The sequence below is a fragment of the Zea mays genome, chromosome 6 (assembly GCF_902167145.1).
Source record: "Zea mays cultivar B73 chromosome 6, Zm-B73-REFERENCE-NAM-5.0, whole genome shotgun sequence".
NCBI classification, from domain to species: Eukaryota; Viridiplantae; Streptophyta; class Magnoliopsida; order Poales; family Poaceae; genus Zea; species Zea mays.
The window spans coordinates 89,520,907-89,592,995 of NC_050101.1; the positions used below are offsets into that span (position 1 = coordinate 89,520,907).

The 72,089-nt window shown below is 49.4% G+C and overlaps 1 protein-coding gene across 1 annotated transcript; it reads right to left on the reverse strand.

Annotated features, from left to right (window-relative positions):
• Positions 1-24,315: 24,315 nt before the first annotated feature.
• On the reverse strand, positions 24,316-27,074 carry LOC111589565 (uncharacterized). Its single transcript, XM_023300414.1, has 3 exons — positions 26,952-27,074; positions 25,387-25,482; positions 24,316-24,909 (listed from the first exon to the last, which is right to left on the reverse strand). Exons 1-3 carry the CDS (start codon positions 27,072-27,074, stop codon positions 24,316-24,318), a joined length of 813 nt encoding a protein of 270 aa, XP_023156182.1.
• Positions 27,075-72,089: the final 45,015 nt, after the last annotated feature.

The following is a 72,089-nucleotide window of genomic DNA, read 5'->3' on the forward strand; positions in this document are numbered from 1 at the left end:
CTCTCTAGCAGTCTATCTTTTTCATTTAAAGCATCAATTAATTCATTATTCTTTTCTACTTTATCTCTATCTAATCCTTTGAACAAGCTAGAGTAATCTACTTCATCATCACTAGAATCCTCATCACTAGAAGTAGAGTATTTGGGGGAATCTCGACCACTTACCTTCTTTTCCTTGGCCATGAGGCAAGTGTGGCATTCGTTGGGGAAGAGCAAAGATTTGTTGAAGGCTGATGCTGCCAGTCCTTCATCGTCGTAGTCGGATGAAGAGCAGTCCGAATCCCATTCTTTACAAGGTGCGCCTCGCCCTTTGCCTTCTTGTAGACCTTCTTCTTCTCCCTCTTCCCATGCTTTTCTTGTTCCTGGTCATCATCATTATCGGGGCATTGTGCTATGAAATGACCAGTCTTACCGCATTTGAAGCAGGAGCGCTTTCCCCTTGCTTTGTTCTTGTTGGGGTACTCCTTGCGTCCTTTCAATGCGGTCTTGAAACGCTTGATGATAAGCGCCATCTCATCTTCGTTGAGGCCTGCGGCCTCCACTTGTGCCACCTTGCTTGATAGCGTTTCCCTGTTGCTGGTTGCTTTGAGGGTAATGGTTTGAGGCTCGTGGACGGGTAGTGGACCGTTTAGAGCATCATCCACATATCGAGCCTCCTTCACCATCATGCGCCCGCTCACAAACTTCCCAAGAATCTCCTCGGGCGTCATCTTGGTGTACCTGGGATTCTCACGAATAAGGTTGACAAGATGGGGTCAATTACTGTAAATGACCTTAGCATTAGTCGGACGACGTCGTGGTCCGTCCATCTTGTGCTCCCATAGCTCCTAATCTTGTTGACCAGGGTCTTGAGCCTGTTGTATGTTTATGTTGGCTCCTCTCCCCTGATCATTGCGAACCTTCCCAGCTCGCCTTCCACCAACTCCATTTTGGTGATCATGGTGGTGTCGTTTCCCTCATGTGATATCTTGAGGGTACCCCAAATTTGCTTGGCGTTGTCCAAGCCGCTCACCTTGTTGTATTCATCCCTGCATAAGGATGCTAGCAAAACCGTAGTAGCTTGTGCATTCTTATGAATTCGCTCATTAATAAACACAGGGTTATCGGTACTGTCAAAATGCATTCCATTTTCAACTATCTCCTAATTACTAGGATGGAGAGAAAATAAGTGACTACGCATTTTGTGACTCCCAAAAGAGTAGTCTTCTCCATTAAAGTGTGGAGGTTTACCAAGTGGAATTGAAAGCAAATGAGCATTGGAATTGAACGGAATACGAGAATAATCAAAAGAATAGTTTTGATTAACCAGTTTCTTCTTAGACGAGTCCTCGTCGTCGTCGTCTCTTGGTGAAGAAGAGGAGGCGTCGCTGTCGTAGTAAATGATCTTCTTGATCCGCCTCTTCTTCTTCCCGCCCCTCTTCTTGTGACTCGATCCTGAGTTAGTGGGCTTGTCATCCCTTGGCTCGTTGAAGAGGGACTCCTCCTTGTCGTTGACCACCATCCCCTTTCCCTTAGGATCCATCTCTTCGGGCGATTAGTCCCTTACGTGAAGAGAATGGCTCCGATACCAATTGTGAGCACCTAGAGGGGGGGTTGAATAGGCGATCCTATAAAATTCAACACTAATAGCCACAAAACTTGATTATGAAGGTTAGAACGGCTAAGTAGCTTGAAGGTAGTTCTTGTGAACACAAATAATCAAATAGAAGGCACACAAGAGACACACGATTTTATCCCATGGTTCGGCCAAGTAACACTTGCCTACTTCCATGTTGTGGCATCCCAATGGACGAGGGTTGCACTCAACCCCTTTCAAGTGATCCAATGATCAACTTGAATACCACGACTTTTCTTTCTTATCTCTTTTCCCGTTTGCGAGGAATCTCCACAAGTTGGAGTCTCTCGCCCTTACAACAAAGATCACAATGAAAACACAAGAGTAAGGTTGGGGAGCAACACACACAAATCCGCAGCACACACACGCACACAAGCCAAGACTTGAGCTCAAAATGAAGCACAAAGAGTTCACAACTAGAACGGAGCTCAAATCACTAACACGATTGATCAAGTGCGCGGAGACGGAGTGTGGGAGACTTAGAATGCTTAGTGAATGCTTGAGTGACTCCTCCATGCGCCTAGGGGTCCCTTTACTAGCCCCAAGGCAGCTAGGAGCCGTTGGAGGCCAACAAGGAAGGCTATCCTTGCCTTCTGTCGGGTGGCGCACCGGACAGTCCGGTGCACCACTGGATAGCCACTGTTCATGTCCGGTGCGCTATCTCCTTCCTATTTTGGCGCAGACGACCGTTGCAGATTCGTGGCAGTTGGCGCACCAGACACTGTCTGGTGCACACCGGACAGTCCGGTGCCCCCTGCCGACCATTGGCGCGGGCCTCGCGTCGCCCGCGGATTGCGCGGCCGACCGTTGCGCTGGTGGCCATTGGCTCACCGGACAGTCCGGTGCACCACCGGACAGTCCGATGAATTATAGCCGTACGCCGCCAAATTCTCCTGAGAGCGGCCTGTTCACCGGAGTTCAGTCTGGCGCACCGGACAATGTCCGGTGTGCCAGACTGAGCAGGACTTCGGCTGTACACCGCCAAGTCACTTGCAATCCTTTTGTTCTTTTCTTTTCTCTGTTTCTAGTACTTAGACAATATATGTTAGTACTCAAAACAATGTACTAAGTCTAGAAACGTACCTTGTTACATGATTTGCACCTTTTGCTTGTTTGGCACATAATTTCTCACTCACTATGTGTTGGACACTTAATCACCAAAATATTATAGAAATGGCCCAAGGGCACATTTCCCTTTCAAATGCGGCCAACCATTTATGTCGGGGTTAGTGCGCGTTGGGCGCGGGATCCACTCGGGTAGCTCCCTTTCGACATGCCCGACTTCACTTGTCAGGCTCCGCCACGCCCGGCCCTAGACTTGGTACCGCGAAGTTCGACCAGGGGGTGGGTCCTTCTAGGGTTGGTGTACTTGCCTCTTCAGACTGACTAACGGGTCCCAATGACTAGGGGTTCTTTTCTTAGTGCGCTCAATGACCGGTGGTCCCAAGGACCAGGGATCATTTCCCCAATAATATTCTAAAATTATGTTATTCTCAAAATCCCATCAATCTCAATGGGTACAATATTTTGTTTATTAGATAGAGCAATACTATATATATCTGTTACAAGTTGTCAACGATACAACGCCAAGGTACCAAGGGTATTATAAATTCGACAAGTTAGAAAAAAGCGATTGACATGGACTAGAGGCTTCCTAGATGAGGGCGCTACCATGACTAGAAAGCGTACAGACAATGTGCCGTTTGGTTCACATATTTGTAACGTAATGGGTAACTGATAACGTTAAATCATGTTTGTTTTAGTCCAACCGTAATCAGATACCACACTAAAATTTGATACCAGCCTATTCAAATTTGTTACCGTCAGTAATCGAGCGTAAACCATTACCATTACCATTTGCGTTACATTTCTTGAACCAAACAGCACCTTAGAGAGGTTCAAGGTTGGGGAAGCGTAATACTCTATATTGTGGATGAATTGATAAAAACAAAGGTGAAGATTACATGTTGGAATGTTGTCTGAGCTAGAGTACTTTGAGTAGCTCCCCTTTACTTTGATTCTGGTGATAGTTCTATTCTAAGTGTCAAAGACGCAGAAATCTAAGTAAGTCTAAGCTAAGAGTTAGAACACGCGCCTGAGACCGGTCCGAAAAAAGATCCCCTCTATATTGCCCTTGTTATTTCTTTTATAGCACAAATGGGAAAGAGCCACATCTTTGCGTGGACAATCACTAGTACAGAGAAGATCTATACTGGCGGTCGTAAACCCATTTTTAGTGGCGTTTATCGTAACCGCCAGTGCTAGGGGTCAGTAAAAATCATCATTTTTACAGGCGGGTAACTGAAGACCGCCAGTGAAAATCGATTTTCACTGGCGGTCGACGTAATAAAACCGCCAGTGAAAATCGATTTTAACTGGCGGTCGACGTAATAAAACCGCCAGTGCAAATCGTTTCCAGGAAACATAAAACAGATTTTAAAAATAGTAAAAAAAATATTTGTACTAGGACCACCCCACCCTCGCGCGTCGCGGCATTTTTAAAAATAGTAAAAAAAAATATTTGCAAGTCGCGGCATTTTTCGCGCAAAATTCGCGCGCTACTCGATTGTTACTAATCGAACCGTCGACCTCACCCTCGCGCGTATTCTCCACTACCACTCCGTCTATGACATGCTTTGTGTCTAGCTTGTAGTTGTTTTCTCCACATATTACAATCATTTGAGTGTAAATTGCTTATTTGAGACCCTAAACGAATTCAAATAAAAAAGTTGTCAACTACAAAGATAAATAACTTTTGAAGTTCTACAACTTTTATTTTGACACTTTTTTCATCCGAGGTAGTTTGCAAAATTTGAATTTTAATTTTGACATACTTAGATTCAATTTTTGAGAACTGAAATGAGTTCAAATAAAAAAGTTGTCAACTACAAAGTTTCATAACTTTTAGAGATCTACAACTTTTATTTTGGTGGTTTTATCATACGAGGTCGTTTGAAAAACTCGAAAAATTAAGGATAAAAATGATTCCTAGTGGCGGTTCCTTAAGAAAATCGCCACTAGAAATCGTATTTCTACTGACGGTTCCTTAAGAAAACCGCCAGTAGAAATCCATGATTTGTAGTGGCGGTTTTCTTAAGGAACCGCCAGTAGAAATACGATTTCTAGTGGCGGTTTTCTTAAGGAACCGCCACTAGAAATAGCACAGTCGGTGGATAACCGGATCCGTCTATAAAAATAAATCGTCCCGCAGGTGTTGAGCCTTTTTCTACTAGTGAATGGATCCTACCCAATAAAAGTCCAACTAATATTATATTATCGTACTTGCAGAACTATACATAAGAACTATACATAGAACACGTCTTGGACGGGTCATAGTGTTAAGCATATCGCCTTGCAATGCTCATCATGCATAGACAACTTTATGTACTAGTAACTCTTCTAGTTTGCTTTTGTGTACAGTTTGCGTATTCGAGGATTTTTTTTCTGCCACTATTTTTTGGGATCTTAGTAGGAAACATTTAAATTTAGCTGTCCCATATTTGCTCCACTGTGTAGTACCTAAGGTAAAATGAACGTCAATATAATGTTACATGGCTTATCTATACTATACTTAAAGCATCAGTTTCAACGGTCGTCCCGCGTCAATCCGCTGCACGGCTATAGATGGTCAAATGGTGCCCAGCACGGGCCAGACGCCCGCGGGCCACAACTCTGGCACAGGCACGTCATGCCGACCTGTTGATTGTGCCGGGCCAGCCCGTTAGCCCGTCGGCCCATTTGATTAAATCAGCGTAAAATGTTAAAAAAACAGTGCATGAGGCGGGGTTCGAACCCATACCCTAATGGAAAAAGGGCGGGGGACACTAAGTGAAGCTGTCTAACCAGTAGAACATCATGTTCAAATGTTTTTATTATTAAATATAAATTGTATATATGTATATATGTTTTTTTAAATATAAAAATATAATCGTGTCGGGTCGGGCCGGGCCAGCACTACGGGCCGAGGCTACAGCCCAAGCACGTCACGTGGTTCTTGGCTCTTGCAAGCATTAGGTCGTTTCTGAGACCACATTGGCGCAATAGACTCGTGTTTGAGATTGCTGAATTGGATGGAGCAACATTCATTTGTCACACTAACAGTAAGATGAAAGGTTATTTGTTAGTTTTAAACATTAGTATTTGCTACGAAGTAGTATAATTTATATGGAGTGCATCTAGTTTTTATTGATGCCTGACTTTAGCAATCACTCCATATTTTGATCTATCTTTTTTATAAGCTTGAGTTCATGTGACTTATTTTAGAAATTTGAGCTCACAAACTTTATCTTATTTTGGTCTCTGTATGATGGAATTATGTCATTTTATAATCCCTGTTCGTCCAGTCAGTCGTTATGAACTATTTTCTAATCGCTCACTTCATTGACATTGTCGGCGTTTCGAGACCGGGGGGTCCCTAAGCCGACGAGTGAATGTCGCTGCGTGCCCCAGCCCAGATGGGTCGAGCGCGAGGCCGAGCGTGAAGGGGGGAAGCGAGGTGGCCGGAGTTGGGCGTGAGAGAGGTGGAAATCCCGCGGCCTTCGTGTTCGTCCCGCGCCCAGGTCGGGTGCGCTTGCAGTAGGGGGTTACAAGCGTCAACACGGGAGAGGGAGCGAGCAGCCTCACGCGAGCGCCTCTCTCGTCATCGTCCCCGCGCGGCCAACCCTCTCTAAGAGGGCCCTGGTCCTTCCTTTTATATGCGTAAGGAGAGGATCCAGGTGTACAACGGGTGTATAGCAGAGTGCTACGTGTCTAGCGGAGGAGAGCTAGCGCCCTAAGTACATGTCGCCGTGGCAGCCGGAGAGATTTTGGCACCCAGCTGGTGTGATGTCGTGGCCGTCGGAGGAGTGCTGGAGCCTGGCGGAGGGACAGCTGTCGGAGCTGTTGAGTCCTTGCTGACGTCCTCTTGCTTCCGTAAGGGGGCTGAGAGCCGCCGTCGTCACAGAGTATGCGGGGCGCCATCATTGCCCATCTGGTGGAGCGAGCCAGATGGGACGCCGGCCTTGTTCCCCGTGGCCGGAGTCAGCTCGGGGTAGGGTGATGATGGCGCCTCCTGTTGACGTGGCTGGTCTGCGCCCTAGGTTGGGCGACGTGGAAGCTCCTCCGAAGCCGAGGTCGAGTCTGTCTTCCGTGGCCGAGGTCGAGTCCGAGCCCCTGGGTCGGGCGAGGCGGAGGCCGTCGGCTGAGGCCAGGGCGGAGTCCGAGCCCTGGGGTCGGGCGGAGCGGAGTTCGTCGTCTTCTGGGGCTGAGCCCAAGTCCGAGCCCTGGGTCGGGCGGAGCGGAGTTCGTCGTCTTCCGGGACTTAGCCCGAGTCCGAGCCCTGGTTCGGGCGGAGCGGAGTTCGCCGTCTTCCGGGACTTAGCCCGAGTCCGAGCCCTGGGTCGGGCGGAGCGGAGTTCGCCGTCTTCCGGGACTTAGCCCGAGTCCGAGCCCTGGGTCGGGCGGAGCGGAGTTCGTCGTCTTCCGGGACTTAGCCCGAGTCCGAGCCCTGGGTCGGGCAGAGCGGAGTTCGCCGTCTTCCGGGACTTAGCCCGAGTCCGAGCCCTGGGTCGGGCGAAGCGGAGTTCGCCGTCTTCCGGGACTTAGCCCGAGTCCGAGCCCTGGGTCGGGCGGAGCGGAGTTCGCCGTCTTCCGGGACTTAGCCCGAGTCCGAGCCCTGGGTCGGGCGAAGCGGAGCTTCCTATGGTGCCTTCAACCGGGCCTGACTGCCTGTCAGTCTCGCTCTGTCAAGTGGCACCGCAGTCGGAGTGGCGCAGGCGGCGCTGTCCTTCTGTCAGGCCGGTCAGTGGAGCGGCGAAGTGACGGCGGTCACTTCGGCTCTGCCGGCTGGGGGGCGCGCGTCAGGATAAAGGTGTCAGGCCGCCTTTGAATTAAATGCTCCTATGATTTGGCCGGTCGGTGCGGCGATTTGGTCAGGGTTGCTTCTTGGCGAAGACAGGGCCTCGGGCGAGCCGGAAATATGTTCGCCGCTGGAGGGGGGCCTCGGGCGAGACGGAAATCCTCCGGGTCGGCTGCCCTTGTCCGAGGCTAGGCTCGGGCGAGGCGTGATCGAGTCCCTCGAACGGACTGATCCCTGACTTAATCGCACCCATCAGGCCTTTGCAGCTTTATGCTGATGGGGGTTACCAGCTGAGAATTAGGAGCCTTGAGGGTACCCCTAATTATGTTCCCCGACAGTAGCCCCCGAGCCTCGAAGGGAGTGTTAGCACTCGCTTGGAGGCTTTCGTCGCACTTTTTTGCAAGGGGACCAGCCTTTCTCGGTTGCGTTTTGTTCCGGTGGGTGTAGCCCCCGAGGCCTCGGAGGAGTGGTTTCACTCCTTCGAGGTCTTAATGCCTCGCGTAATGCTTCGGCTGGTCTGGTCGTTCCCTCATGCGAGCTGGGCGTAGCCCGGGTGTACGGTCGGGTCCCAAGTTCTCGGGCTGGTATGTTGACGCTGTCAACGGTTCGGCCGGAGCCGGGTTTGCGAGAGCAGCCCCCGAGCCTCTACACAGGGCGAGAGGGCGATCAGGGACAGACTCGGCTTTTTTACATACGCCCCTGCGTCGCCTTTCCGCAAGGAGGAGGGGGGAAAGCGCCATGTTGCCCTCGATGGGCGCCGAACATGGTGTCTCCGGTGAGCTGCAAGCGGGTAATCCGAGTGGACGTCCGTGCCCCGTTCGTTAGGGGTCGGCTAGGGGCCCGGAGGCACGCCCAAAAGTACCTGCAGGTGATCTGCCGGACCCGGTCCCCTGGCGACGGGGTCCGAGGGTTCGATGCCTCCCTCTGATGGGATTCCGTTACAAGATCGTTCCCGCTAGTCTCGGAAATGTCCTAGGGTACCTCAGGAGCGCAGCCCGAGCCTTGGTTATGTATCGAACGTACCCATGGTCATCCCTCGCTCTGTGTCTGAGGCGGCTGTGAACCCTTCGGGGGCCAGCCTTCGAACCCCTGATCAGTAGTGGGCGCGGAGCCCGAGTAGCCTGAGGCGGCCGTTGAACCCTTCCGAGGGGCCGACCTTCGAACCTCTGACCAGTAGTGGGTGTAGGGCCCACGCGACCTGAGGCGGCTGTCGAACCCTTCCGAGGGGCCAGCCTTCGAACCTCTGATCAGTAGGGAGGCTCGGAGCCTGGTTCCTTCACGGGGAAGGATCCTTTTCGGGGTATCCCCCTTTCCCGGTCCCTGCTGCAAGAGAGAGAAAGAGGGAAAAAGGAAAAGGATACGAAATCGAACGACGCGGCATACCTTTTTTTTGACGCGGTCATTATGGCGAAGGCGAAGCGTCGCCCGCTTCTCCTGCCAGAGGCGCCACCTGTCCCGCCGCGGAGTTAATGCGACGGGGCGAGTGGTTCGCGGGGCGGCCGTTGCGCGTGCGTGAGCCGTTCGGGGAACGGCTGTTTCGCTTTGCGTTTTTGAATCCCGCGTCCGGTCCGGGCGGAACGTTTGGACCGGTCTCGCCTTGGTCTTTATATACTCGGGAGAGGGTCTGGCGATGGTTCTTTGCTCCGCTTCCTGCCTCCCTCTTAGGTTTTCGCAACCCGAGAGACTTAGCCAGAGAAGAGGAAACCGCCCTCCCTGTCCCTTGCGCCGCCACCCCTTCCGCTCGGTGATGGCTGACCGGGTGACCATCATCTCGCCGCGCGACCCATGGCCTTTTTCCACGGTGACGGCGAGTGATCTGGAGGATCTTGTTGGCGAGGGTTTACTTCGCCCTCTCACCGATGAGCAGCGGCCGGAATGGATTCCCCCCGTGGGCGGAGCCGCTCCGTCCCCACCGCTGGGGTACATCGTGAGCTTCGTCTCCTTCCACGAGCGGGGATTTGGTGTGCCGGCGAGCCGCTTCATGCGGGCGATCCTACACCACTACGGGGTGGAGTTGCACAACCTCAGCCCCAACTCCATCTCGCAGGCCGCCATCTTCGTAGCGGTGTGCGAGGGGTACTTGGGGATCGCCCCCCATTGGGATTTGTGGACCCATCTCTTTTTCGCGGAGCTTTTTGCTTCGCCGACGGGGGAGAGGAAGGTCCACGCAGCAGTGCAGGCCGGCGGCTGCACCCTCCTGCTGAGGCAGTCACGGGCGTCGCTGTATATTCCCGCCATCCTCGCGTCCTCGAACAAGGGGTGGCAGCGCCGGTGGTTCTACCTCCGGAATGACGGCGAGTTGCTCCCGCCGTTCTCCCAGCGAGTAGTCACCACCACCGCCGATGCTTGGCGCCACGAGACCCCGCACGAAAGACAGAAGAACCTCGAACCTCTTCTCAAGGCCTTGGAGGCGTTGCGGAAGGGGGGACTCACCGCTGCCGGAGTGATTGCCGCCATCCACCGCCGGAGGGTGCTTCCCTTGGCGGAGTGACGGCTGCCGCTTTGGGAGATGACACCGGAGGATGACTTGGAGGGCTCGCGGATGTCCTCTGATCCTCTTCCCTTCGACGTCCTCCACGGACGGGTGTCCGTTGCGTTGGGGAAGCCGGACCCTAGCACCTTCTCCCAGTCTTTGATGCGCCCTGACCAAGGGTGCGTGACTCTGGTGAGTGTCCACTCCTTCTTTCTTCTTGCGTCGGATTGCCCCTGGTTTTTACGGTCGGGATTTCCATCCGTCTTCAGGAGGTAGGGTGGCACAAGCCTTCCCTGCCACGGGTCCCGCAGGATGCGGCGGACCGAGCAGCGCGCCGGGTTGCCGCGGAGGAGAAGAAGAAAAAGAAGGACGCGGAGAAGGCCCGGTCCCGCGAGTGGATGCGGGCTCGAGACGCCTTGGAAAAGCTTCGCCGTCGGCAGGAGAGGGAGGGGCTCCCGAGGGAGCCGTCGCCGGAAACGCCTGACGACGACGACGATGATGAAGATGACGACGAGGAAGACGACATGGCTGCCCGCCTTGGCCTCAGCCCTGGCTTGGGGTTAGGCCAGGAGCCGTCAAGCCAGCCCCCAAGCGGGCTGACGCCGTTAGTCCCCGGAGTCGGGACGCCGGGGTCCCGGCCCGAGGAGCGGGGGCAATCCGAGAGGGTACTTGACCCCTCGGCTGGAGGAGTTGAGGCGACCCCGGGGAGCCAGGCCGAGGCGTCTGCTCCCCAAGAGTCGCCGCCCACGCCGGCAGCGCAGGAGAGCGACTCTCAGGTCGCCGTGGCAGTGTCTGAGCAGTCCGCCCCCGGGCGTCCAAAGCGCCCAAAGCAAGGGCGGTGGCGAAGTTGCCGGCGAAGCGGACCTTGGTGGCGCCTTTGGGGGTCGAGGCCCGAGAGATCTCCCCTCAGGCACGGTTGATCATGGCCCGGAGCGGGTAAGTATCTTGGAACGTCTTCGTCCTGGCTTTTCATTCGTATGTCCCGACCGTGATTTTTCCTTTCCCCTCAGCAAGCGAAGCCATGGCCTGACCGATCTGGCTCCTTGAAAGGCCCTTAAGACGGCGTCGGCCTGCGCAGCCAGCGCCGCTCCGGGCCTTGCCGTCCAGCTGACCTCCTCGCAAGGCGCTCCACAGCAGGGGGCTCAGGCGGCACCAGCCGCCGTGGAGCGAGTTCCCGAGGCCGGCTCTTCTGCCGAGGCGGCCATCGTGCTTGAGGAGGCGGCTGACGCGGACGTGGCCCCGGCCCCGTCGGACGTGCCAGTGGTGCTGGCACCTGTGGCTACTGAAGCTGCCGCCGTCCCAGTCGGGGAGCGACCGGTCGCTGCCGACACTGAGACGGCCGAGGCGTCGGCGCTTGGTGCCTCGGAGGAGGAGGGCGTGGAAACGCGATCCGTCCCGCCGGGCGGCAGCCTTGTCGCTGTGTGGCGGGGCTCCGAGGGTCGGCGCCAGTTGCTCCGGTTCCGGACCCGTGAGGCCTCGGATCCCGTCTTCGTTCTCGACGATGAACGGGAGGAACAGTCCTGGACGAGCTCCGCGAGTGTGCCGAAGCAACGGTGGGGTCGCTCTGGTCGTCGCTGGAGGTTTTCTACAGGGACGTCCCCAAAATCCTCCAGGTAATGGTTTCAGGCATACCTTTTCTCCTTTGTGACCAAGGCGTCTTTTCGTGACGTCCCGCTTCCTTCCCTCAGGATCTGACGGATCTGAGCGCCGCCAAGTCGTCGTTCATCCGCCGCGAGGTCGACGTCTGGGGCTCACTGCGATCCCTGAGGACCTCGCTCGCCGGGGCCACTGCGCGCCTCTCTCAGCAGGGCGCCGAGGCGGCGGACCTTCGGTTGCTTTGCACCGATCTGAGAGCCGAGGCGGCCGTGGCGCGCGCAGAAGTGCAACGACTGCAGTCGGAGTTCGACCAGATCGTCAAGGAGCGGGACCAATCTCGGGGCCGGGCTGCCGAGGCCGAAAGCCGGGCTGAAACCCTTGCAGCTGACCTAGCCGTAGCCCAGGTCGCAGCCTCGGAGCAGCGTGCCCGAGCCGGAGGTACGCCTTGGCCATCTTCGGTTTTCGTTCCTGCTTGTTTCCTCTGCTTGTGTTTGAGATCTTTCTTCTGGCTGTTCGCAGAGCTCGAGTCCGCCCTTGATGAGTCCGCCAAGGCTCTTGCCGAGGCGCTTGCCAGGGCGGTCGAGCAGAGGGAGGCCGACCACGCGGCCATGTCCGAGGCCTTCTCGGACTTTTGCCGGGTCCTTGGCTCCGGCGACGTCCCTTTAGGAAGCTCCCCTCAAAGTCGCCTTCAAGTCTTGGGCGATCATGTGCGAGGCAGACTCCGCGAGGCGCTACACCACGGCGTCAGGCGGGCCTTCGCCGTGCTCGCTTCCCACTACGTTGTGGACCTGGAGCGGGTCAGCGAGGGGTATTGCCTTCCCGATGAAGATGAAGCCGCCCTGGCAGAAGTCCAGAGGCTCGATGCGGCTGCCGCGGGTCCAAGCGCAGTGCTGGCGACCACCTTTGAGGCAGAGATCCTCCCACCTGTGCCATCGTCGGAAGCCGGGATGGACTTTGCCGAAGGTGGGGACGAAGCCGAAGGCGCGGCTCCTTCCCGAGGCGACGCCTAACTCTGTTGGAACAGTTTCTGTTGGATGCACATGTGTCTTTCTGCGGCCGCTGAGGCCTGAACACTTTTGTTACCGTTGCATGAAGTCGTACTCCTTTCCCTTTCATTTTGCGTGTCCGGCTTCGCCTGTTAGTAACAGGGTGGCTTCCCCAAGTAGGGGTCACTTTTCGTGGCGGGTGACGAGTGAGGTGTCCGTAACCCGGAGGCATAGGAGTCCCTCGGCTCAGTCGGCCTTGCCACTTACATGCACCCGCGTTCGCTCCTTGGGGTCCTGCTTCTGACATAGCCGGGGGAACGCAAAAGCCTTTTTGATTGAAAATTTTGGACGCAGAGGGGTTCTCCAATCTTGACGCAGAGGGGTTCCCCCTTTTTAGCCCCCGAGGGAGGGTCGGGCTCTGCCGAGGCAAGGCTGACCCTTCCTTGACGACTAAAACTTGCGTGGGAGCGAGTAGGGGTGGAAACGAGCCGAGCCGAGCTCGGCTCGGCTCGGCTCGCTGCGGCTCGTTCACTCAACGAGCTCGGCTCGGCTCGGCTCGCTCATATGGCGAGCTCGGAAAAGCGGCTCGGCTCGGCTCGCTCCAGGCTCGCGAGCCGGCTCGCCGAGCCAACGAGCCCAGCCATAAATTTAAATCTGCTCTCTAAATTATAATATAAAATCTTAAAAATATTTTAAATAACATATTTTAAATTAGTAAAATAGATATATCACTAATATAATATAGAAAATAGATTATTTTTCTATAGTAATCTCAAATAACATAAATTATTGTCTACTTTGTACTAATATTATATGCTAATTAAGATTTTATGTAACAAATTGTTGTTGGATCGAGCCACGAGCCAGCTCGCGAGATGCACCGAGCCGAGCCGAGCTGGCTCGCTCTTTTCACGAGCCACAAAAACAGGCTCGGCTCGGGCTCGTTCTAAGCGTCGAGCCGGTCTGAGCCGAGCCGAGCTGCTGCGAGCCCGAGCCAGCTCGTCGAGCTCGAGCTTTTTTTCCAGCCCTAGGAGCGAGGTATACGAACAACTTGAAAACATCTTAAGGGTAGAAGCGACGTAGCTTTTGGATGTTCCAAGCGTTGCTGTAGGCCTCGCCTTAACTGTTGGCCAGCTTGTACGTTCCGGGCTTCGGAACTTTGGCGATGACAAGCGGCCCTTCCCAGGGGTGCGTGTAGCCCCCGGGTGTCCCCAACAAGGGCTCGGGGTGCGGCGCGATGGTCGCGATCTTCTCTGGGTTGGCTTCGATGCCCCGCTTGGAGACGATGAACTCCAAGAACATGCCCCGGGGCACCCCGAAGACACACTTTTCGGGATTGAGCTTGACGCCTTTCGCCTCTTTGATGAACCCCGCCGCCATTAGCTTGTGGATCTCCTCGTCTATGGCTCTGCGCTTCTCCTCGTCGAATCGGCGTAGAGGCTGCTTGACGGGTAGGGCTGGAAAAAAAGCTCGAGCTCGACGAGCTGGCTCGGGCTCGCAGCAGCTCGGCTCGGACCGGCTCGACGCTTAGAACGAGCCCGAGCCGAGCCTGTTTTTGTGGCTCGTGAAAAGAGCGAGCCAGCTCGGCTCGGCTCGGTGCAGCTCGCGAGCTGGCTCGTGGCTCGATCCAACAACAATTTGTTACATAAAATCTTAATTAGCATATAATATTAGTACAAAGTAGACAATAATTTATGTTATTTGAGATTACTATAGAAAAATAATCTATTTTCTATATTATATTAGTGATATATCTATTTTACTAATTTAAAATATGTTATTTAAAATATTTTTAAGATTTTATATTATAATTTAGAGAGCAGATTTAAATTTATGGCTGGGCTCGTTGGCTCGGCGAGCCGGCTCGCGAGCCTGGAGCGAGCCGAGCCGAGCCGCTTTTTCGAGCTCGCCATATGAGCGAGCCGAGCCGAGCCGAGCTCGTTGAGTGAACGAGCCGCAGCGAGCCGAGCCGAGCCGAGCTCGGCTCGGCTCGTTTCCACCCCTATTGACGGGTCGGGCTCCGGCTCGGATGTCCAGCGAGTGCTCGGCGGCATCCCTCGATATGCTGGGCATGTCCGAGGGACTCCGCGCGAAGACGTCGGCGCTCGCGCGGAGAAAGTCGGCGAGTACTGCTTCCTATTTGGGATCGAGCCCGGAGCCGACCCGGATCCGCTTGGAGGCGTCGCTGCTGGGGTCGAGGGGGACGACCTTAACCATCTCTGCTGGCTCAAAGTTGCCGGCATGACGCTTCACGTCTGGCACCTCCTTAGAGAGGCTCTCCAGGTCGGCGATGAGGGCCTCGGACTCGACGAGGGCCTCTGCGTACTCCACGCACTCCACGTCGCATTCGAACGCGTGTTTGTACGTGGGGTCGACGGTGATGACCCCGTTGGGGCCCGGCATCTTGAGCTTCAAGTAGGTGTAGTTGGGGACGGCCATGAACTTCGCGTAGCATGGTCTTCCCAGTACCACGTGGTAGGTTCCTCGGAACCCGACCACCTCGAACGTCAGGGTCTCCCTTCGGAAGTTGGAGGGTGTTCTGAAGCAGATGGGAAGGTCGAGTTGTCCGAGGGGCTGGACGTGCTTCCCGGGGATGATCCCATGGAAGGGCGCAGCGCCTGCCCGGATGGAGGACAGATCGACACACAGGAGCCCGAGGGTCTCGGCGTAGATGATGTTGAGGCTGCTGCCTCCGTCTATGAGGACCTTGGTGAGCCTGACGTCGCCGATGACGGGGTCGACGACGAGCGGGTATTTCCCCGGGCTCGGCACATGGTCGGGGTGGTCGGCTTGGTCGAAGGTGATGGGCTTGTCGGACCAGTCTAGGTAGACTGGTGCCGCCACCTTCACCGAACAGACCTCCCGGCGCTCTTGCTTGCGGTGCCGAGCCGAGGCATTCGCCGCTTGCCCACTGTAGATCATGAAGCAGTCGCGGACCTCGGGGAACTCTCCTGCTTGGTGATCTTCCTTTTTGTCGTCGTCGCGGGCCCTGCCACCCTCTGCGGGTGGCCCGGCCCTGTGGAAGTGGCGCCGAAGCATGACACACTCCTCAAGGGTGTGCTTGACGGGCCCCTGGTGATAGGGGCACGGCTCCTTGAGCATCTTGTCGAAGAGGTTGGCACCTCCGGGGGTTTCCGAGGGTTCTTGTACTCGGCGGCGGCGACAAGGTCCGCGTCGGCGGCGTCGCGTTTCGCTTGCGACTTCTTCTTGCCCTTCTTCTTGGCGCCGCGCTGAGTTGATGCCTCGGGAGCATCTTCTGATGGGCGGCCCTGGGGCTGCTTGTCCTTTTGGAAGATAGCCTCGACCGCCTCCTGGCCGGAGGCGAACTTGGTGGCGATGTCCATCAGCTCGCTCGCCCTGGTGGGGGTCTTGCGACCCAGCTTGCTCACTAGGTCGCGGCAGGTGGTGCCAGCGAGGAACGCGCCGATGACATCCGAGTCGGTGATGTTGGGCAGCTCGGTGCGCTGCTTCGAGAATCGCCGGATGTAGTCCTGGAGAGACTCTCCCGGCTGCTGTCGGCAGCTTCGGAGGTCCCAGGAATTCCCGGGGCGCACGTACGTGCCCTGGAAATTGCCGGCGAAAGCTTGGACTAGGTCGTCCTAGTTGGAGATCTGCCCCGGAGGCAGGTGCTCCAACCAGGCGCGGGCGGTGTCAGAGAGAAACAGGGGGAGGTTGCGGATGATGAGGTTGTCATCGTCCGTTCCACCCAGTTGGCAGGCCAGACGGTAGTCCGCGAGCCACAGTTCTGGTCTCGTCTCCCCCGAGTACTTTGTGATAGTAGTCGGGGATCGGAACCGGGTCGGGAACGGCGCCCGTCGTATGGCCCGGCTGAAGGCCTGCGGACCGGGTGGCTCGGGCGAGGGACTCCGATCCTCCTCGCTGTCGTAGCGTCCCCCACGCCTGGGGTGGTAGCCTCGGCGCACCCTCTCGTCGAGGTGGGCCCGACGGTCGCGGTGATGGTGCTCGTTGCCGAGGCGACCCGGGGCTGTAGGCGCTGTGTTGCGCGTGCGCCCGGTGCAGACCAAGGCTTCCCGCATGAATCGGGAAGTCGCGGCATGAGGTTCCGAGGGGTACCCCTGCCTCCGGGAGGCAGAGCTCTCGGCCCGTCGGACCGCGGCGCCTTCCAGGAGATTCTTGAGCTCTCCCTGGATTCGCCGCCCCTCGGTGGTTGATGGCTCCGGCATCGCGCGGAGAAGCATCGCTGCTGCAGCCAGGTTCTGGCCGACCCCACTAGATGCGGGTGGCGGCCTGACCCTGACGTCGTCGGCGATGCGGTGCTGGAAGCCCTGGGGTAGATGACGTATTTCTACGGCCGGAGGTTGGCCCGCCCATGCCTGCCCGACGTCCCGGCGGATCGGCTCAAGCGCTCCTGCTCCCTCGTCGAGCCTGGCCTGCACCCCGTGGATTTGCTCGAGCTGTGGGTCATGGCCCTCCGCCTGAACGGGGACCACAGCTAGCTCCCGTGGGATGTCAACGCGAGGCACCGGCCTAGGGAGATCATCGTCCTCCGGCATGCCGAGATGGTTGCCTTCGGAGGGACCCCCTAGATCGACGTGGAAGCATTCGCGACTTGGGCCGCAGTCCTCGTCGCCGAGGCTACGGCTACTGTCGGAACAGTCGGAGAGGCATTAGTCGCATGCGGTCATGAAGTCCCGCATGGCACTGGGGTTGCCAAGTCCAGAGAAATCCCAACAGAAGCTGGGCTCGTCGTCTTCCTCGGACCCGGAGGGCCCGTAGGTCAAGACGTCCGTCAGCCGGTCCCAAGGTGACCGCATACGAAACCCCAGAGGGTTTGGACTCGCCTCTACGAGAGCGCCCGCCAAAGCGAAGTCGCTAGGCGGGTTGAGGCTGAATCCAAATGACGTGGGATGGGAATCGGTCGGTACCTCTTGGTCGACGAGCGGCGATAAAGTCACGTCGGGGACTGACTGCACCGTCGTCTCAGGTACGAGGGTGACGTCCAGCAAGCTTTTCGCGAGCGTGCTGGCGTCGTCCGCTTTCTCGGGATTGGCGTGTCACGGGGAGACGGCGCTCGTCTTCGTCTCAAGCGCGAAGTCGATACCCGGCGCGCGCCCCGTTGGGGTGCCGGCGCTGTCGACTCGCTCGACAGCCGACGAGGCGCTGCCTCCTGCTTGGCCTTGGTTGCCCCGCCTTCCCCTCCGTCAGCGGGGGAGAGGGCGGGATGAGCTCGAAGGTTGCTCTTCCACCACGCGAGGAAGACGTCGTCGATTCCGCCGCCAGCGGGCGGACTGTCGGCCGCCATTGCCGCTGTCGCCCGGCGGTGGAATGAGTATCATGTCGTAGCTGCCGTCGAGGGACACGAACTCAAGACTCACGAAACGGAGCATCGTCCCGGGTTGGAGAGGTTGCTGGAGACTGTCCATCTGGAGCTTGACGGGAAGCTGTTCGTCAACACGCAGCAGGCCCCTACCTGGCGCGCCAACTGTCGGCGTTTCGAGACCAGGGGGTCCCTAAGCCGACGAGTGAATGTCGCCGCGTGCCCCAGCCCAGATGGGTCGAGCGCGAGGCCGAGCGTGAAGGGGGGAAGCGAGGTGGCCGGAGTTGGGCGTGAGAGAGGTGGAAATCCCGCGGCCTTCGTGTTCGTCCCGCGCCCAGGTCGGGTGCGCTTGCAGTAGGGGGTTACAAGCGTCCACACGGGAGAGGGAGCGAGCGGCCTCACGCGAGCGCCTGTCTCGTCCTCGTCCCCGCGCGGCCAACCCTCTCTAAGAGGGCCCTGGTCCTTCCTTTTATAGGCGTAAGGAGAGGATCCAGGTGTACAACGGGGGGTATAGCAGAGTGCTACGTGTCTAGCGGAGGAGAGCTAGCGCCCTAAGTACATGCCGTCGTGGCAGCCGGAGAGATTTTGGCACCCAGCTGGTGTGATGTCATGACCGTCGGAGGAGTGCTGGAGCCTGGCGGAGGGACAGCTGTCGGAGCTGTTGAGTCCTTGCTGACGTCCTCTTGCTTCCGTAAGGGGGCTGAGAGCCGTCGTCGTCACAGAGTATGCGGGGCGCCATCATTGCCCATCTGGTGGAGCGAGCCAGATGGGACGCCGGCCTTGTTCCCCGTGGCCCGAGTCAGCTCGGGGTAGGGTGATGATGGCGCCTCCTGTTGACGTGGCTGGTCTGCGCCCTAGGTTGGGCGACGTGGAAGCTCCTCCGAAGCCGAGGTCGAGTCTGTCTTCCATGGCCGAGGTCGAGTCCGAGCCCCTGGGTCGGGCGAGGCGGAGGCCGTCGGCTGAGGCCAGGGCGGAGTCCGAGCCCTGGGGTCGGGCGGAGCGGAGTTCGTCGTTTTCTGGGGCTGAGCCCAAGTCCGAGCCCTGGGTCGGGCGGAGCGGAGTTCGTCGTCTTCCGGGACTTAGCCCGAGTACCAGCCCTGGGTCGGGCGGAGCGGAGTTCGCCGTCTTCCGGGACTTAGCCCGAGTCCGAGCCCTGGGTCGGGCGGAGCGGAGTTCGCCGTCTTCCGGGACTTAGCCCGAGTCCGAGCCCTGGGTCGGGCGGAGCGGAGTTCGTCGTCTTCCGGGACTTAGCCCGAGTCCGAGCCCTGGGTCGGGCAGAGCGGAGTTCGCCGTCTTCCGGGACTTAGCCCGAGTCCGAGCCCTGGGTCGGGCGAAGCGGAGTTCGCCGTCTTCCGGGACTTAGCCCGAGTCCGAGCCCTGGGTCGGGCGAAGCGGAGCTTCCTATGGTGCCTTCGACCGGGCCTGACTGCCTGTCAGTCTCGTTCTGTCAAGTGGCACCGCAGTCGGAGTGGCGCAGGCAGCGCTGTCCTTCTGTCAGGCCGGTCAGTGGAGCGGCGAAGTGACTGCGGTCACTTCGGCTCTGCCGGCTGGGGGGCGCGCGTCAGGATAAAGGTGTCAGACCGCCTTTGCATTAAATGCTCCTGCGATTTGGCCAGTCGGTGCGGCGATTTGGTCAGGGTTGCTTCTTGGCGAAGACAGGGCCTCGGGCGAGCCGGAAATTTGTTCGCCGCTGGAGGGGGGCCTCGGGCGAGACGGAAATCCTCCGGGGTCGGCTGCCCTTGTCCGAGGCTAGGCTCGGGCGAGGCGTGATCGAGTCCCTCGAACGGACTGATCCTTGACTTAATCGCACCCATCAGGCCTTTGCAGCTTTATGCTAATGGGGTTAACAGCTGAGAATTAGGAGCCTTGAGGGTACCCCTAATTATGGTCCCCGACAGACATGTTGTACCAAGACATATTACATGGAGTAAAAATAACATCAGTTAGTCAAATCAAAAAAATATTATACAGAGAGCAGAAACAATCAATAAAAAATCTTCAAATTTTATTGGTGAATAATTTACGTGGGTATTATTGTAAGCCGTCGCAACGCACGGTCAACCAACTAGTAAATGTTGGGGGAAAATCTTTTTATTACTAATATTTTATTACTTATCCTGTTAGAAAATACTCGGAATCCGTCTAGCATTTGTGGACAGAGCGTTTGACATACGAAGAAGTATCCCCCAGGTCTCTAGTAGACAAAAATTGTCACGGAGGCAGGCTACACAGAGGCATGGCGCGCTGCTGTTTCCCCGCCACCTCCAGGCCAGGCGGGCCCCTCCTCTGCACTACACCGCTGCTACTGCACACTTGCTCAGGGTCAGTGGATCTGCCACTCGCTTCTGTCACTTGCCGATACACTAGTCGGGGGTGTTTGGTTACACCCCGCTAAAATTTAGTCCATGTCCCATCGAATGTTTGAACCTCCGTTCCGAGTGTTAAATGTAGTCGGATTATAAAGCTAATTTGTCAGCCGAAGATTAAAATACGAGACGAATCTAGTCCAGTTGGTTGGGTCTATATTTCATACTCCTATTTAAAAGTCAAACGCTTGATGTGACCCGGGCTAAACTTTAGCAAGAGCAACCAAACACCCCTACATCGCGATCTGCACGCATGGGCACCGCATTTCCCCATGCCTCGGCGCCTTGGTGCGCCCGCTGCCGGCTCTGTTCTGGTAGAGATTTCTCTGCAGATTTTCAGCGCCAAAACGATCGCGCCTGTGATTTTTGTATCCTAGAGACGCGTAGGCCGTCTTCGGGCTTTGTAGTTGCAGGGGACACACAGGATTTCACAGATCCACCCGGATGTCAAAAAGTTATCGAGTGGCGTCGGATGCCGCCCGCATCCTTGCCTGCGCGAGCAGTACGTACGCTCTGCGACGGGACTGGGAGGAGCAGCAGTTTCCACCGTGTGTCCAGCACGCAGACACGAAGCGGAAGCGGCGGCGACACCCTCGGCGCTGCCGGCCATGAGCGGTGACAGACAACTCGTGTGTTCCGTTCGCAGCCGCCGGGTCTTGGCCCTCGGCGAGGTTGTTCATCCGGTTACGCCATCACGCGTACAGGCACAACAGTCAACTCACCCCGAAACCTGTCCCGTCGGTGCGGGAGAGGAAGGACGACGGCACGGCGCCAGGCCCGTTCTCTCGGGAACCAGCGTGTCCCTCGGACGTTTCGAAACAGGTCGCGGTGCGGCCTGGCCGTCGGTGGCTCTGGTCTAATCTGGTCTGGCACCCCCGATGGGTCTCCCCAGCTGTCCTCAGCGCGGTGCCGATGCGGTGCTAGTGCGATGCATTGAACCTTGGGAGCGCAGACTCGTCGGATCGCGATGCGTGACAAGTGTCGACCCACCCGTGCTCCTTACGGGCCGTGTCGAACTTCAATGAAAGCAATCAGATGTAGCCTAACCTTAGAGCATCTGCGGCAGTTATCTAAATAGGTTTGTAAATAGAAAATTAAGAATTTATGTTAAAAAAAGATCCTCCAGCAGTTCTGTAAAAAAGGTTGCTAAATTTATTAAGTTCCTACAGAACCTCATCTCGCTGCTAAATATAGCAGCATCTTATTCACTCCTGAAAGGCAGTCGCGCGCCAAAAACATCGAAAAACTACGGCGTCGTGGCTCTTTCGCGCGCTCATCCAGCACCTCAACCCACACCCTTCCACGCTGAGATCTGCCACTAGGTCGAGCTCACCCCGCCGCCGCCCTCCAGGAGGTTCTCCTCCCCAAGCGAGGACCAGCGGGACAGCCTCCTCCCCGAGCGAGGAGCAGCGGGACAGCAGGCGCCGCGGGCGGATGAAGGAGAGCGACGAGAGCGTCTTGCGGTGCTTGTACCTCCTTCAGGCCAGCTGAACGGCGACGGCCGCCCAGGTACGCCAGCCGGGCGAGTAGTAGCGCGCGCTGCGGCGCACCTTGTCGTTGGTTATAGCGGAAGTGCTGAGTGACGTACTTGACGTCGACCCCGTGATCCATTCAGATTTTCTGGTTTTTATAAATGTGATCTTACTTCCACCTTAAATTCAGGAGTAATGTAGTGGAAAGAGAAAATACAAATTTATACTCAGAAAATTCAGAGTACCAATCTAAATAATATGCACATATAATCGTCTATAGAAGACTATAATAAAATTAGGCATCAAATGGCATAAAAAAATTATAAAAGAAGGACCAAGTGGTACTCTGGTACTCACAAGAGTCAACCTGTTCTTTAATGGTTGCCGTCCATTTTATGTACATTAAACAACAACACATAGGTTAACTTAATATGACCAGTGAGCACTCAGTTTAGATCTTTGTGCGTACTGCTACTCATAAATGTCATACAAAGAAAGAACTAGAAACTTCAAAGTCTGATCATTTTGCAAGTATGTGATAATTATTTGATTATTTCCAAACAAAGATAGCATAGGTGCCATGTTCATGAACATCTGAATGGCTGCTCAGGTATTTGTAACAACATGGTACTGGCGACAGATTGACAAGAATACTGAGGTCGTGGATTTATTTTGTAGGACATCAACATATGGAAGGAGAGGGTTATTTCACTAATCTTCTTCAGGATGGATTACATAATGAAATAAACACTGAAATCCAGCAGACACTGCCCATAAATGATAGCAATCCATCATCAAAGGCTAATCAGAAGCACAAAGGAAAAAATTTCACTGAGGACGAAGATAGACTTCTTATTTCTGCTTGGTTGAATGTCAGTATGGATTCTACACAAGGGACAAATCAAACAAGAGACACATTTTGGAAAAGAATCTACTTGTACTATGAGGCCAACAAAGGTGATTTGGGAAGAAATATTTTTGAACGTACGCAGACTTCATTGTTGCATCGTTGGGGAACTATACAAGCTGTGAGCAAGTTTTGTGGTTGTATAACTAGTATTGATAATAGAAACCAAAGTGGTATGACTATACACGACAGGGTAACCAATCCAAAACCCATGTTATTCTATTTTGTTTAAGGACCAAGGCTCTAACAAATTTTTATTTCCTTTCAGGTGGAGCAGGCTGAGATTTTATTTAAGGAACAAGACCACCCAAAGCATAGGTCTTTTACATTCAGACATTGTTGGCTTGTGTTGAGAAACCAACCCAAATGGCTTGACAAACTGCGTCAATTGGCGGAGATAAAAGCAAGTAGCAAAAAACAGAAGACCACCAAAAATTCAAGTCCTGGAATTGTTGATCTTACCACTCAGGATGGCCATGATAAATACCCTCAAGAGATTGTCAACTCATCAATGGATGCACCAAAGAGACCACTTGGTAAGAAGAAGGCAAAAGAAGCATTGCGTCGAGGTGACAATGATGCTTGCACTGAAGCATTGGAACTTCTTTGGGCAAAGAAAAGAGAGGATGAGGTAGCCAAGGAACTCAAGAGAGAGGAAAGATATGCCATGTCATATGCCCTTGATAAAGAGAGGCATGAACTTGACAAAGAGAGGCACGTTCTAGAGAAAGAGCGACTTGAAAATGAGGCCAATAATATTTACTTGAAGACAATTGCAGAAGAACAAAAAATCATGTTATTGGACCTCAATTCCATGACTGAGTTGCAGAGGGAGTACTACACGAGCCTACAGGCTGAGATTGTGGCTCGACGCAGGAATTAGATGGTTGTTATTTTTAGTTTGATTAAACATTTTGTTGTCAGTAGTTATTAGATAAATATTTTATAGTGTTCTTCAGTATGCTGACAGTCTTATTAGGTGAATATTATAGTGTGTTTTTTTCAGTTTGCTGTCGATACCTCTTAGGTGAACATTATAGTGCTTTTAAGTTCACAGTCATTTTCATTAGATGAATATTTTAGTACTTTTCCAGTTTGCTGTCAGTACTTATTTTCTATTTGATTAAACACTTTGCTGTCAGTCCTCGGTCGACATGAAAAGGCTGGTTGATGCACTCACACTCTGGCTCCTTCTCAAACATGATAATGGGAGCTATGCTACATCTTCAAAACTATAAGAGTCATTGTCAGAACGAAGATTAACCCAATCAAGAGTTAGAAAATAGCATTACCTGGTATCCAGATGCTATTACTTATCAGAATGAAGAGTTAGATGCATATGTCTATGTCTTCAACTTACGTCATGTTAATTGAATACATCAAAAAAAATATAATTATTCATAATAAAAACACTAACTATATCGATCTGCGTGGTGCTGCCAAAGGTGCTCCACTAAGTCTTCTCGAAGTTGATGGTGAGTATTTTGGTTCCTAATTTTCTTATGGTTCGCAATAAATTCTTCAAAATCGGCAATACGATCATGTGAGGGTTTAACATTGTCTCACCCATTCTCAAAACATTCATCTGGATCTACAATTCCTTCATCTTCAACAATCATGTTGTGCATGATTATACAAGCTGTCATTATGTCACTCAATGTTTCTTCATCCCAAAGTCGAGCTGGTCCCCGAACAATACCAAAACGAGATTGCAAAACCCCAAAAGCTCGCTCCACGTCCTTCTGTACCGCTTCTTGTGCTGTAGCAAAGTATCTATTCTTATTGCCTCATGGTTCTAGAATGGTCTTAACCAATGTAGCCCAAGATGGATATATGCCATCTGCAAGATAGTATCCCATTGAATAGTTATGGCCATTTATGTTGTAGTTCACTTGTGGAGCTTCTCCATTTGATAGCTTTGCAAATAGTGGAGATCGGTGAAGAACATTGATATCATTAAGAGAACCAGGTAAACCAAAAAAAGCATGCCAAATCCATAGATCATGCGAAGCCACCGCCTCTAAAATTATTGTAGGTGTATGATAATGACCAGAGTATTGTCCTTGGTAAGCTGACAGACAATTCTTCCACCTCCAATGCATGCAGTCAAGTGACCCGAGCATACCAGGAAAACCTCTTTCTTCCCCAAGTGCAAGTAACCGAGCTGTATCATTATCATTGGGTGTCCTCAAATACTCATCTTCAAAAACGTCAATAACAACTTTAACAAACCTTCTCAGACTTTTAAGAGTTGTGCTCTCTCCAATACGTACGTACTCATCCGTAGCATCTACTGGTACTCCATAAGTTAGCATACGAAAGACTGTAGTTGCCTTTTGCAAACAACTTAGCCCTTTTTGGTGAGCTGCATTTCTCTTTAGCTGAAAGTAATCATCATGTTGTTCCACAACATTCACTATACGAAGAAATAGTGGTCGATGCATCCTAAACCTATGGTATAAAAAATAAGGCATTACTAATACATAAACTACACATACTAACTAGTAAAAATGAATAGACCATTACCTTCGTCGAAAAACACTTGGACCATATGTGGGATGTTCTGCAAAATAATCTTGATAGAGTCTTGTGTGCCTAGCCTCTCTATCCTGATATATGTATACACGACCTAGTACGGACCCACCCGACTTTGTTTGTGAGGCACTTTGTACGATTTGAGACGCGACAATTATGACCACATCGTCATCGTCCGATGATGATTCATCCAAAACTCACGATGAAAGTAATCGGCTTTGACTCATACCAAATGTTGATATGAAGTGTAAATACATAATGATGAACTTACGTGGATGAATTACATATATGTGTAAAGAAATAGAATCATTACGCCTATTTACCGTACGATTGCGACGGCGGACGCCATAGGAAGGAGCCCTGGGCATGGTACTGCAGGGGAAAAGAAAATGGTATGCGAAGGATCCCTGGACGCCGTACTGCAGGAAAAAAGAGAAAAAGTCAACTAGAAGGATATTTAAATTTGAATTACTCCCTACATGTACGGATCTGCTGGAGGCCAGACTTTCTCTCTCTCTCGAAACACATTTACCAACTTTGTAAATATAGGTTAGGGTCACTTTTTTTTACATAACTAGTGTGGGTGCTCTTAACCTTAGCTTTTCAAGATTTATCGAATTTTACAGTGAATTATAAATTTTAATGAAAAATATATGAAGGCGGGAGGTTGTAAGCATTGTCATTATCTAACTTTTCAACCAGATGTAGTCTATGCAGCAAAGCAATCATAAGTTAAAGACATTGGTTTCGATCATCCACTACCCAGCTCGAGGTCATTCAAAAGTACAAATAGAAGCGGGTTCGATACAGAGATGTGGAGACAAATGCAAACACATCTCGATCTCTATGAATTTTCCACTCATCTTGATTTTGATTTTAAGCACATGATTTACGATTCAAGATAGTGAATGACTTAGAGCATGAGACATAGCCACCTGGCATAATAGAGACAGTACAAAGGATTTTAAACACATCATGTACATGCTAGGTGTCAATCTCAATAGTGAACATGTTTTGGATTCAGTAAGTAATTGTCAAGTTCACAATTATGAAAACAAGATTAGCTCAACAAAATTATATCAATATGAACAAAAGGAGCTTAAGCCTGCCATAACATCATCATGTACACACAGAACATACTACTAGGAGCATAGTTACAACCTAGCAGTTATACAAGTGAAGCTCAAAATGCTACATGAGATGCAAGCATAATACAAAAAGCAAGAAAGAAGAACTAAAACTTACATGAAAAGTAGCATAAAGGAAGAAAAACCAAAAAACGGAGCCCTCGATAAAAAAGAGAATCACACACCCAATTCCCCTTGCAAATGTGCAAATGTAGCCTGATCAAGGGGTTTGGTTAAAATGTCATCAAGCTGCTTGTGGTATCAACGTGGCGCAAATCGATGTCGCCTTTATCATAATGATCACGACGAAAATGAAAGCGAACATTAGTGTGCTTAGTCTTCAAATGCAGCACATGATTCTTGGCAACACTTATGGCACTTGTGCTATCGCAAAGTAGAGCCACATGAGAAAACTCTAAGCCAAAATCCCGTAAATTAGCCATTATCCATAATAACTGCGAGCAACAGCTAGCGGCGGTGACATACTCAACCTCTGTGGTAGACTGAGCAACGTTAGATTGTTTGCGCGAAGACCAGGAAACCAACGAAGTCCCCAAAAACTGACAAGCCCCAGAAGTAGATTTGCGCTCCAAGTGACATCCCACAAAATCAGCATCAGAATAACTGCAAAAATATAGAACGAAAGAAGAAGAGTACCACAAACCAAACTCAGGAGTGAAGTGTAGATACCTCATAATTCGTTTCACATCCTATCTGTGAGAAGTGTGTGGGGAAGCCTGAAAATGAGTGCACAGACACACTTCAAAGTGTATATCTGGCCTTGTCGCAGTCAAGTATAGGAGGGAGCCAATTATGCTCATGTACTCCTTCTGGTCCACGGACTCGTCGTCCTCATCAACATCAAGCACCGTCGTGGTGGACATGGGCGTCGAAAGATGCTTGGCCGAACTTCTTTAGGACGTCCTTTGTATACTTGCCTTGATGCACAAAGGTCCCATCTTGGGTCTGCTTGATTTACAGCCCAAGAAAGAAGTTCAGCTTGCCCATCGTGCTCAACTCAAATTCCCTACTCATAAGATCTGAAAACTTGGAAACAAGAGCATGAGAAGAGCTACCAAAGATAATATCATCTATGTATATCTGGACTAAAACGGCATCGCTGCCATGCTTGAGGAGAAAAAGAGTTTTGTCCATAGCCCATTTTAAAGCCCTTTGAAAGCAAGTAGGTTTTCAAACGCTCATACCAGGCTCTAGGGGATTGTTTCAAACCATACAAAGTTTTTGCAATTTAAGAACATGGTTTGGAAACTTGGAACTCTCAAAACCAAGGGGCTGCCTCACATAGACCTCCACCTCTATATACCCATACAAAAAGGCACTTTTGACATCCATTTGAGAAAAGATTTAAACCCTTTGAATAAATAAATGCTAAAATGGTCCTAATGGCCTCTAAACGGGCAACAGAGGCAAAGGTCTCCTCCTAATCAATACCATCTTTCTAGCAAATCCCTTGGAAAACGAACCTCTCCTTGTTTGTCACTACCAACCCATGCTCGCTCTATTTGTTTTTGAAAACCCATTTTGTACAATTGGGATGGCAGTTCAAAGGAGGTGGCACCAAAACTCAAACCTGGTTTCTCTTAAAATTTTCAAGCTCCTCATGCATAGCATTGGTCCAGTTTGGATCAGACAAATCGTGTCCAGCACCCCGAGGCTCAAAAAAGGCAACAAAAGCTGAGTGAGCAAAATGAAAATTCTATTGTGACCTAGAGCGAGCGACTCGCTCGTGAAGCTCCCCGATCATATGCTGAGGTGGGTGATGACACTGAATGTGTTGTAGAGCCTTCCTCGAGAAAGTGGCCTCCCCCTCAACAGCAGCCTGACCGCCTCCAGGCTCACCAGACTCAGGCTCATCTGGACCTTGAGTTGTGGAAGAAGTGATGTCATGTCCATCATCTGAGTTCGTGGACACAGGCTCAATTGGTGCAGCTGGTGGAGTCGAATCGAGACCACCCTAGTTAGCTTTGTCGTGCTCCTCCATAAAGATGGTCTCACCCATTTGATCTGGACCTATAGGCTCGGCTCAAAGACAGGGGATGGACTAGGCGAAGTCTCATCAAAGGTCACCTCACATGTCTCCATGATTCGGTTAGTCTCAAGGTTAAGAACACGATAGGCACTAAAGTGTAGAGCATAACCGAGAAAACACCATCAGAAGACTATGACTCAGTTTTGTCCAAATTTCCATGTTTTAAGATAAAACACCTGCAGCCGAACACCCTAAAATGGCTAACCTAGGGTGACCGTCCAAACCATAGCTCATATGAAGTCTTGTTCAAGAAAGCTCGAAGAAAGATGCAGTTCGACACATGGCAGGCAGTGTTGATCGCTTTGGCCCAAAAATGCCTAGGAGTTCTATACTTATCAAGCATCGTCCTAGCCATCTCAACAAGGGTCTGATTCTTGCATTCAACAATGCCAATTTGTCGAGCCACATATGGAGACAAAAACGGATGCTCAAGTCCCAAATATTCACAAAAGGTCTCAAAATAAGTATTCCTGAATTCCGTTACATTGTCACTATGAACCGTTCTCATGGCATTCTCGAAAAACTCATTTTGCAACCTAAGAATCAAATCTCGAGCATGAGTAAAATCCTCATTCTTCACCCTCATGAAGAATACCCTAGAATAGCGAGAAAAGTCGTTAACAACCACAAGCACATACCACATCCCCCCCCGAAAAAGCAAACCCGAGCTGGACCAACATTGTCCATGTGAAGCAATTTGCCGGGTTGTGTAGTCATCACAATCTGTCTTGTCAGGCACCACAACTGAAGCTCTATCAAACTCAAGTTCCTTAAGCATGCTCTCATATTTGAATTTAAAATATTTCCTCTAATGAATAGCAAGCCTAAGCAACTTATCCTGACTAGCCAAAGCAGTCGTGAGCTCATCTACCTCAACGGTGAGATCATCGGTGAAGTGTGATACCTCAGAAGTAGAGCCATCTGTTGGAACTTGCTCTCTGTCGCAAGGGGATCCAACGGGGGTGAACAGTAATGTTAACAGGGTTCTCGCGCAAGATGGCAATAGCTCTGTTAATCTAGCCTCTCACGGGCACTGTGCGGGGGTATTAATAGGTATCTGAGTGCCCAGCGTCTTGTGTTAAGGACGCATGTGCCCTCAGACACCTAGGTTATCCCCAGAATATTCCCATAAAGCAGGGTTATAGACTGTAATTACAGGGATGCCTTTACAGATTAGGCCCGTAACACGCAGCGGCCACGCAGGGCCCGTTACAATGGGCCGGATCACACGTGGGCCTCCATGCTGGACGAGGCCGCACGGTGGGGTGACCTCGTCGCAGGTCTTCGTCTGATGTCGTATGGGGCGAAGGGTGTCCCTGCCTGTTGTCTTGTCTCCGTCAGACCAACGACTGCAGCGGAAGCCTCGAGCGAAGGGTGGCGTCTTTGCCTTCGCCCCAACATTTGCCCTCCGAGGGACCAGTTCGACTAAGTCATCTGGTGCCGAAGACGTCGCTAGATGGCGGAGACACTGCCCTCGCTCGAAGTGGTTCCGCGGGGGTTTTTGACATGACCGTTGATTGACACCGTACTGTTGGACTGCGGGTTTCCCGAAGCGCCGCGCCCTATGTATAAAAGGGGGCGGGGGGCGGCGCGTTTTGAACTTCACTTTCCGCGCTCCGTGAAAACCCTAGCCGCCTTTTCCACCGTCTTGCTGCTCGTCTGCCCTCCTTGCTCTTGTTCGCCGGAAATCTGGCTCGAGTGAAGCAGACCGCCCGCCGCCGCCGACGGTACGTAGCGATGTCGACCTCTTCTTCTTCTGCTGCCGCTACGCCACCGGCCGACGCGTCGTCTGAGGAAACGCTGAGTACCTTGGCGGCGGAGGAGTTGCGCGCCGGCGATACGGTGGATTTTGGTGTGTCGCGGATGTCGTCGGTCCGCGTGCAAGATATGCAGCGGCTGGGTTACTTTGGCGGCGGAGTCGCTCGTGTCCCGGGGACGGAGGAAGTCCCCGAGCCGGAAGGCGAGTTGGTTGTGTTCGAGGCGTTCTTCGTCGCCGGTCTCCGTCTGCCTGCGCACCTATTTGTTGGAGAAGTCCTGCGCAGATTTAACGTTCAGATCCATCAGCTGACTCCGAATGCCGTGGTGGCTTTGTCAAAGTATGTCTAGGCGACGACTTCGTACGGCGGACAGCCATCAGTCGAAGTCTTCGCGAAGTACTATTGCCTGCACTGGCAGAAGAGGATGATTGGAGATGAAGTTGCCCAGTTTGGGTCCTGTACATTTACGCCACAGACCGGCAAGACCACGATGGAGGTAGTTGAGTTGGTTCCTTGCGCCCGCAACAAGTGGGGCAATTGGCATGAGTTTTGGTTCTACATCGCGGAGGGTACCGTCGAAGACCATCTGGGGCTCCCCGTGTCCGAGATGTGCTCGCATTTTTACTCAGCATACCCGCCTTTTGAAGTGGCGGATGAGGATGCGGACGAAGGGGCCCTTCGGTGCGCCGCCGGCCTGAGCAGTGGGCGCGATTTGGTTGAGGAATTTGTGGCGTACGGGGTATGGCCTTTGGCGCATGGCTGGGCGTTGGGCGAAGTGTGCCCTCGCCAGATGCCTTCCCATGGTGGGAAGCTGGTGCAAAGTCCTGCCTTCGCGCTGGATCTGCATAGCCGCGGTCCGGCCGCCTTTGTGCGTGAGGCGGAGGATGGGGCGGTGCAGATTGTTGGTCGGTACATGCCGAGGACAGAGGGCCAGCGTAGCTGGGATATCCGCGGGTCAAATGACCGTTTGAACAGGGTTTTTGAATTGAATCGACTGCCGTATGGCAGTTATCCCGGCCAAGACGATGTGGATCGTCGCGGGAAGAAACCGGTGGTATAGTCTGGAGACGACCCCGCGCCGGCGGCCGCCCCGTCCTCTAAGAAGAGGAAACTAGGTACTGCTATGGGAGGACTTGGGGTTTCCGATGGTTTTGCTAGAGAATTGATGAGGACATGCGCGGCCCCGGGGGGAAGGATGTCTTCGCCCGAGCTCCGGGAGTCTTCGGCGCGGATGCTGAGGGTTACCGGGGGTTGGTGGCCTAGGAATGTTCCTATCCCCCGCGCGGCCGGCGAAGACTTTTTTACATCTCGCATGGTTCGTGAATGGAAATTGTTTCCTTACGAGCGGAATATTGCTGCTGTTGTGTCGGCAGTGATGGACAAGGATCGCTAGGGAGCTGCACAGAAGCACCAGGCGGTCGTCAGGCTTTATGAAGCCAGGCCGAAGAGGCAGCGGGGGGCTGCGAAGGCTGCTGCCCCCGACGGAGGCCAGCCGCCGCTGGCGGCGAAGTCGGCCGTCCCTGCATCCAGCGGGGCGCTGGAGGCTGCGGCTGCCGCCGGTGGTTCCAAGTCTGCGAAGGCTGCACCGGCATCCAGCAGGGTGCCGGAGGCCGTGAAGGCGGCCCGAGGGTTGCCGCCGCCGGGCAAGCGCGTCGCCGACTTCGCCACCGACATTAGTGTGGACGACTATCTTGTTGGTAAGCCGTTGGCTCGATTTTCTTTTTTTTTGTAATTTGTTGATACGTCGCAGGGTCGGACGAAGGCCAACTTGTCGTTGTTCCGCCTGCCGCGGCGACCACGGCGGCTGTCGTAGTGCCAAAGGCGAAGGGCGGTGCTCTTAGTGCCGGCGGCGAGATGCCGGCACTCACTGCTATGAGGGACGAGGCGGGTGCTGTGTCCCGCCGGCTGAAGGAGATGAAGGAGGCGCTAAGTCAGGTACGTTGAGCTGGACTTCGTTTTTTTTATCGGCTTCGTTAGGGCTGTGGTCTTATGTGTGTTTTGCAGGCGGCTGACTTCGCAGACCGCGCGGCGTCGGGGGCCCTCACGGCAGTTGTGTCTGCCGAAGTCAAGAGACTTCGGACGCAACATGCTGATGCCGTCCGGGAGAAGTCGGCCGCCGACAGTAAATGCCGCAAGCTGGCGGATAAGGTGGCCGTGCTGGAGGGTGAGAAGGCTGTCCTCCGGCGTCAACTGGCAGAGGAGAGGAAGGAGGCCAATGAGGCCCTCGCCAAGGCGCAGTCTGCGCAGGCGGAGGCCAATTTGGCGCGGGCAGAGGGCAGCCTTGCCAAGCAGCGCACCGAGCAGTTGGAGGAGCGGCTCAGCGCTCTGCGGGCTCGTGTGGAGAGGGCCGAGGCCTCGACGCGAGCGCAAACAGCTTATGGATTCATACCATGAGCTGGGTGCGCGGACCGCTGAGTTCGAAGTGCCGGACCGAGAGCCCGGACTTCGCTGCCTTGAGTGGGTACAGGAGGAGTTGCAGGCGCTCCCCACCATCGTGGAGGGGTTTATGTCTTATGCCTCCCTGGTCACCTGCGAGGGGGCGATGAACGCGCTCTCTCGCGAAGGGTGCCGGCACTATGAGGTCTTCGACCAAGCTGATGAGGATTTCGAGCGTGATATCTACAAGGTTGAGGACCCTGTAGTGAAGGAATCCGCCGAAGCCCTCTACGACCGGATGTGGGCCCCCCACGGTCGAGAGGTGGTCACGGAGCGGGCCAAGACGGCGCGGGGTCAGGTAATGCTTGGCTTTTGTTTGGTGTTTGTTGGATGTGGGCTATGTATGGGTTTGCTGAATTTGTGTGCTGTGTCTCAGGCGGCGCGTGGCGAGAGGGTGGATGACTTCGGTGCCTTGAACAGCGCGCTTCCTGACCCGGAGTCGAACCCGGCGGCGGCTGTGTCCCAGGCCGCCCTGGAGCCGCCCCAGGAAACCGCCGAAGGCGCCCCTGATGCCCCCGCAGCCGCTGCGGCCGGCGGAGGCCCACGCCCGGAGATCACCGAAGGCGTTCCTGATGCCCCCGCAGCCGCTGCGGCCGGCGGAGGCCCGCCGCCAACTGCTGCGCCGATGGTTGAGGATCCTGTGACGGTGGCGGCGGAGGCGACAGCGGAGGCTCCCGCGACGGCTGGGTCTTTGCAGGTGGCGTAGTGGGTGTGGGTAGTTAGGGAATTTTGGATATGTTGTTGAATCTTGGTTGCTGCGCAGGTTCAAGATTTTGGGCCTGCGCACGCAACCGCCACTACTAATTTTTTGGCGGCTTCGACCATGGATGATGGTAATAAATCGGATGGGTCTGCATCTAAGTTTTCTAATTTTGGTGACTCTGGGAGCTCGGTTGAGTGGACTGAGGAGTCGTCGGATGAGGACTTGGACTACTTTGCAGCCTTGGATGTGGCAGCGGCGGAGGCTTCACCTCACGCTGCGGATGCTGAAGATGTGCCTGGTCCGAGTACTAGGCGTAGGCGGCGAAGGGCGGTTGAGAAGCGTAGAGTGAGTGGGGCGGACGGCGGTCGGCTTCGTGTGAGTAGGGCTGGCCGGCAGGAACTGTTGTCCTTGCCGGCCGCCGTGAGTACATGTGAGGGGGAATTGTGAAGTCTTTTTGCGGGTGAGGAGCTTAGGATAATGTTATTTAACTATAGGGAGATGGGAATTATTCCGAAGGTTGAGCCGATGTAGAGTGTGATGCCCTCACTTGTACATGTGTAATGGCTTGTATGATGAAGTTGTGTGCCCTCGCACATTTGGCCATGCTCGTGAAGGCGTTACGTGCTTGGTCAGGTGTAATTGTTATGCTGGACTGGTGCGCGTGTAGTCGGTCTTTGCGCGGACAGTTTGGTGTAGCCGTTTTCGCTTTTGTTACGCTTCGTCCGGCTGCGCCTTTGGGCGACTGTTGCACGGATAGTCTTCGCGGAGGACTTCGATTTTTTGCACTTATTGCGCTAGCCCGGCTGCACCCGTAGGCGACTTCTGCACGGGTAGTCTCCGTGGTAGACTTTGGTTTTTCGCACTTGATGTGCTAGTCCGGTTGCACCCTTAGGCGACTTCTGCACGGATAGTCTTCGCGGTAGACTTCGGTTTTTCACACTTATTGTGCTAGTCCGGCTGCACCCTTAGGCGACTTCTGCGCGGATAGTCTTCGCGGTAGACTTCGGTTTTTCGCACTTGTTGTGCTAGTCCGGCTGCACCCTTAGGCGACTTCTGCACGGATAGTCTTCGCGGTAGACTTCGGTTTTTCGCACTTGTTGTGCTAGTCCGGCTGCACCCTTAGGCGACTTCTGCACGGATAGTCTTCGCGGTAGACTTCGGTTTTTCGCACTTGTTGTGCTAGTCCGGCTGCACCCTTCGGCGACTTCTGCACAGAGTTGTCGCACGCGAGGGTGGCCAGCGCTGAGCCTTGCGGTGACTTTGTGTTGGTCGAATGTCGAAGACCGTCGTCGCGGTCTTTTTTCGACGCATGTTTTTGCGGGGGATTTTTCACTTGTATATTACATGGCTCCGCCTCATTAAAAACCTCACCCCCCGGGAGGAAAAGAGTGCGGGCCAGAATAAAATTGTTTTTGCGAATTACAAGGGCGAACCGGCCCTGATGAGTCAAACAAAAAATTTGCGGAGATTGTCAATGTTCCAGGAGTGCTCCAGGTCTTCGCCGTTTGGCGTTGTGAGCCTGTAAGCGCTGGGGGAAGCCTTCGTCTTGACAATGAAAGAGCCCTCCCACTTGGGTTCCAGCTTGCCCTTCGACTCTGTCCGAGCTGTTCGGACGAGTACGAGGTCCCCTTCGCTGAATTCTCTCGGGATGACTGCGTGGTCGCGCCATGCTTTTGTCTGGGCTTGGTATTTGTTCAGGGCCTGCAGAGCGAAGACTCGGTCTCCATCGATGAGATCCTTCGAAGTGGGCTCGTCCACGTCGGGGACGACTGACGGAACTGTTCGCGGGGAGCCATGTTTTATTTCTTGTGGGGTCATGGCCTCCGATCCATATAGAAGGCGGAAAGGGGTGAACCCGGTCGCCCTGCACTCAGTCGTGTTTAGCGCCCAGACCGCCTCAGGTAGCAAATCGGCCCACTTGCCCTTTTTTCGTCGAGGAGCATCTTTTTGACAGCTGTGAAATTTTTTCCATTGGCTCGTTCCACAACTCCGTTGGATTGCGGGTGATATACTGAGGCGAAGGCAAGCTTGGTGCCAATGGAGAAGCAGAAGTCCTTGAAGTCTTGGCTGTCAAACTGCTTGCCGTTGTCGACTGTTAGTTCGGACGGTACTCCGAAGCGGCAAACAATGTTTTGCCAAAAGAATTTTTGTGCAGTCTTTGATGTTATTGTGGAGACGGCCCTCGCTTCGATCCATTTGGTAAAGTATTCGACAGCGACGAAGGCGAACTTAAGGTTCCCCTGAGCCGTGGGCAAGGGCCCGACGATGTCCAGGCCCCAGCGCTGGAGAGGCCATGTGTGGGCGATCAGTTTTGTGAATTGCGAGGGGCTGCCTGATCGAGGAGAAAATTTCTGGCAGGCTTCGCAGGACCTTGCAACCCGATTTGCAGCGCAGATCATTGCGGGCCAATAGAAGCCTTGGCGGATCACTTTTGCGGCTAGGGCCCTTGGCCCTGCGTGAGAGCCGCAAGTACCACTGTGGACCTCGCGCATGATTTGGACGCCTTCGGTCTCGGTGACACATTTAAGCATTGGTTGACTGACCCATTTCTTGTAGAGTTGGCCCTCATTCAGCGCGAAGTCCCGGCTTCGATGTTTGAGGCGCTTGGCCTCGTTGATGTCAGTTGGGTGGTAGTACCCTTGTAGGAACAGGGTTATTGGTGCCCGCCAATCTTCGGTCATAATAAGGTTGACTATGCGGTGGCCCTCGCTGTCATTGGTTATTTGGAGCCCTTCAGGGCTTCGGACGGCTGGCGTGCCGATGACATGGTAGAACACGTCGGAGGGCAGAGACTCGCCTCTGGCGGCAGCCTTGGCCAGTGCATCGGCCTCTTCATTCTTGGCCCGGTCCACGTGCTGCAAGGTGAATCCCTTGAATTGTCTCTCGAGACTTCGGATGGCCGCGAGGTATTGCATAAGTGCAGGGTCCTTTGCTGCATAGTCTTTCTTGACTTGGCCGACAACTACCTTGGAGTCTGTTCTGATGATGCAGGTGGTGACCCCAAGGGCCCTCAGCTTGCGGAGGCCGAGGATGACTGCTTCGTATTCTGCTATGTTATTTGTGCATCTGTCAGATTCCAGAGCGAAGCTGAGGCACGCTGCATATCTGTGCTTGACCCCGGCGGGCGAGGTGATGACTGCGGCGGCGCCTGCCCCCGCATGGCACCATGCGCCGTCGCAGTGGATCGTCCAAACCTTCTCTACGGACGGGTCCGGCTGTGTTATTGGCCCGGTCCAGTCGACGACGAAGTCTGCCAGGACTTGTGACTTGATGGCTGTCCTGGGCTCGAAATTGATATGGTAGCCGGAGAGTTCGGCCGCCCACTTGGCAATCCTCACTGATGCTTTCGGGTTTCTGAACAATTCACCGAGTCCCCTGTCTGAGGTGACTCGGACCTTGAATGCTTCAAAATAATGGCGCAATTTGCGCGAAGACATAACAACTGTGTAGGCAATCTTCTCCAGTTCTGTCATGTTACATTTGGACGATGTCAGCACTTCGGAGACATAATAGACTGGGCACTGCCTGATCACGCCCTCAACTGTCTGCTCCTGCACCAGTGCTGCGCTGACCGCATGCGGCGAAGCCGCAACATAGAGCAACAGGGGTAGCGAAGAGTCGGGGCTTGTAAGGACTGCCAACTCCGACATGTACTATTTTAAAGAGGCGAAGGCCGCTGCCTGCTCTGGTCCCCAAGCGAAGTCTTTTGCGCCACGGAGAGTTTTGAGGAAAGGAAGACTTCGCTCAGCGGATCTGGAGATGAATCTGTTGAGGGCAGCCAATCTGCCCGTCAGGCGCTGGACGTCTCTGGCGGACTGCGGAGGCGTCATGTTTATGATGGCCTGAATTTTGGTTGGGTTGGCCTCAATGCCGTGGTGTGATACCAGGTAGCCCAATATTTTGCCTTGGCGAACGCCGAAGACACACTTTTCCGGGTTTAGGCGGAGTCGTGCGTCTCGCATGTTCGCGAATGTCTCAGCGAGGTCAGCGAGATGGTCCTCCTTGCTCTTGCTGGCGACGACGATGTCGTCCACATATGTGAATATATTTCTGCCAACTTGCCCTTCGAGCACTGTTTTGGTAAGCCTGGAGAAGGTGGACCCGACGTTCTTGAGTCCCTCCGGCATTCTGATGAAGCAATATGTGCCGAAGGGTGTTATAAAGCTGGTGCTAGCCTTGTCTTCCTCCTTCATGTATATCTGGTGGTAACCGGAGAAGCAGTCGAGGAGTGACATGACTTCGCACCCGGCCGCGCTATCGACTATTTTGTCAATCCGCGGCAACGGGAAGTTGTCCTTTGGGCAGGCCTTGTTGAGACTGGTGAAGTCGATGCACATTCGCCACTTGCCGCTCTTTTTCTGCACCATCACAACATTGGAGAGCCACGTGGGGTAAGCCACCGGCTCGATGAATTTGGCTTCCAGGAGGCGGTGCACCTCTGCCTTGGCGGCCTCTGTCTTCTCGTCAGACATTTTGCGAAGTCGCTGTTTTTTCGGTCGCACCGAAGGGTCGATTCCTAAGATGTGCTCAATTATGGATCGGCTGACCCCGACCAGGTCGAGGGCTGACCAGGCGAAGACATCTTTGTTCTTGGACAGGCAGCAGAGGAGTTTCTCCTCGTCATGCGAAGTGAGGTCTTCGCTGATAGTGACTGTCTGCTTGGGCGTGGCCTGGTCGAGGGGAACAGTCTTGGTCCCGTCGTTGCTCTGCAGCTGTGCCTTGTCGTGCTCTTTGTCGGTTGGGCTGACGGATGCTGGGACCTCGCGCTGGGCCGTGAGGCAGTGCACGTTTCTTTGTCCGGGGACAAAGTCCCGCTCTATGTTGTGCGCAGTCTGTTGATTGCCGTAGACCGTAATGACGCCTAACGGACCTGGTATCTTCATGCATAGGTACAGTCCGTGAATGGCTGCCTCAAACTTATTGATGGAGCCCCGGCCCATGATGGCGTTGTACGGATATACCATATCCACAATATCGAAGGTTACTTGCTCACTTCGGGCATTGGGTGCTACACCGAAGGAGAGAGGCAGCTCTATTTTGCCGACAGGAAAGGTGCCCTTGCCGCCAAAACCATACAACGGGTTGTCCGAAGGCTTGAGCAGGCTGTGGCTTATGCCCATGCGGTCGAAGGCGTGGAGGAAAATGATGTCCGCTTGACTGCTATTGTCGACTAGGACTTTGTGCAGGTCCCAGCCTGCCACGCTGCAGTTGATAACCATGGCATCGCTGTGGGGGGCGCTGCGCAGGTCGACGTCTCGTGCGTTGAAGGTTAGCGGTACGTGGGACCACTTTGTCTGCACGACTGGGCCAGTGATGGCGACGTGGTTGATGCTGCGGTAGTGGTCCCGCTTCTGCCGCTTTGTGTCGAAGTCGGTGCTGGACCCCCCAGTGATCATGTGAATGACTCCGCGATACGGCTGATCGGCGAAGTCTTCCTGCTTTGGGGCGTGGGGGATGTTTTGATGTTGCTAGTGTGGTGGTGGGGGTGGGGGAGGTACGATTTGTACTTCCTGATGGTGTTGGTAAGCGTGGTGCGGTGGATGCGGGGCGGGGGCGTGGATATATGGTGGAGGGGGTTGCTGGTAAGTGTGCGCGACAACTCTGGGGTTGTCGGCTGGCTGCGCCTGTGCCATCCTGTCTTTGGTGGCCTTCGTTTCTGGGCAGTCTTTGGTTTGGTGGGCGCAGTCTTTGCCATGGAAGAGGCAGTAGAATCGGCGCGGCGGCTGCGCACGCCCCCGACCCCTACCGCGAGTTCCATTTCCGCGGCCCTGGGGGGGATATTCCTGGCGGCGAGGGGCGTCAGCAGCGGGGTGCTGGTTGGCGATGTTGTGCACTTGCTGTTGATTGCGGCCGTCTCGACCGGAGTCTTGCTGCGGAGACCTCGTCCACGTGCGGCTGGACTGTGGAGCATCTTTGGGCTTCCTTTGAGACTCAACCTTGCGCTGGTGGAGCTCTTCGGATTTGGCGTATTTTTCAAACAGCTGATATAATTCCTGGAGGTTCTTGGGCGGATCTCTGATGCAGTGGCTATAGAGGACGCCAGCGCGAAGGCCACTGATGGCGTAGTGGATGGCGATCTGGTCATCGACTGAGGGCAGCTGTGACTTGAGTGTTAGAAATTTGCGGTAATACTCCCGCAGAGTCTCCTTTTCCAGCTGCTTGCAGAGCGAGAGTTCGGCCAAGGCGTCGGTGTCTGGGCGGTACCCTTGGAAGTTGAGCAGGAACTTTGTCCCGGAGGCTTCTCCAGGAATCAATGGACAGCGGAGGCAACCTGGTGAACCAGGTGAGAGCTGGGCCTTCGAGGGCGATGATGAAAGACTTGGCCATTGTGGCGTCGTCCCCTCCGGAAGATGCAACGGCGACCTGATAACTCATTATGTATTGTGCCAGGTCAGTGCTGCCGTTGTACTTGGGATAGGTCCCTGCCCAGAAGTTGGCGGGCCAAGGCATCACTTGCAGATGTGGCACCAGGGGACTTCGCTCGTCGAGGTAGTTGACCCCTTGGAATGGCGCGGCGTGCGGGAAGGCGTGGTCGCGCTGGGGGAAACGCGGGTCTTCTGGTTGTGCGCGCTGTTGCAGGGGTGGCCCATGCTGCAGGCCGAGGTGGCCTTCGCGCGTGTCTTCCAGTTGTGCGCGCTGTTGCAGGGGTGGCCCGTGCTGCAGGCCGAGGTGGCCTTCGCGCTGCATCAGCGCGATCTCCCGCTCGAGGTCCTGGGCCTTCTGCTCTTCGTCGCATATCATTTGCCGCACCTTGGCTAGTGCGGACACGCGCTGGCGCTTGGCCTCCAGTATCTCTTTCTGCCTCTGGAGATTGCAGTTCTTGAGGTGTAGGGCGCGCATCTGTAGCTGTTCTTTCGCCGAGACGCCGAGGACCTTGCCGTCCTCGGTGAGGTCCGCGCCCTCCGGTGGGGCGAAGCCTTGGGGGGGTTGCGATTGTCCTTCAGGGCCGCAGGTGCGGAGAGCATCGTCTTCGCAGGTGCGGAGAACGTCGTCTTCAGTAGCCTCGTGGTGAGTGGAGTGGGTGAGGGCGAGGGCCTTGCCTTTTTTTGCGGCCAGCAGTGCTGCCTTCGCAGCCTCGTCAGCCTTCGAGTTAACTTTCTTGGGTGCCATCGCGGGTGGTTTTTTCGTCGCACGAACGGTGGGCGCCAAATGTTGGAACTTGCTCTCTGTCGCAAGGGGATCCAACAGGGGTGAACAGTAACGTTAACAGGGTTCTCGCGCAAGATGGCAATAGCTCTGTTAATCCAGCCTCTCACGGGCACTGTGCGGGGGTATTTATAGGTATCTGAGTGCCCAGCGTCTTGTGTTAAGGACGCATGTGCCCTCAGACACCTAGGTTATCCCCAGAATATTCCCATAAAGTAGGGTTACAGACTGTAATTACAGGGATGCCTTTACAGATTAGGCCCGGAACACGCAGCGGCCACGCAGGGCCCGTTACAATAGGCTGGATCACACGTGGGCCTCCATGCTGGACGAGGCCGCACGGTGGGGTGACCTCGTCGCAGGTCTTCGTCTGATGTCGTATGGGGCGAAGGGTGTCCCTGCCCGTTGTCTTGTCTCCGTGAGACCAACGACTGCAACGGAGGCCTCGAGCGAAGGGTGGCGTCTTCGCCTTCGCCCCAACACCATCGTTGATGTCCTAGCCATCTCCGCCCACCGCATCATCACCAAGGGCCATGGTGCAAAGGCCGCCTGCGGTGTCAACGAGGAAACAGAGTCCATTTAGCTTGTCCTCGACCCACCTATCAATCTCCTCGTCGCTCGAGGAAGACGCTACATCATCAGAGTCGTGGTTGAGTTCAATAAGGGAGGCGAGGAAGGCATGCTCCATGATCCTGGCCTTATGGAGGTACTTCTTCTTAAGCGCCTCCTTGTTGAATCCCCCCTTGGACTTGTGCTTGTCGGAGGCGTATTCTCGCTTTCCCTTGCGCCAACCAGAGTGGTCGTACAAGCCAGCATTAGTCTTGTCCTTCTTGGGGCAATTGGCTATGGAGTGGTGGGGTCGCCGCAGTTGAAGCATCCATCCTTCGACCCGCCATGTCGCCGGTTCTGGCGGTTGTTGTGGAACCACGTGAATTGCTGACCACAAGTGCCAGCTCCTGGTCCTTGAGGCTCTCCACCTGCTCCTCTGTGATGGTTAAAAAAGAAGAAAGATCAAACATAGCAGATGAGGGGTTAGAGGAAGAACCACCTCTAGAGATTAGGGCCATTGTGGGTGCACAAGGGTTCTTAATCTTAGCTCGGGTCTGGTGGTCAATCTTGGTGGACTTGAGCTTGCTGAATAGCTCGTCCACGGTGAGAGTCTAGTAATTGAGTGACTCGATGATCGCCGAGACCTTCACCTCCCAAACCCTCCAATCTAGAACATGTAACAACTTCATCGCTCTCTCGTGATCGTCATAGGAAAGTTGTGCCTTGTTGGCACGCATCTTGTTTACAATCGACTGGAACCGAGAAAACATCGTGTCAATGGTCTCTCTAGTCAACTAGACAACGTTCTCGTACTCTCGCAGGTACATCTCAAAGAGTCTGGTCTTGACATGATCATTGCCCTCATGGAATCTCTCAAGGGTGGACCAGATCTCGTGAGTCGTAGCTAGATGTCCAACTCGCTCAAACTCAGCTAGCGAGAGGCACAAGAACAAAGCATTTCGAGCCTTGTTGTTCGATTAATGGAACTCCAACTAAATAGAGTTATATGAGCACTCTGGGCATCGAAAGTAGCATCGAGGCAAATCTCCCAAACTCGATACCCAATACTTTGAAGAAACACAGACATGCAAATCTTCCAGTATGGGTAGTTTGTCCCATCAAAGAACGGTGGCTTGCCAACACCACGTTTCTTGTCGCCTTCAAAGTTTTTGAATCAATTAGTGAAAGGAAATCCTTAACCGGCTCTAATACCAATTGAATAACCAGTGAGGTGACCAGAGGGGGTGAAAGGGGACCAATCAATTTTTTGCTGCCAAACATTGAAAATGAACGCTTCACTTCAATTAAGATTAAGTAAATGCTCAAACTAAAAGCACATCAGCAAACCAGTTATCTAATTATTACAAAATGTTCCTAAGACTCACATCAGACCAGCAAAATGAATGAATAGAAAATCGGACATTGAAAAGTCTGGATCGGTCCAAAATTGTGTAGCTACCTAGTGCTGATTTCAGCAGCACGAAATTCAGTTCTCAGATGCGAAACTAAACCAAACGAACTCCGATTGAGTTGAAATTTTACACACACCTTGAAAATTGCGTTTCGAAGGTATCCACAAATTTTGAGCTCAATCAGATTTGTAAATAAATTTCAGATTTGAAAATACTTTCAGAACTGGCTTTTTGTTGGGGTTTTCTCAACCGAACTCAAAACGGGATCAAATCGGATCACAACCAAGAACTGCACGGACTGGGCGTATGTAGTGATCCAATGAGTTTATCTCCCCACAAATCTATCTCCAACAGTACCAAAACAACAAGAACTCGAAGGTTCTTCACAAATCCACAAGAGAGGAGAGGGAAGAACACAAGAGCAAAGGGACTAAAAAATTCAGCATGAATGAAAGCTGAGATTGAGAAGCAACCAAAGACGTGGGCAGAACCGACCACCCTTCATCGAATTAATCGATGGAGATTACAAAACACAGACGTGAATGTTCAAGGCATCTGTGGATCTTGGGCTCCACTAGGGAATGAAAGCTAGGGTTTTATAACCAAGTGACTAATGTGTAAGCCAAATAGATAGCTAAAACAACCAGCCCAACCTTCTACTTATAGAGGGTTATTACTACTTCCTAAACTACCCTTAGATACATAGAGCCTATCCACTTAGCCGGGGGCAAAATGGACCAACTCCTAAGATTTTGATCTGACGGCCACGCGCTCCACATGAAGTTGCTTCCCCTCAACGCACCCTTCGCGATGATGCTACGTGCCGCCTCCGATTCCCGCAGGAACTGCCACCACTGAGTTTTGAGGCCAAACTCAGTCGAAAACCCACTGTCCGTAACGTTAGATGGTTTTTCAAGGATCAACCATCAAACCACCGCAAGTAGCGCACCGCATGCGCGTCCCCCATGTCTTGGACATGTGTCCCACCAGTCCTCAACCGCACCGGCAACACGGCCTGCTCCATCATGTCCTCGCACTAGTGTGTGTCCCAGGTGTGAGCCATCATGGCTAGTCTCCCATCCCTGGGTCAGGTCCTAGCACTCATTCTTCACCGCTCCCGGTCCATCGGCACGAACCCACATGACCTTCACCTTCGTCATCGACACCGTACCTATGCTCCACACCTGCACACAACAAGCCAACCAACATGTTTTTTTGAAAGAAATATTGTAGGGGAAGCCCCTATACATAAATTTTATTAAAAGAAATGTTTAAACAATCGGTTAGACCAACAAAGAACGAGAGAGGGGGTGGGGAAGGGTGTGGGGGGAGGAGCAGTCATCTAGAGTTTAACCATTGAGATACATCAAGCTTAAGAGCAGGGCTAAATCTAAACCTCTGCAGCTTCAACGTGTCATTGAAACAGATCCTCTGTGAAGTGAAGGAGGGGACGACATTTCTGAAGATGCAACCATTGCATTATTTTCAAAGATACCAGGCCACCACCGCAACAATTTCCATGAAAAAACGTCTGCCAAAAATATTCCTCGTGTCCTGAAACATGTTGAAGAAGTCAAGGTCAAAGTTCCACTGGATGCCTGCATATTGCCAACAATCTGAGCTGAATGGGCACTCGAACAGAAGATAAAAGGTTGTCTCTTCACAATTGGAGTCACAAAGGACACATTGAAGGTTGTTTGCCATGTTCAGAAGGCCTTTTCTCTTGAGCAGATTCCTCGAATTGATTTTGTCTCTAAAAACAAGCCACATAAAGACTTTGATTTTTTTGCAGACTTTGGATTGCCAAATCCATAAGAAAGGGCCTGGAGGGTTGATGGATGCAAATGTGAGGTGGTAGAATTTCGAGGAGCTGAAATTGCTATTTCCCCAAGGGTAAATCCATTTGTCCGTCTATTTTATAGCTTCCAGTATTTGGTCAATGATCTATGATAAAATAACATATTCCTGATGAGCCTGCATGGACAGGGGAGTGTGAAAATTATCTTCCAAGGTCATGTTGTTGAGGAAGGACGACATTGAGGAATCCTTATTTTTAGCAAAGGAATAAAGGCAGAGGAAAGCCATTATTCCAAACATCTTGCCATAAGAGAATAGTGCTTTGATCTCCCACATGAGGCATGGCATAACCTCTGAAGCAAGTCAGTAACTTGGTGACGTCTGTCCACTAGAAGGACCCTTTCTGAGGTGAACAGTGAGGGATCCGACCTGAAGAGTAATAGAAATCCCGCACCAGATGAACCCAAGGAAAATCAAGCCTATTGTAAAACTTGTGAACAAATTTCATAAGAAGGGCTATATTCTGAATTCTCAGATTGGGCACTCCATGACCTCCTTTGTTTTTTGGACAAGTGATTTTATCCCAAGCGATGAGTGGAATACCATGAGCAGCCTCACCACTTCCTTTCCAGAGACATCTCCTTCGAATTTGGTCAATATTTTTAATCACAGGTTGCACAACATATAACTCACGCCTCGGTCAGTCCATGACTCGACCCAAGATGCTACCCGTTAACAATCACTCATTATCAATACAAACCACAAGGGACAAGTCAACCTTGTTTTCGCAAAGTGACTTTGAAACCATCGACCACCTTATCCCCATAAGGTACAAAATTAATTGCAAAAGTTTTCTTGCAACTCTTTTTCGAACAAAACAATAGTGTTGGGGGACAGTGGTGGATTTAGGAATTTTTCTGTGGGTATGTTGAGCCAGTAATTTGGTGGCAATATCAACAATAACAATAAATTTACCCAATTAAAGGTACAAAAGTATATAATATTGGTTTCAATATAATATATTTATAACCATTATAATATATACTTATTTAGTTCAACATAAGCATAAATTTCATTTACTCTATGTGATTTGTTAGTAGACTCATCATCCAGAATTGCATAGGGCTCATCACCAATTTCTTCAATAATTTTCTTTCTTGTTTCTAAGGCACAACACTGAATAATTTGTTTATGCATCTCAAGGCTGGTTAAAGTGTGATTACTTGGAGCATTTTTTAAGACACGCTTATTCACTTCTTCACCGTTTTGTACAAGAAACTTTAGGTGTTCAAGAAAATTCCCTCTGTTACTAGACTCTTCACTTTTATCATGTCCACGAAATGCCAAACCTTAATGCAACATAAACATCAATGCCTTGATTCATAAGGTTTTGTTTTTCTCTTTGTGCCTTTTCCAAGTAAAATCTTGCTCTATTTTGAATAGTCATCCTTTTATACATCTCCAAGCCTTGCTCTTTATGTTGGTATATGGATGTAATGTGGTTCAATCATAATACTTATGATAAAATTTGTCCATAAGTACCTTAATCATCAAAACCAAATATTGGCCTGTCAATATTTCATAAATTGTAATTTACTAGGTCGTATCATAATTAAATGGAAGTGGTGTTGAATACCATTGTGGCACTGGGCATGGCCGGATGGTCCGCCCCTAGGCGCGGACGGTACGCGATTAGATCAGAACATGTGTGATTAACCACTTTTCCTCGCGTGTTTATCCCTCTAATCTCATGACATATGTTGGGGAACGCCTAGAAACGTGTCCAGACCTCCCCCTTATATATATATGAAGGGGTACGACCGATTGTGTGGATCAACAATCGAATCAAATCAATATATCTTTTGTTTCCTTTACTTGTTTCCCTAGGAGTAGAAAGTAACATAGCCTTCTTCACCTCTCTTCTACTCTACGTCATCTGGAGGCATCTTAGATGGCCTGCCGATCCTAAGACAGACCCTAGGATCTCTCCTCCCTGATGGGGTCCCTTCCGGGGGGCGATATACAGGTGCCATTGTGAACGTTGCCACACTACGCACACGCAGACTGTCCAGCCACCAAGCGTGAACCGTCCTGATCAGCATAGGAAACCCCACTCCTACTTCTAGGTTACGGACCGTCCGACCCTAGGACCAACACACTTTTTGGCGACTTCGCTTGGGATAAGGCAGTTAGATCCATTGAATCGACCCCTAATGACCAGTCGTATGGACCACTCCAATATTTCCCCTAGTAATATCATAGAGCCAACTATGGAGGCACTTTCAGCTAATGAACAACAGGAATTCGAGGAGCACATGGAGCAACTGATCAAGGCGGCCACGACGAATTACTTGGCCAATTTCAAGGTGGGCAGGAACCAGAAAGTCGTTCGTATATGGGAGACTAACTTGGCGTCAATCCGACCTGCTGCGACAACCCCCATTGTAAGTAACATAGGCAACACCCAAGCACTTTGATCTTACATAGATGAACAACGGGGTCGAATGGAACATATACTGGGGGTGTGCAAGAAGATTATAGGATATTAGCATGTGCATTCGATAAATCTAGCATTGCTAGTTTTTGGTCACACAATGTCCAAACTATAGATAACCAATATGATCCATCGTCTGCAAATGAGCATGCCCCATCCTATCCACTTTATGGGATGCCAATGAATTCCTATAGTGGACAGCCACAACCTCTGCCACCCACATGGGAGGAACCAACACCCCTACGCATGGCCAGATGGTCCGGGCCTCAGTCCGGACGGTCCAGCCCAGCGGCGGTCGGCTCTGTTCCCTGTGACGAGCAACCAAAGATTGTGCCAGGGATAGGAGAGATGCTTGGACCATCCGTCTATACGAGCGGATAGTCCGAGCACGTCACCGAACTGTTCGGATATCATGTTGGGTCGTCTGTGATAGGGTATGAGGAACAAAACGTAGAGTATTACCAACAACCCTACTGCCAACCCCAGACTAATGTCTCTCTAGCATCCACGACCCATCAAGGACGTGGAATGATCCCACCCACACATAGGTACGAGCCACTTCCGGGCCCTAGAAGACCGAACATACTTAACATGCAATATCGAGTACCTCGAGCCAACCCAAACCCATGGCAAGGGAACAACATACTGATATACCAGCACACACACAAACACATGGACCAAAGGTGTCACACCCGGTTTTGGAAGGTAAACCGAATGCGAACCATGTACGTACACAACGATTACATAATTGGACATCATCACACACTGCTCAAAATAATAACGGAAATAAGTACTTTGTTACATCATGATGTCCAAGACATCCATAGAGTCATTAACTTAAGTCATCATCAAAGTGCTGAACGAAACACAGTACGATAAGGCTTTCACAGACAGCTGACTGGGGGTTTGCCACTAATCTAGTCTAGAACTCATCGAAGTCCTAAAACTCCTGAAAGTCCTCCATGTTGCCTTCATCTTCTCTTGAGCACTGATTGCAATGGGGACAACCTGGGGTTTGGTGTTTTTAAGCAAGGGTGAGTACACATCAACGTACTCAGCAAATGTCCCGTTTGGCTAAAGTGGACTAGTTGTATGTCGGGTTAAGCTTAAAGCAGTTATTTTTAGTTGGTCATGTATTTATTACTAGTAGAGAGCCAAGTTTTAGCAATAATCCCAAGTTATTACCCAAATGGCATTCCCTCCAAGAGAAAATACAAGAAACCATAATTATAAACATCATCATTAAGCATTATCATAAAGATAACCAAAGTAACTCTAATCAAAGGAGCTCCCAATGCTGCTCATAACCGTGAGCATGGCTAATATACTAGTTTCTAACCCTCTATAGAGGTTGCACACTTTACTCACGAGTCGTGATCCCTTCCCAGCGAGGTTGTACATACTCGCTCTTCACTACCGAGGTGAATGGCCGGGGATTCACTACGTATCCTTTACAAAGATTCTCTAGTGGTCATAGCCACCCGTTAGGTTTCTCCAGTTTGATAAACACAGTACCTCTCCCCACATGAAGGGTGACTGACAAAAGCAACACAAAACAACCTCGGCACCCAGCCTCAACAAAGCAAGTATTGTGCTCAGACCCCATTGACGGCACGACGACGAAGCCGACTGCACCTCAAGTTCCTCTAATTAATCAGCTAAGGGCATCCCATACCACCCTCATGGTTGTACTATTTTCTCGGGTGGTCATCCAATGAACAGGTCCTTACGAAGAGTTACTTGAGAAACAGCCTGAGTCCCCTAAAGCATCACAAGTTCATCATCATATCTAGCATAACATCATCATATCATAAATATTATTATCATGTTCACTGATTAAAGTAAAGCAATAGCATCATACTAAACATAGTAACCAATTCCCAAATGATAACCAAGGACAGGAAAAACAGAACACTAGTCAATCCTTTGGTTGATCATAGTAAGCGGGAGAATGAATTATAAAGTAAGTAGGACATAATGGGTTAGAGCACACTTGCCCTCACAAAGTTGCTGCTCAGGGAAGTCTCCTGCAACACACTCGGGAACCACGAACTGCTCGTTGTCTACGCAAAGCAATCACTCATTCAGCACACTCGGGAATAACAAAAGAACAGTACACCAAACATATGCAAAAGAGTGAACACAGGTTCAATAAAGAGGTAAAGACACATAGGTGAAATCTAGGTTTTGGGGGTAGATCACTATGCCTAATGGTCTATTGTTCTCTAACTAGGTCAATCTTAGTAAATTACTTACTTAAACAAAGTTATTCCAAGGATGGGGTCATACATTAAATAAGATTAACTCTACAAAGTTAAGCACTTTGAACATTCATTAGGGTTTTACTTTTATTTTCTTTCCAATAAAAATTCTATAGATTTACACTAACTTAGAGACTAACCACAAAATTGAGACATAGAAATAGTGGGTGGATATAGTTTAAACAGATAGAGAATAATGTAATGAACATTTTGCAATTTGAACCACCCAATTTGGAGTTCATATGCAAAAGTTATGAAATATACAAGTTTTGGAAAACAAAACCATAAATCAGACACCTTTTATTAATTAAACTAAAGCCCGGGGCTCTTTCTGCAAGAATCTAAGGGCCCGATTGAAAGAATAAAGGACAACAGTTCTAATTCTAGGGAACTGAGGGTTTCTTTTGCAAAACAGCCAATCGAAGGGGTATCGGGCTCCCTCAACGTTTAGATCTCGGATCAACGACCGAGATTAGGCCGGCGGGGCGGGCACACGAGTGCGCGAGGCGTGGCCGACTGACAAGGGGGACCCAGGGGTAGTGGCACGCTGAGGGCGCGGAGCTCTGGCTGCTAGATGGGGAATCAAGGGCCCTAGTTCAACGAACCAACATGAATCGGTATCTGAAGATCTGGACCATCGGATCAGGGGTGGGCGGCCAAGATCGGACATCCGGAGGTTTAACAACTATGGACGGCCAGGGGTGGTGCCGCTTGCGCTCGCGGTGGCGCAGTCGCTGGAGGCGAAGCGGGCCAGAGATCTAGGGGGTCGAGGACCGTCTAGGCAGGCCAGGGCTATTGGGGAGAACCCAACGAACACCACGGTGGAGCTTCGGATGCAAGAACGGGACCGAGGATGGGTAGAAAATGGAGGGGGGATTGCGGGCGGGTCGGGGGGTGCTCCGGTGAGCAATCCCCATTGCAGTGGGGCATAATCCGGTGCATCGAGGCCGGCGTGAGCTTTGGTGAGGGGTACGAGCATTCTAGGTCGGGATTTGAGCATGGGGGTAGGTTGTACTGACCAGATGCCGTGGAGACGCGGCGGCCCAACGAGGAGCGACTCCGATGAGCCTAAATCCACCGCGGTGAGACAAAATTAAGGCAAAAGAAGGGAAGGGTGAGGTTCCTTACTCAGGGGCAGTGCTCAGGGGAGCTCGACACGACGTCAAGAGGCTTCGGTTAGCTGGACGGCGAGGGAACGCGGCGGCGGCAATCTCCGGTCTGCACAGGGAGGGAGTTAGATGCGGATGGGGTAGGCGGCTATTGAAAGGGGAAACCGAGGTGGGTTCCCAGTGCAATGCGCTCAGGCGGAGCTCACAGTGGCCGACACGATGGCAGAGGCCTGGCGACGATGGTGGAACGATGATGGCGGGGCTGCGAGCTAGGTGAGGGCAAGGGACAGGGAGAGAGCAAATGAGGGGTGGGGTGTGCTGGGGGGTCTAGGGTCTTCACCTTGACGCCCGATCGACGTGCGCAGGACGAGTCATAGGGCATGGGCGGTGGTTTGTCCGCGCGGAGCGCGCGCTGTGGGTGCAGGCGCAGCGGTTGCGGGGGAAGGAGACGAGGCTGATGGGCAGGGCCCACAGGTCAGCGAGGGGGACGCACGAACGAGTGGGTCGGCGCCGACAAGAAGGACCCACCGGGCAGAGAGAGAAGGGAGGGAGCGAGCGCGCGAGGGCGAACGGATCAGCGTCGACAGGGAGGACCTGCCTGGTAGATGGAGAGCAAGGGCGGGGGGAGGGGGCTGGCTGGGCCAAATGGGCCAAAAGGCCGGGGAAGGGGGGACTTGGGCTTCTTTCTATTTTTCTTTAAATCCAAATTTTCTAATCCCTTTTTCTTTTACTTTTCCCTTTTGAATTCAAATCCACTCAAATCACAAATTCAAATTTAGATATTTTAAGCATGTACATCAACCAAAAACAAAGTTTAAGCTCAGCATGATGCAATAATTCATGTCTCCCCTAGGTTTTAATATACTAAAGAAATAATACATCTCCCCAAATAAATAGACAAAACTCTAATAAAAGGAAGAGGAGAGAAATCTATGGAGAGAGGAAAATAGATAACACCTGAATTTGGTAGATATTAGAGAAGAAATTTTATACTCCCAAATTCAAGGTGTTACAAAAGGACCGGTGGATTACCACCATCCGCCATTGATATAGTTAGAGAGGAGGAGATAGCTAGGGTATTCTGGGAAAAACTCAGAGTCAGCATGTCCCTTGGACGACAGTCATAAGGGGCGAGGATACCCGAGTTTACAAAATTTTCTGTTGACTAGGGCAGAAGCACGCATGAGCACATATGCCAGTTCTTAGCCCAATTAGGGCATGTTCGATTGCAAGAGGATTGGAGGGGTTGAAGGGGATTAAATCCCCTTCTATACAATTTTGACTAGGAAGAGATTTAATCCCCTCCAATCATCTTCGATCCCTGCCTAACCGAACAAGCCCTTAGGGGAATTGGCTGATAAGGAGGCATTCCACATACGTTTATTTTCATTATCCTTAACATGCACTGCCTTCGCATGGTACACCACATTGCTACCTAACTCTATTTTTTCTTGGGGAGACCTAGAGCAGAAATTACATGAGCATTTTTCTCCATGGATTATGAGTTAAACCTAGTCGATATAGCTACTCTATGCCAAGGAAAGGATGAATCGGTTAATGATTAAATTCGAAGGTTTTGGGACAATAGAAACTGATGCTTCTAGATACACATCGAAAAAAAACAATCAATAAGGTTACTTCTCAATGGGATGCATTTTAAGGGAAAAAGTAGAAGGCACCCAATTTTTTACACTAGCTCAGTTACACCAGAGGGCTTTGGCTTGTGAGAGCCAAAGCAAAGACACTGCTAAAGCGGCTTATCACAATGTTCATATAGTAGATTGTAACAAGGATAGTTCGGATGACGAGCCACAGGAAGTGTATACCACTGAAATGTTTGTCCAAAACAGGCCAAATCCTCAGTGTGTTCCTCTCTATAGCTAGCTTAGAAGGAGCACAATAGAAAGTTAAATTTACATTTAATGTTGCTAAGTGTGACAAAATATTTGATGAATTACTAAAAAGAGACAATATTAAAAATAACTCATAATATTCCATCCATCGATGAGCTCAAAAGTCGTGCTTATTGTAAGTGGCACAACTCGTTTTCTCATGCCACTAATGATTGTAATGTGTTTCGACGACATGTCCAATCGACAATTAACGAGGGCTGATTGAGTTTTCATGAAATGCAGGTGGATACAAAACCTTTTCTTGTAAACATGATAGATTTTGTTGGTAAGAAAGTCCTGGTTTAGCCTAACGCGACCAGTAAGGGCAAATGCAAAGAGATCATCATCGACGACTCTCGAGCTGCCGACGAAAATGTCAGACCAACTTGCAGGGAAGTATTTGCTGAAAAGACCCCTGATGGAGGGGAGATGCTGAAGATCACCATCAGATCCTCCATTGTTGGGGGCAGGCACAGAGAGAGGGCACGATCAAGTCCCCTATTTTGCGCATCATAGACGGTCCGGCCCAGAGGCGCCGACGGTCCAGTTCAGCAGCGAACAGTCCGGCCAGTCAGTGCGGACGATCAGGTTTCGACCAGAGGTAGCAGCAGCCACGAACTTCAAACCTTGATGACCCAAAATAGGTATGTGGAAGTAAAACACAGATAAAGCAACTGGTTGGCTAATTAAAGCCAACCCACCTTTTGACCAGCTATTGTCCAAGGACGTCAACAAAAAGGTCGATCGCCATGATCGGCTAGGAAAGTGATCTCACTCACGTGACTAGGAAAAGCGAGCAAAAACAATTGGACCCTTCCACTAAGCCAAATAAATCAGGCCCATATGTTGTCCAGTTGATGCCACAAACACTAACATGGTCGCCTCCACCCCAATATCCGCCTTACTAACCGCCCCAATATTCACTCATAACATATCCACATTAATTCCCATACCCTCATACATACACACCCAAACCATACATTCCCGTTCCAATGTGGGGCACACCTCTATACCCTTATAAGATGCCACCACACCCCGCCTGTGTAACACCCCGTCTACTCTTGGACCGGCGGTACTTACTCCTGGCAGCTCTCTAGGATCATATATTATCCCCACAGACCAACACAAGCCTTTTGTGCGCACTTTGTCCTCACTCATGCGCACCCGATAAAACTTCTTGGTCAGTCACCCATCCCAAATTGCTCCAAGACAAGCATGCTTAACTTGGAGGTTCTTTCGAGATAGGCTTCCAAAAAAGAAGATGCACCTCGTTGATATGGATACTCTATTGATTCTATTAAGCCTTGGGCCAGGATATCACCATCTCAGGGGCCACGATATCACAGTCTGGGGGGCACAACAAACATCTATGTTTAACAAGTTAACTCACCAGTGCAAGACTGATTGAGCCTCCCTCTATCTAGTCAGCATAAACAACTCCAGCAAAATTGCCAGAATACTCGGCCACAAAGGTCGACCAATCCGGCAGGGGCATAGAAAGAAAATGGTGTCCGCAATTTAAGCCACCAATGCTAAAAGGACAACTAATAGGGATGTTATTAATATAGCCACAACGGATGTCATCATACAAGGAAATAATGAAGGGTCAATTATTTTTATGAATCGACTAAGACAGAGGAGGACAAAGACATAGGAACAACTAGTAAAACATCTGACCCAAAGTACTCCATGCCCCAATGGTGCTCATCAGGACTAACACGTTCTCAAAAGCGCAAATTGCACTGCTTGAGAGCAAAGGAGACCTAGGAAAAGGAGGCAAAAAAATATCCAATGATACACATTCGCAGTTTCCACCACCACAGGAGAGGTGGAGACCAAAGGCCACTGAATCAACTCAAGCGGCCACAAAAATAGAAAACAAAGAAACATTTGTGCAGTCCCCTGTAGGTACCGTGGATAGTCCAGCTCCATCAACTAGACTGTCTAACCCAACATGGACCATCCGACCCTTGCATCCGGACCGTCTAAGCCTCACCAGGAGCCATCCAAAGACACACCAACACCCATGGATGAGGACAACGTCGAGGAAGACAACCTACTAGGTAAGGACCTGGTCGACTATGGAGCCTCACCCGAGCAGTCAGGTATGGATGTTAATGTAACTACATTTTCAGCTAATTACACTATTATCATCGACGATGAACATGTAGTTGCTCAATTCTATTTGGTCCTAAAGAGACAGTCTTCACCAAACCAGAGGAATTGGTTAACCACTTAAAACCGCTCTTTGTGTGCGAACATGTTGATGGGATACCAATTTCTAGAATGTTGGTAGATGGTGGGGCAGTCGTGAATTTCATGCCTTATTCGTTGTACAGAAAATTAGGAAGTAGGACAATGAGCTGATTAGGACTAATATGATGCTCAGCGGTGGAGCGACAGTCCGACCGAGGCCAAGGGTGTCACGTCCGTTAAGCTAACCATCTGGACAAAGACCCTAGTTGTTGCTTTCTTTGTCGTCGTAGTAGATGGGAATTATAGTCTTATCTTGGGTAGAGATTGGATTCATGCGAATCAATGTATAGCTTCTACTTTACACTAGATGTTATTGGAATGAGTAGGGGATGACGTAGAAAAGGTACATGCATATACATCAACTTGTATTGCTTTAGTCAATTCCCCCGTACTTTGGACCTATGAGACTGCCACATGTCTCACGAAGGTTGATTTTTCTGATTATAAGTTTATAAGTATAAACAAGAAAGGCTTCATCCCTGTAATGATAGAGCCGATAGAGAATTAGCTAAATCATAAGTAAAGTTGAAATGATGCACACACACCCAAACAAACGTATCAGGCCACGGACGGTCCGGGCCCAGAGGTCAAACGGTCTGGAGTGCATCAGAAAGCACCACGGTGCGAGGCTGCTATCACAGACAGTCCGTCCCCTGAGGCCGGTTAGTTTGATAGCCACTAGAGAGCACCTCAATGCATGACCACCATCGCGGATAGTCTGGCCCCCCGAGGCCAAACGGTCTGATGCCCACCACATAGCATTGTAGTGCGGGGACAACATCACGGACAGTTTGGCCCCTAAGACTGGATGGTCTGATGGTCACCAGAGAACCCTGCAGTTTGAGGCCTCCATCACGGATGGTCTGGACCCTGAGGCCAGACAGTCCGCAACCACGCAAGAAGCCTCGGACTCCATAGAGATGAGTACAATAGTGGAGTTTAGAGACTTCAACAAGTTAGGACAGGGGTTTACATCGGTTGACCCTTTGGACGATGTTGACATAGGAGATGGTAGAACTCCAAGGCCGACTATTGTAAACAAGACCCTGAAAACTGATCCTAGGAGTAATAGGATAGGTTTATTAAAAGAATACCCCAATTGCTTTGCATGGAGCAGCTATACTGAAATGTTAGAACTAAGCCGAGAGCTAGTGGAGCATTAGTTACCAATTAAGCTCGATTTCAGACCCTTTAAGCAAAGACGAAGGTCATTTCATCCAGATTTACTTCCCAAGATTATGGATGAAATTCACCGGTTCCTAGAAGCTAACTATATTAGGCCTTGTAGATATGCAGAGTGGTTCTCTAATATTGTGCTGGTGGAAAAGAAAGATTCGGGGAAGCTCAGAGTATGCATTAACTTTCGTAATTTAAATAGAGCAACTCCTAAAGATGAATATCCTATGCCTATAGCCGACATGTTAATTAATAATGCATCAGAAAATAGAGTTATTAGCTTTCTTGATGGTAATGCCGGATATAATCAAATCTTTATGGCCGAGGAGGATGCATCTAAAATGGCCTTTATATGTCCGGCTTCATTGGGCTGTTCGAGTGGGTTGTTATGGCATTTGGTTTAAAAAATTCCAATGTCACTTTTCAAAGGGCTATGAATTTGATCTTTCATGAGTTATTATGTGGGAGTTTACATTGAGGATATAGTTGTCAAATTGGCTAAATTTGATTCTCATATAGCTGATTTGCGTAAAGCCTTTGATAAGATGCGTCGATATGGTCTAAAAATGAACCCACACAAGTGCACTTTTGGATTGTCGACTGGTAAGTTCCTAGGATTCATTATTCATGAGCATAGATTCCAACCGAATTAAGTTCATTCAGAATGTGGAGGCTCCAACTTGTAAATTTGAAATGTAGAAGTTTCTTGGCAAAGTAAATTATTTGTGAAGCAAGGTTCATTTCTAACTTAGCCGGGAAAGTTCATGCTTTTACTCCTATTCTTCAGCTTAAAAATAATGTCGATTTTGCTTGGGGCAGAACAATAAGAAGCTTTTGATCTTATTAAAACTATTTATTTCGGCTTCAGTGTTGAAAGAACCAAAGATCAGGGTACCCTTTAGATTGTATATCGCTGACAAAGATACAGTTATTGGAGCTGTTCTAACTGAGGAGGCTGAAGGAAAGGAACATGTTGTGACTTACTTGAGTCAGGGATTAGTGGATGCTGAAACAAGGTACACCTTCGTTGAGAAATTATGCTTTTGCCTATTTTATGCATGCACCAAACTTAGATGCTATCTACTGTCTAGTTCTTGCATTATTTCTTGTCAAACAAATGTGATTAAATATATGTTGCAAAACCCAATCATGAGTGGTAGAATGAGCAAATGGGCTTATGCACTTATAGAATATGACTTGGCTTATGAATCACTAAAATCTATGAAAGGCCAGGTTGTAGCTGATTTTATTGTAGAACATCGGATTAATGATACTCATGAACTAGACATGTCATACCTTACTATTACTCCCTGGACTCTATATTTCGATGGATCGGTCTGCAATGAAGGGCAAGGGATTGACATCGTGCTTGTTTCACCAAGCAATGCCACTTTTTACTTCTCTAGCCAATTGAAAGCTCATTACACTAACAACCAAGCTGAATATGAAGCTCTCCTGTTTGGTTTAGAACTCTTAGATTACATGGGAGTGAAACATGTGAAGGTATTTGGTGATTCTCAGCTGGTCGTCCAACAAATTCTAGAGGAGTATCAATGTTTAAATGGTACTTTAAATGGTTATCATGAGAAATGTTGGGACATAATTCACTTCTTTGACAAATTTGACATTGGGCATATATCTAGAGCTGAGAATTATAGAGCTAACGGCTTGGCACAAGATGCATCAGGTTATCGAATAAAGCGAGGAAGATTCCATAATTATGAAAGTTTGATAACCAATGTTGGGCCAAGTACCCAGGTCGCGGACCGTCCGGGTTAGGCCGTTGGACCGTGTAATAGGGTTGGACCATCCTGGTAAGAGGTCCAGACCATCCGGTGACACCAGAGACATCGCTTTAATCAATTCGGCTGACAATACAGTCGATGTGATTGATTAGAGGACACCTTTAATAAATTACCTATGAGACCCCAGTGTTAGAACATATATAAATGTTCGGCGTACAACTTTCAAGTATGTTTAATTGATAATGAACTTTATCGTTGAACTTTTAGTGATGTATTTCTTAGTGTTTGGTCCCTGATGATGCTATGTTAGCTATGACCGAAGTATATGGAGGGATTTGTGGTACTCATTAACTGGCTTCAAAGATGAAGTGGCTATTGAGGAGATATGACTTCTACGGCCTGACATCATAGCCGATTGTTTTAAGTACTACAAAGGGTGTCAAGTATGTTAGACGTTCGACGATATGCAATTAGTTCATGTGGTCGAACTACACCCTATTATCAAACCTTGTCCCTTTAGAGGGTGGGGTTTGGACTTTGTAGGGGAAATTCACCCTTCATCGTCAAAAGGGCATTGGTTTGTGCTGTTTGCCACAAATTATTTCACCAAATGGACTGAAGTCGTTGCTCTGAAGAATATGACACATAGGGAAGTAATTGAGTTTATAACTGAGCACATTATTCATAGATTCGACATTACCCAAACTCTGACCACTGATCAGGGTACTTCTTTTATGTCAAGAGGGGTACGTGAGTTTGCTGAATCATATAAGATCAAATTGCTCAATTCATCCCCATATTATGCTCAAGCCAATGGACAGATCGAGTCTAGAAATAGGAGATTGATTAGCCTTATTAAGAAGAAGATATCTGATCATCCTAGGAATTGGCATAAGGTTTTGTCTGAGGCTCTATGGGCTCATAGAATATCTAAGAACTGTGCTACTAAAGTTTCCCCTTTTGAGCTTGTTTATGGACAGGAAGTTGTTTTGCCTGTGGAGATCATGTTAAGTGCCATCAGGTTTGCTAGGCAGAATGATATGTCTATCGGTGATTACTTTAATCTTATGATAGACAATATTGATCAGATGATCGATAAGAGAATGGTGGCTCCAAGGGAGATTGAGAAAGACAAGATCATAATTGCCAAACCCTACAACAAGAAGGTTAAGGCTAATTCGTTCCAGGTTGGAGACCTAGTGTGAAGGACCATCCTGCCGCTGAGGAGCAGATACCAGAAGTTCGGCACGTGGTCCCCAAGCTGGGAAGGACCTTATAAGATCACACAGGCAATATCTGGTAATGCCTACATGTTATAGACTTTACAAGGTGAGGACCTACCCAAAGCATTGAATGGTCATTTCTTGAAGCAATATCATCTCAGTGTATGGCAAGATACTTAGAAAAACCGATGATGTCACATCGAGTTGATTACAGCTTGCACTAGTGCTTTTGGTTCGCTCGCTTTCTCGAAAGGCAGGGGGCATGTATTGAGCATCATTTGTGGCACTGGGCACGACCGGACGGTCTGAGTCGCAGATGGTCTGCGATTAGATCAGAACAGACGTGATTAACCCCTTTTCCACACGTGTTTATCCCTCTAATCTAGAATCTGTTGGGGAATGCCTAAGAACGGGTCCAGACCCCCCCCTTATATATATATGAAGGGTAAATCTGATTGCGCTGATCAACAATCGAATCAAATCAATATATCTTACATTTCCTTTACTTTTTGCCCTATGAGTAGACAGTAACGTAGCCTTCTCCACCTCAATCTTCACCTCTCTTCGACTCTACGTCGTCTGGAGGCGTCTTGGGTGACCTGCCGATACCAAGACAAACCCTATGATCTTTTCTCCCTGACGGGGTCCCTCCTAAGAGGCAGGATCCAGGTGCCATTAGTGAATGCCGCCACCCTGCACACATGCGGACCGGCTGGCCATCAGGTGCGTACTGTTCAGATCCTGCTTCCAGGCCGCGGACCATCTGTGCCGCCGTGGAGAGTCCGCCAAGCGGAACAACTCCCAAATGTTTGGCGGTCGGATCAACGTCAACAGGTGGCAACATCATTGAACTGTACAATGTTTTAAATAATCTATTTGGAGGCAAATGAGCACGAGTTTATTGTGAAATATTACATGTCCAAATTATTATTTCACTTTTTGCTATATAATGTTCTACTACCTCCGTTCTTGAATATTTATTGCATGCTAGTTTATTTTTGAATTAAACCGCAACAAATAAAAATAGGAGGAAGTATCATTTTTCACCATCTATAGACAGAAATGGGTAGGGGGTGGGGGGATGGGGGCCATTGCCATCTAATAGATAGAACTGGCTGGTGCAAGAAAAAGGAGCACTATGATACAGAAAAGGGTCCGGGCTGAGACTGAACTGGCTGCCGGGATTCCGCAATGCGGATTAACAGGCCTGGGCCCTTGTCGAGCGACGTGCAGATGTGGAAGAATTTTTTTTAAAAAAAAAGTGAAATGAAGTTCAGTTGTATTTTTATTGGCGCAAATTTGTACGGGGGTGGGCTAGGCTCTCAGCTTGGCGTATAATGGTACAAGTCTGTATACAACGGTATCATTTCTACTTTATATTTGTCTTTTAGGGCTAGTTTGATAACCCCATTTTTCCAAGGGATTTCTATTTTCCCATGGGAAATTAGTTCATTTTCCCTTGGGAAAATGAAAATTCCTTGAGAAAATGTGGTTCCCAAACTAGTCCTTAAAGATTTTTCTGAAAGATTTCCCATCTACATTTTGTTCTTCTTCAATAATATCCTCGATGTCTTGTTCTCTATACATTAAACATCTTTATTAGAAACATATTTTACTTTGTCTTTTTACGCATGTATTTATCATAGCCTCAAATATTTTATATATTTTTAGTTTGGTTTAATATATTGTCTAAAATATAAAAATAGATAGAAAAGAGAAGACAGAAAGTCTCTATATAGCAACTATAAGAGATTAGCCAAATAGTTTTGTAAAGGTAAATTTGGCTATTATCAGAAGGAAAATGTCTCCAATAGACTCTGTAAATGACTCTTTAAATTTAGTAGCTCTCCATCTCTACACCTTAGCACTCTATTTTTGGGATAGCTCGCTTCACTAGACATACATAATTCTAAATTTAGAGAATCTGTTTGGACTAGCCTACTCTTTTTTATGTGAAATCTATTTTATAAAGTAGCTAAATCAGTAAATTTGGCTAATCTCTTGGAGTTTCTCTTAGTGTTATCTATATTTATAGGAGGTTTTAGAGGACAATGTTTGTGTTGAGCACTCAAAATGGCAGTGTGGACAGTCCCGGTCTGGACTATCCGTCGTGGCGGCGCGGACCGTCCGCGTGTGCGCAGAATCAGTTACGGCTCCTCGTTTGTTGCGGGATTTGTTAGCAAAACCCACAGAATAAGCTCGAGAACCAACTTGTAACGGATCTAGAGCTCCCCTTTATATAGAAGAATGGGTACGGGCGATTGAAGCCCTCACAATCAATCAAATCAAATCTATTTATCAAATTTACCTTATTTGCACTGTTCTTTCCATTCGTTAGCAGAAGGAATAATTTAGCCCTAGTATTAGTCTTCATCAAACTATTTCTTCACCTCTCTGTCTAGAGGCATCTTGGGTGGTCTACCGACCCCAAGACAATCCCTGGAACTCTCCTCCCGACGGGGTCCCTCCCGGGAGGCGAGATTCAAGTTCTTCGCAGAGAAAAAGAGCCTCTGCGCACGTGTGGACCATCCACCTAGCGCGCGGACGGCCGTCCGGTAGGCGTACAGGGAGAAGCCGCTCCAGCAGTGAGGTCGTGTTTTGTCTGGCCCAAGGCCTCGGACCGTCCGCGCTCCCATAGAGAGCACCAGGTGGTTCATCCTAGTGTTGGTGCCAGATCGGTGCCAACATACTTCTTGGCGATTACGCTGGGGAGAGGAGCGTTCTAGATCTATCAAAATTGGTCCTAGATAGTCGGTTCTAAAGACCGCACTGAGATCTCCCAAGACAATATCCTTGGGCCAATAGTCAAAAGCCTGTTGGCTGATGAGCAACAACTATATGAAGACTTTATGAGTCAAGTGAGGAAGGACACACGTCACAATAGCGCCAAGGGTGAGGAGGAGGCGACAGAGAAATTCTTATCATACTTCATGGTGGATCGCCACCAAAAGATTACCAAGTATGGAGAGATCGAGATTGCATCCCTCCTACCTTCGTTTCAAATCTCAAATGTAAATAAATCTGACAACATCCAATCTATTAAGCAACAACAAGATGAAATGAAACAACAGATTGGAGGGTTGGACGAAACAATTAGAAAATTAACACGCGCATTTGAGAAATATGTTGATCCTAGTTTTCCGTCATATGAAACTACCAATAGGATATCTATGTCTAATACATTGGCAAAAAATAGAGATTTGCAACACCAGCCATTGTATGGTATGTCGATGAATTCATATCTAGGGCAAATTCCACCATTGTCATCCCTGCTTGACAGATGAGTGACTCTGCAATATGACCGGACCATCCGCATCTAATCGTGGACCTTCTGGCCCTAACACGGACAATCTGGCTCTCCCTGCTGGACAGTGTAGACCCACGCAAGGGCCACCATGTGCCCCCTGGTGGTAGCAAACATGACCGGACAATCCAGGTATATCCACGGACCGTCCATCAATGCGTCGGACTGTCCGGTCACCTTGACCGGACCGTCCGGATACACGTATACAGAACCTGTTGTAGCGCAAAACACACAAAATCATTATATACCACAACAACAATATGTTCCTCACCCTACATATCAGAGCCATGGTGCACCATGCGATCATAGGTCGAGCGTTGTTCTCGATCGGCCGTGGCAGGACAGCCGACATAGCAATGCCCAGCCAAATGAGGCCCACCTCCCAAGGACCGGTGGTTTGCCACCAGACTCTATGGAAAAAAAATTAGGTAAGAAATGGTTGAACTACTCTGATAAAGGATCCATATCGGAGCGGTCGTATCAAAGACCTTATAGTCATCGATTTGACACCATGCCATATGCACAAGGGACCAGGATACTGGGTTTCTCTAAATTTTCCACTAAAAGCGAGAAAAGCATGCATGAGCACGTAAGCCAGTTCTTAGCGCATCTAGGAGAATTGGTTGATAAGGAAGCATATTGTGTCTGTTTATTCTCGTTGTCCCTTACTGGTACCACATGCGCATGGTACGCAGCTCTACTAACTAACTCTATCAACTCTTGGGAAGAATTAGAGCAGAAATTACATGAACACTTTTTCTTAGGGGAGCATGAGTTAGAACTAGCTGATTTGGCTTCAGTTCGACAGGGAAATGGGGAATCGATTAATGGTTATCCAATCCATGTCACGGACAAACAGCTAGCAGGACTGGCTTTTAATGTGTTGTTGTCCCACCCGGGTTTTAAGGGTCCAAAACCAGGGCACGAAATAATCACCAAGTGTGCTAGGATCAAGTCTCACACATATGATGACTCATGGTACAGAAACGAATGTCACATCATTAATATATAACAGAATTTTGTACAAAATAGTTAAATAATTACATCATACGAAGACAATGATCCCGCAACCCAAAGTTGACTAGGAGACGACGACCTAGACCTCTCACGAACTCATCACAGCCTCCTTCACACGCCTTATCTTGTGGTACCTGTCCTTGACCTGGGGTGGATGTGAGTATAGCAAGTGTGAGCTCACATACGTTCATCGCTCAACAAGTTGTAGGGAATACTGTGCATGAACTCTCCATAGGTGGGAGCTCATGTGAAGTGTAAGACTTACCAAAGGAGATAATTAAAGCTGATCATTGCTTTTAAAGTTGGTCAAACTTTTATTAGCAGTTACTAGGTATAAGTAGATACCAACCCAAATAAGTAAGAGATCAAAATTAATAACAACATCCATGATGCAATGTGAATGACAAATTAAGTTTAGTTCCATAAATTACTTATGTGAGGGTCCGAGCTGCTCATGACCGTGAGCACGGCTGATATACCAGTTTTACACTCTACAAAGGTTGCACATCTTTACCCACAAGTCGTGTTACCCATTTTCCAAGGGATCATGACTTCCCATTCATCTCTACTGAGGAGACGAGGGAAGGTACCACTACGAGGCCTTTACAAAGTTCCATTAGCTTCCGAAAACCTGCTACGTTTTCTGAGAAGGGCAATATAGGAATCCCTCGTCTTGTCCGAAAAGCCATCGCAGCATGATCGACCCGAGAACCTCCCTATATGCAGCTCCCCTACCGCCCTTGCCCCTTTCGAGTAAGGTAGTCTTGCACTAGCTTTCCTAATTAGTCAGCCAAGGGCGTCCCATACCACCCTTGTGGTAGCACTGTTTTCCCGGGTGGTCGCTCCATGTTCCAATTAACACAATGATCTTGTCATGAACTCTACTTAAAACAACAGTATAACTGGAACATGATCATAATGTCACATTACTTTCCCAAAACCAGGTAGAGCAATAGCAAAACTACCCAATAGTGCTTCTGTTTGCAAGGTAGGGGATAAATAATGCTAGGGAAACCTATTGGGTCCCATCAAATTAACCTGAGCATGTCATAGTGATTAACAGGAACATTTTTAGGTAAGGAAAGGCGATCAAGGGCACAACTTGCCTATGACTTGAGAGTCCAGTTACCAACTTGTTCTTCAAGTGACTCGTAACCTCGATGCTAGTCATAGCAATACAAACAAACATGGTATAGGAAAAATTAACATCACACCAAACATAAGCACAAACTACATAATAATATTCTACGCATCGTAACAAGAACCTAGGTTCAAGAACCACTAAATTCGGAGTTACAGTTAGTGAGTTATGATTTTCTGAAGATTTAAGTGTTTAATATAGAATAATTTAAGTGCATAGTCTTTAGTCTATGCTTCATGATAAACAAGGTTACCAAATTATAAACAATATTAATATGAATTTAATGCAACTGGAATGGATCAAAAAGAAGTTAAGATGAATTAAATATGAATTAAACAAGTTTCTAGAATTATTTTTGTACTAAAAATCATTTTCTATATTAATTTACCTGATTTATTAAATTTCTGGACCGCTCGCATTATTCTTGAGAAGCTCAGGGTTTATTTGGTTAAATTCTGGATCCACTTGTAATGATCTTTACACGCGAGGTGACTGTGGGTTGACACTAATAAAACACAAGGGCTCTTTAGCAATTTTCCAAGGCCGAAGGGGTATCTTCACATCTTAGCCAATGGATCTTGAGTGGATGGCTCAGATTAGGCCTTCCTTTAAATGAACCGATACACGATTGAGGTCGTGGGATCCAAGATCTAGGGTCCATATTTGCCCCACGCCTCGGACCGATCTCGATCGCCTGTCAAGAAATTGACGGACGGTAACAACCCCACGAACCGGTACGAGCCGATCTGATCACAACTGCTCATATTATATCAGACAGCTCACGGGTATCCTCAACCTTCCCACCCGAGCACGGCGGCGCAATGCACCCCCATAGAGGAGGTCCCGCTGGCGAAGTCCCGCCCGACGATTGATGGCTCAACCACAAGATCTCGATTACTTCATACTATGCAAGAGACATGATTCCTATATTGCCCTTCTCAGAAACCATAGTGGGTTTTCGGAAGCTAGTGGAACTTTGTAAAGGCCTCGTAGTGGTACCCTGCCTTGTCTCCTCGGCAGGGATGAATGGGAATGAAGTCGCTATTGTAACACCCAAAATCCTATTTTGGAGTCTATAACATGTTCCCTAAATGATTAATGATTAAATGGTTTACAAAAGTGTTTTTTTAAATTATTCTCAAAAAAATGGACGCATGATAATGATATAAGATTCAAATATAAAACCTTTATGAAACCAAAATTTAACTTGGGTCTAGGAGAGAAAATATGATAATGATCTTCAATCCACTAACTAAAACAGAGTATCTTTCCCTTAAGTAACTTTTCAAAGCATTTAAGTAACTCTTACTTTAATCTAAAGATAAGTAAGTAGTGAATACTGATGTTTGGATGAACCTTTAATTTAATCATACACCCAAAACAATATTTTCTAATAATGTGTGTTCTATAAATTAAGCATCTGCCTAAATGAAGTAACAACCATGACATGTACCTCATACTGGATATTTTTAGGTGTTGCATTTGATTTGAAATTTAGAACCAAACTATACTTAGATTTGAACTCAATGGAGGAATCTAAATAAATAAAAGGATGACGCTCTTCTCAGTCGTTTGGGCTGAATTCTTTTCTCAAGCCCAACACCCTCTCTGCGCCCCGTTCGTAAGTCTCTCACCCACTAACGCGTCCGCCGCTCAGGGTCGCTAACAGCTGGGCTCGGGAAGCCAGGGTCTTCTTCTCCCTCCCGTAGTCTGCTAAGGTTCCACGGACGCCAACAAATCGCGCGATCTCTACTCCGCGCATGTTGCGTCTTGTTCCGCTCGGACCGCCGATTTGGGGGTATAAAACACGACCCCGTGGCACCCCTTCGACTACCGCTCTCCTCTGCGTTCAAGGCGCTGGGGGAGAATACAGTAAGAGAAACTATGGCCGCCGCCTAAACCAAAAATTGGAGTCAAGTAGTGGGGCATGGCGCTTCGCTGGGGCGCAGTAGACTTTCGTGGAGCCTCGTCAAGCACGGTGGCCAACCCGGAGCTACTGAATTGCTCACCGAAGCAATGGCGGCGCCTCGGATCCGCGAGCCGCCGTGAGCAACACCAACTGCGTCTCAATCGCCAGTAAGTGCACGATTATTGGATTCGCCTTCACTTCCTTTTCACACAGTGTACAGTTAATTGAGATTTGGGGCGCTGGGTCACCATGCGGGGGTCCGGCAAGGCCTCTGTCGCTGGAAGACCCGTTCACCGCCGTGTCCGATTGCTCGGGTGGGGACGATGGGTGGTTGCCGCTGATCCGTTAACCAGCAGTCTCGATTAGAACCTGAGTGTACCGCTTCGGGGTTGAACCTGAGTCGTTGACCCGCTGTGCTGTGTGGGCAACATCGCTACCGCCACCCTATCCAAGTAAGCCCACCGTAATCAGTTCAATATGCTCCGTAGAACGTGTATTACCTATCGGCACTGGGAATCGTGCTCTGGGGCGTTGGGCGCGTGCTCACCGGCGCGGTGCCCCTGCGCCATCGCTGGGTACGACCAAGGGAAGAAGAAAGTGGTCTGGCCGTTGGATCAGCGGTATTTGGCTAGGATTAGATCTAGCTCATATTGGCCTTCAACCGTTGATCATGCGTTGAATGGCCCAGATCAAATCCCGGCGCATCCCTTCAAATCATTAAATCTGGACCGTCGATCCTCAATCCTGTGGCCCAGAAAACCTACTGGTTCAGTGTTTGGCTAAACTAATCCTAGCCCTCGGTTTCTAATCCTGTGGCTCGGATCCTAGCATACCCCTTCAGCCTTGGATAATTGCATAAGAGCCCCTATACTTGTGTTAAAACAACCCGCAGTCCACACTTTTGGAGTTCTGAGTCTTGGTGTCTTTTGCGCAGAACCCCCTGGGTTTCTATTAAATAGTGGCCGCAGTCCAAGTAACTCAGAAAACTATTAGATTTAATTCAGAAATTCTTTTTAATGCAAAACAATATCCCAAACTTAGGAAATTCATAGTTAATTCATTTTAACTCCAAATTGAGTCATTCTAGTTGCAATAATTTTGTATTAATATTGTTTATCACCTAGTACCTTTGTTTAACCATGAAACTTGAATTAAAATTGCTCAATTGAATTAATCTATTCTAGGTGCTAAATGATTTTAGAAATTCATAACTCAATATCCGTAGCTCCGAATTTAGGGGTTCTTGTTTCTACGATCTTGTAGCAACGCGTAGATCATAATTATACAGTTTATCCTTATGTTTGGTGTAATGTTAATTTTGCCTATACACTGTTTGTTTGTAACGCTACGACTAGCGTGAGGACACGTGTCATCTGAAGAGCAAGTTGGTACCTGGAATCTCAAGTCCCAGGCAAGTTGTGCCCTTGATCACTTCTTTTTACCCACTCATGTTCTAATCAATCATAATGATCTGCATAGGTTAATTTTGATGGGACCCAATAGGTTACCCTAGTTTGATTATCTTTATACCTTGTTTACCACTGAACTTTTTGGGTAGTACTTGCTAGTGCTTTATGTGGTTTTGGGTATGAAGATACATTATTCATGATTATACTTTTGTTATCCGTTGTTATTTACTGTTCATGATAAGATCATTATGTTAATTGGAACATGGAGCGACCACCCGGGAAAACAGTGCTACCACAAGGGTTTATGGATGCCCTTGGCTGATTAATTAGGAAAGCTAGTGGAGGACTACCTTACCCGAAAGGGGCAAGGGCAGTAGGGGAGTGGTCAGTGTAGGGAGGTCCTTGGTTGATTTTGCTGCGATGGCGGTCAGGCAAGGGATCCCTGCATTGGAGCTTCCTATAAACTGTAGCGGGTTTTCTGAAGCTAGTGGAACTTTGTAAAGGCCTCGTAGTGTTACCCTGCCTTGCCTCCTCGGTAGAGGTGTATGGGAAGTTGCAATCCCTTGGCAGATGGGTAACATGACTTGTGGGTAAAGATGTGCAACCTCTGCAGAGTGTAAAACTGGTATACTAGCCGTGCTCACGGTCATGAGCAGCTCGGACCCTCACATGATTAAATTATGGAACTAAATTCAATTTGTCATATGCATTGCATCGCAGGTGAGGTTGTTACTTTTGTTCTACTATTTAATTGGGTTGATATTTACTTGTACTTAGTAACTGCTAATAAAATTTTGACCAACTTTAAAAGCAATGCTCAGCTCTAACCATCCTCTTTGGTAAGCCTTACACTTCACGTGAGCTCCCATCTTTGGCGAGTTCATGCACATTATTGCCCACAACTTGTTGAGCGATGAACGTATGTGAGCTCACTCTTGCTGTCTCACACCCCCCCACAGGTCAAGAACAGGTACCACAGGATGAGGCGCATGGAGGATGCTGCGATGTGTTCGTGAGAGGTCTAGGTCGTCGTCTCCCAGTCAACTTTGGGTTGCTGGACCGTTGTCTCCTTATAATGTAATTATTTATTTTGTATAGAACTCCTATTATATATTAAAGATGTGACATTCGATCCTGTGTCATGATTCATCACATGTGTGAGACTTGGTCCCAGCACACCTGGTGATTATGTTCACGTCCGGGCTTTAGACCCCTAAAACCTAGGTGTGACAGCGATCCCTTGGGAAATGGGTAACACGACTTGTGGTTAAAGATGTGCAACCTCTGCAGAGTGTAAAACTAGTATATCAGCCATGCTCATGATCATGAGCAGCTCGGACCCTCACATGAGTAATTTATGGAACTAAACTTAATTTGTCATTCACATTGCATCGTGGGTGTTATTATTAATTTTGATCTCTTATTTATTGGGTTGGTATCTACTTATACTTAGTATCTACTAATAAAATTTTAACAACTCTAAAAGCATTTCTCAGCTTTAACCATCTCCTTTGGTAAGCCTTACACTTCAAATGAGCTCCCACCTTTGAAGAGTTCATGCACATTATTCCCCACAACTTGTTGAGCGATGAACGTATGTGAGCTCACCCTTGCTGTACTCACATTCCCCCTAGGTCAAGAATAGGTATCGTCAAGATGAGGAGCATGAAGGATGCTGCGATGAGTTCGTGAGAGGTCTAGGTCGTTGTCTCCCAGTAAACTATGTTTGCTGGATCGTTGTCTTCGTATGATGTACTTATTTAACTATTTTGTATAGAACTCCATTATATATTAATGATGTGACATTTGTTTCTGTACCATGAGTCATCATATGTGTGAGACTTGATCCTAGCACACTTAGTGATTATTCGCGCCCGGGTTTGGTGCCCCTAAAACCTGGGTGTGATAGAAATGGTATCAGAAGAATGTTGATTGTAGGATGAAACCTAGATAGAACTGGACAACTGTTACTCACTTACCTTTGCTTCTCTGATTCCTTCTAAACTTACCTCAATCTTTTCGCATCTATTGTTGCTTTACTCAGACTACTCTATCTTTTCACTTCTAAAGACAAAAGTGGATTTCACACATTGAAATCCTGTACCCAAAGTGACTTTTAGGAATAGGAAACCTAATCTTAGGAACCAAATCAAAACTATTTTTGTAAATATTTATATGCTTGAGTGTTTGTTCTTGATTCGGTTCTTTGATTGAGTGTGATGAATTGCAGAGTAATATCCACAATTTTGTCTACATATACATGTAGGCATAAAAAGTGCTTATAAAATGACTAGACAAGTTAGAATATTACCCATTAAAGAAAAAAAGAAAAGAATGTCTAGCTCAATAGATTCATCTCATCTTAAAAGATTCTATCTTATCTCATCCTAGAGTAACAACTATGATCTAATCCAAAAAATATTAGATCTTATCCAGTCAAAGCTAGTCATACCAATTTAATCTAGATCCCATCTAATCTAATATGATCCAATCTATAGTGATTTTTTAACAGGTTAGTTAATCTCGGTGATATAGATTAGACCATATTTCTATAAACATGTCTTAACCTAAATTGGTGCCCTAAACCAACTAAACCATGGATAACTACTTGGCCTACCTGGTAGGTTACCTAAATCAACCTACTCCAAAAGCAAAGTAAACCTTGTTGGGCCTCCCCATCCCAAGCACCAACAACTATCTTAACCATATGTCCTTAACTCGGATGGCAAATCCAAGAATGAAGGACAAAGAAGACCAACCTCGCCAAGTAAGGAGAAGCACCAACTCAAGTCTTCAAAGAGCAAAACTGGATCACCAGATGAGTCAAGACCCACCATCCATGATGGAGTCTTTCCTTGCCCTAACTCCTCTTACCCCAACCTTCTCTACTTCTACCTAATAGCTAAACATAATATACCCATGTTTTCCTAATCCATTCCTTATTTAATGACTTAAAAATATAGAAAACATTTGTGCTTAAAACCACTTGGGAAAACTCGAAGCTAAACTACAACCAAACATTTGGCTTTCTATATCCCTTTTCTTACTAATCTCGAGGATGAGATTATTTTAAGGGGGTAGAATTTGTAACATCGGAAAATCTTATGATAAGCTTTTAGTAAAATACTTTACAAAATGTTGATTTAGAATATCTTTTAAAGATTTTTTTCACCACTAAAGTGCATTCCTTAGAATAATGTTTTCTAGTAAACACTAGAATTTAAGCTGAAACCTGATTATATAAATATAAACTAACTAATTTATAATATTGTTCTTTTAAGAAGTAAATTATTACACATATTCAAAAAAGGGTGAAAGTATTTGATATTGAAAAAATACTAAATTTATAGTAAACTACTAAAAGAAATCTCTACTACCTATTAAGACGGTAAGGGGTAGGCTGCCCCATTCCGTGTTCTGCCATTCCCATTCCGTCTTCACTGCAAAGCCCATTCACGTGTCTTTCTCATTCCCCCTCCCTGCAAAGCCCATTCACATTTTCATTCCCGGCTATCACGTGTCTTTCTCATCCCCCCTCCCACAAAGCCTATTCCCATTCCCACGTGCATACCACGCCTAGCTAAAATTAAATTAAAAAAATAGGCTCCAAGGGGATTCGAACCCGCAACCTCTCAAATAAATGTGTTTGTAGCTACCACTACACCACATGTGTGTTTATGTTTACATCTATTATAGTAAAAACATATAATACATCTCTCCCGAAGCCCACCTGCTACCCTTGCACAATGTGTAGTAGTAGATAAGTATCACTGAGATTATTAAATTATATTTTTGGATTGAGGGAGTAGTATTTAAAGAAGAGCCTTGCATGCAATTTCTTTTGTTTGAATAATGTTTTCAACTTAAATACTTTTTTTGCATGTGTAACATTTATTCTTCATAATATTTTTCCATGGATCTAACTTATAAATCATTTTCATAAACCAATGCCAAAGATGAATCCATGTTTCTTACTTGGAAACCCCGAACAAACACCACTAGCACGAGGCGCTCGCGTTGGCGTCGCTCACCGACAACGAGAAGAAACTTGGCGATTGTCAGTTCGAACTCTGGAAGCAGTCCTACATGGCCCATGCACCGCTGTGTAAGTCGCTACTGACCGACCATGAATTCTTGTGCGCTGGAATGATGACAATTGTTGTTGTTGTGTGAGTGTCCTCGAACAAGATGTATGTAGAGGAGTAGCACATCCGGTGGTGCAACGACCAGGTGTACTACCTCGCTGATGAGCCCGGGGTGCACTTCATTTGGCAGCCCAGCCAAGAGTGATCGGTACTCACCATATCGCGCGCGTTCGACGACTATTATATCAAGGATTGTGGCGTCATCTCGACACCGGAGGTGAGCAGAGGTGGACCGACAACAATGACCACTCGCCATCGTCGGGGTACCTTTTGTGCCGGCCTGCCTTTAATTCTCTTCACAAACACACACTTGCATTTTTTGTTTAAGCAAGCGTGTATGGTGGTGCGTGTCTGATGACTAACGATGTACGACGGAACTTCTACCGGCAGGTGTGGCACGTGCTCTCCAATAATGAGACCATGCAAATCATGACATATATCAAAGTCTGCATGATACTGATGGTTGCAATGTAGTAGTGAAACAACTAAATTAAAATAACAAAATTTATGTATGGCTAGGATCACAAATGGATTATGAAATATTTTCTTATAACAATATAAGACACATTTTGTATATAAGTTATCATGGTATTATATGTTCCCGTTGCAACGCACGGGTACTGACCTAGTATTGTATAAGTATGTGGAGCATTTGCTTAAATAAATAAATAATGTATATAAAATAAAACCTGCATTTGCATGTTGGCGTTTTATTTTTGCATATGAACTTGAATATTGAATTCAGATTTAAAATTGAATTCAAAATAGAAATCTGAAAATGAAATGGAGAAAATAAAATGGAAAAAGAAAAAGATCTGGGAAAAACTCTACCTGGGCCCAAACCCTGCCCTCGCCCCACCTTCTCACTCCGCCCTTCGGCCGGGTGGGCTACCGATCTGTTACAACGACTGGCCCGCATGCTTGTGTCTCTGTCGAGTGGGGCCCATTGCCTACATTCCCTCGTCGCG

Bases quoted from the DNA above. Each gene is read 5' to 3' on its own strand.
- LOC111589565 (XM_023300414.1), bottom strand. From the start codon at position 27,074: ATGTCCACCACGACGGTGCTTGATGTTGATGAGGACGACGAGTCCGTG. The intron at 25,483-26,951 runs GTGTGTCTGTGC...TTTTTCCTGCAG, and splicing joins GGCCAGATATACACTTTGAA to TACGGCGTCCAGGGATCCTT. The intron at 24,910-25,386 runs GTAAATAGGCGT...GATTACTTTCAG, and splicing joins TCCGCCGTCGCAATCGTACG to CTAAAGAGAAATGCAGCTCA.